Source organism: Phacochoerus africanus, chromosome 9 (genome assembly GCF_016906955.1).
Source record: "Phacochoerus africanus isolate WHEZ1 chromosome 9, ROS_Pafr_v1, whole genome shotgun sequence".
Lineage (NCBI taxonomy): Eukaryota > Metazoa > Chordata > Mammalia > Artiodactyla > Suidae > Phacochoerus > Phacochoerus africanus.
In genome coordinates this window covers 60756597-60827814 of record NC_062552.1, presented here as the reverse complement: position 1 = coordinate 60827814, position 71218 = coordinate 60756597, and the positions used below count along the sequence as shown (strand labels likewise).

Here is a 71218-nt window from a genome sequence, read left to right as displayed (position 1 = left end):
TGCCAGACATAGTACTCAGTCCTTTACAAAAAGAAATTCGTTTCATCCTCATAGCAACCCTATGAGGTAGGTATTATTAGCATCCCTATTTTGAGATTAAAAAATTGAGAGAAGTTGAGAGATTTGCCCAAGTCAGTGTAGGTATTAAGTTCAAAACAGGAACGTGAACTCAGTCAGTCTGGTTCCAGACTCTGTGCCCTTAACCATTATGTTGCCCAAGATGTAATCACTAACACCAGTGACAGGTTTCCAGGAGGATGAAGATAGACACCACCCCCCCAACAAATGTAGCTGTTCACCTTGGAGACCTGCTAGGGACACCCTCTGCCAGAATGTGGGCGCTCAAGTTGGGCAGCAAGAAACAATGGCCTGCGGAAAACAACTGTCTGCATAGATTAACTACCAACAAGGATTAACTGCCCTCTGTCATGGCACTCGACACCCTACCCCTGCTTGACCTTCTCCTCCTCCTTCTTCATTGTTCCTGCCACAAGTCCCTGCCATAAACTCCAGCTCCAGATTCCCACCACAGATCCTTTATAGGCCTAGCATCTCCTCACAGTCAGGGCTGGTGCCATCTTGAGCTCAGCCCATCCCCATCTGATGCCTTAATAAATCTCTCTTGCTTTACTAACTTGGCCTTGCATGTTCCTCTCTTTCCAAACCCAACACCCAGCAACTGCTCTCAAGGCATGGACGATGTAATTTAAGAGCCTGAACCTTCCGGAGGGATGAGGAGTAGCTTTCCCAAGGTCCTTTGTCAGGAGGATGGAGGAACAGGGAGATCTGAAACCCTGGAGGACTCGTCCCACGATGTCAGAGCTCTCTTTAAGGCAAATTTCCGTCCCCTCTTCAGGGATGGTGCTGGAGACTGACAACATGACTCAGTGGAGCAAGTGCTAGTGTGAACGTCAGACGATCCAGCTTCTAGTGCTAACTATGTCCCTGACTCCCTTCGTGACTTGGGGCTGGTAATTTTCCACACCAGATCTGCTTCTCATTTCTACTGTGTGAATGGGAATTGGTTACAAAGTCTTGAAGAGCCCCAGATCTAACTTTTTGGCTTGAAGAAGTGGATACATGGAGCACTCCCGGGGATCCTCCATCAGAGAGTGAGACCAGATGTTCACGGAAAGCAGAGAGGATACATGTTATGACTTGCAGGCATCCATGGCCCTGTCTCCAAGGGATTGAGGGGAGGAGCCCACAGGGTCAGAAAAGAACCCGGGTCACAGTGACCACGTGAGCCAATTTATGGAATATTCATTTGTCCACAAGCATTTGTCGGGTACAATTATACCAGGGACCTTGCACATGTAGTGCTTGTCTTCCCAGCCCAAGGGCACAATGGAGTCACCTTTATAGCAATTGCCCTCCTTGCTATCCAAGGGCCAACCCCATGTAGAGATCCCCTCAACACACACAGTGATATTTGGTGTCTCCATGGAGTATCTCCATCGTACTCAAGGATCAGTATTTTCTCCCACCAACTGGGGGTGTGCCATGCCCCTGCTCTCCTGCCAGAGACCCTCTTAGCAATGTCTCCTTCCTATGGAGCCACAGGAGGAGACCCCACTGCTGCCTTCATGGCCAACACATTTTATGAGAAAGCCTCACAGGCTGTGCTCTGCAAACTGCTTGTCCTCAAGAGACTATAAGGTATTATATTCTTTGATGCTCCTCAGAGGAAGAGGACAGACCGCTTCTGTGCCTTGAGGCAGAGCAGGGACAGGGTGAAGACAGTGAGAGAGGGGGAACAGGAGCAGGATAAATATTTGTTCTTTGCTTCTCCATCACCTCCAACCCCTATTCCCGCCCTGCTTCCTCCTTCTCCAGACATTAACAGAACCATATCCAAGGGCAGCCTCCTCCCTACTGGCTAGGGAGGAGCCAGGGTGAGATTCCATCTGCCATCATGCTCCCTATAAGTGCCTATTCCCATCCACCCCCTGCAAAACAACAACCCTCACAAATGTCCATGGCAATGGCTGCAGCTAGATCAAAGCCTTTGCCTGGAAGCTCAGGACCCAAAACCTGCCGGAGGGTGTTGGAGCTGTCATGGCTGTTCATGGCAGTCACTGTCACAGATCCCAATTCCCTAGCCAGGAAGAACTGCCAAGACCAACCAGCCAGGGCTGCTGTTTTATTTTTGTTAATGCTGTGAGTGAAAAATGACAGCTTTCTGGAGGACTTTCCTCTTGGAGTCAGGGCCACATGCAGCATGCTGTGCAACCTCTGGGCCCCACCTGGGTGACTGCAAGAGTCAGCCTTGATGGAAGCCTCCTGCTGTGCTCCCAGCTTCTTGGCTCACCCTTTCCATTCTGCACAGGCCCAGCGCTGCTGATGGCCCCTCTGCTCAAAACCCTTCAGAGGCCTTCAAAAACCAATGGAACAAAATCTGCATGGTCCTGTAGCATCCAAGGACCACCATGCTCTGCCTTTCTAGACCCTCTTTACATGTATCACAGATTCCAACAGCCTGGAAGCCCATTCTTTCCCAAACTTGCCCCTCGCTGCCAAGCCTCAGGGCCTTTGCACATGACACTTCCTCTGCTTAGAGTGCTCCACCCTCCCCAGTCCCAGGGGAAATTCGCTTTTACCTTGGGGAGCCTGTGAATAAAAGGAGAGCCCTGGCCATGGAGCCTGATACCAAGCCAGCCAATGTTATCCCCTCCCCTGGTGCCCATGCTCTCCTCTTCACCCCACTGGCCCCAGTCTTCCTAGATCCTGGTGAACACAGTAGAATTATAGTTGCAGGATTAGAAGGGATCTGAGAGCACCAAGTCCTCTTCCAACCACCTAGATCAGTGATTCTCACATTTAGGGTACATCAAATCCCCCAGAAGTCTGTTCACACACAGATTCCCGGACCCCACCCTCAGAGTTTTTGATTCATGAGGTCTGGAGTGCGGTCCAAGAGTTTGTGTTTCTACCAAGGTACCAGGTGTTGCCAATGCTGCTGGTCCAAGGACTGCACAGTGGGAACAGCTGACCTAGATTTGGACCCAGAAATGAACCTCATATCTCTGTTTCCCCTGAAGGATTCAAGGCCAGGACACTCTGGTTTCCAAAAGGGAGGCAGGGCTTCCAGGCCCCCAACATTCAGAGCCCTGGGGAAGGTCTCAGGTCTCATTATTACAATGAAGTCCACGACAGGAACATAACATTCTCTGTGGGGAAAGAAATCACTGTGATCCATAAAGTGGCACACTGTAACAATATCAATAGTGGCAATAATAAGAGTAATAACAGGATTATCATATACTGTCACCTGCCCTAATGTGCTAAATCCAGATTGATCTGAGCAATATAAAAGAATTACTGACATACACAAATGCTCACAAAGTCTAGTTTAGACATATTTGGGGCCATTTGGATGATGGCAATGATGATGACTGTGATAACAAGCCACATTTGTACACAGCTTTAGCGTTTCTACAGCACTTCCACGAGTTTTATTTTAGCGGTAACCCTGGGAAGTAGACTGGCAGGCGAGCTTCTCTGGTTTACAGTGAGGCTCTCATTTGCACGCCCTTTAAGCCTCCATTCGGCAAACGTGGGTTGAACACCTGTCTTGTGCAGGTCAAAGCACTGAGCAGGAGCTGGGGTGGGGTTGCAGATAAAAATACAGGACACCCAATGAAATGTGAATTTCAGTCAAACAACGCATCATTGGGTAGTGTAGCTATGCCCCCAGTATCATATGAGACGTATGTCTGCTAAAAAAAAAATATTCATCGTTCATCTGAAATTCAAATTTTACTGGGCATTCTGTATTTTTATTTGCTCAGCCTGGTAACCCTACTTACTGGGGAAGGAGGAGGGGATAAAAAGAACAAGAGAGATTTCTTGCCCTTAGAACAAGCTCACAGTCTGGTAGGAGATGAAAGACCCCAGACAGATGATCCCTAGCCATGTAATCAGTGGGGTGGGAGCGGTGCTTTCCCAGCTCGAATGTGCAGGAATCACCTGGGGATGTTGTCAAGCTGCCTGTTCTGACTCAGGAGGTCTGGGGTGGGGCCTGAGACCGCATTTCCAAAAAGTTCCCCGGGGTTGGGGCGGGGTTGTCGACCCACGGGTCCCTGGCCCAGAGGAGGTACCTTGTCCATCTTTGGGAGTCAGAGAAAAACTTCTTGGAGGAGGCAGTACCTGTAAGAGTCAGGGGAGAAAGCTGGAGAAGATGGAGATGAAGGAGCACTATTTTTTGGCCATGCCCGCAGCATGTGAAAATTCCCAGGCCAGGGATTGATTCCGAGCCACAGCAGTGACTAGAGCCGCTGCAGTGCCAACACGGGTCCTTAACCTACTGAGCCTCAAGGGAACTCCAGGAGCATCTTTTTTCTGCTCTTTTAAGGGACGCACCTGCAGCATATGGAAGTTCGCAAACCAGGGGTCACAATCGGAGCTGCACCTGCAGCCTACACCACAGCCGCAGCAACGCAGGATCCAAACTGCATCTGTGACCTACACCACAGCTCATGGCAATGCCGGATCCTTAACCCACTGAACGAGGCCAGGGATCGAACCTGCAACCCCATGGATACTAGTCGGGTTCATAACCTGCTGAGCCACAATGGGAACTTCCTAGGATTTCTGATCACATCATGGCAGCTACAAATCAGAGGTCAGGATGCCCCAGGACACCACTCCAATGACACAGCCACCTGCAGACACAAGGTGACCAGGCAGTGCCCTGAAGATGCAGCCACTGTGGCAACTCCCATGGGCCTAAGGAAAAATGGTCTCAGCCTTCTTTCAGCCTCCCAAATTGAATATGGGTGAAGATCATGGGCTGGAACTAGTCACAACCAGAATCCTGCTCTCAAAGGACTTGGGGAAATTGGGTAACGAAGCTTCTAGGCTCTGTGTTAAAGTGAAAACATAGTGGAGGTGGTGGGGGCAGTGCCGAATGCTGACAACACTCACTCTTACCTCCTGACAGCTGGGATAAGAAGAGGATGGTGAAGGCAACCTCCTAGGATGGCAGAGCATCACGACCGAGGTCACAGAAATGCCAGAGGAGCTGGGATCTTTGCATGGATGAGATGTAAACTTCTGTCTCCTTTAAGTCCCTGTTTCAGCAGCAGAGCCAACGTCCTGACACAGCACCATGAACTGTAAAATGAGGCCTCCGTGGCATCACCTCCAGGATGTGTGGTGTTGACATTCCTGGAGTATCAATTCCACCTGACCATTATGGGTGTGGCAATAAATATGCCACCGACAGACAAAGCAGGATTTAGGGCTGTGGGTGGCCAGTGTCACTGCGGCTCTGCAGAGAGAGGTTGTGGAGTGCTCAGGGGGGACAGGGTGTGGCCAGAGACGTCTCCGAGGAGGCCAGGCCGGAAATGGAGAGCCAGAGAAAGGCTTCCTGATGGAGGCCACTTTTTCTCCCTTTCCCAGAGCTGCACCCAAGTGGCCAGCTGCCCTGAGAGCTTGAGGGGCAGGAGGAGAGAGGCGTGGTGCCTATGGTTAACTGGGGGGTGGGGCTGGGGGGCTGACTTTCGATCTGCAGCAGGATAGAAAACAGGTGGTGGCCTAAGGGGCATGCAGGGCGAGGGGCTAGGCATCACTCCCCAGGGAGGAACCTGTGTCCCTGAGCCGTTAGCTTCGAGACTCTGAAGACAGGATGGGGATGGATGCACTCAAGCAACAGGCTCAAGGTCGGGAAGTGGTGGCTGCTTTCTGGCCTGCCTCCTCCCCTCCCTGTGGCTCCTCCACAGGAAGGCATCCAGCATTTTCCTTTCAAGAGGGGTGCCTCTAGTAGGCCTGTGGACCAGGGAATAAGGACAGTCCTGTGAATCCACGTACCAAGCCCTGGGGTTGCATCATGCCCAACCAGCCACTCTTTGTACCCAGACATTTTGGAAAGAGTATGTGTTTAGGACGTGGAGCTAGGCCCCAGATGGCCAGCACTGAGGCTCATTTAGGGGCCAGGCCAGGGCTGTCCATCCTAGAGGAATCATCTAGGGCCAAGATCAGAAATGACACTGGGATATGGACCAGTCGGTGACTAGGGCGGAGCTCACCCTGGAGCCAGGATCACAGCTTAGTCTGTGACAAGGACTATAGCTCAATCTAGGACCAGTGGCAGGGCTCAGTCTGGGACTGGACGCTGGACTCGGTTGTTGATGGGAAAAGAGTGTCGAACTCACCAACCCCTTGTGTATGAGCTCGATTTCATTAGTTTCCCTGGATAATAAACCATAATGAAGGGCTATCACAGTAGAAGTTTAATTTCCTCATTTGTATCCTGCTTAGCCTTCAAAGCCATTTTACTTCTGGGCCCTCTCCTCACTCTTTCCCCCCAAACTTGTTATTTCGGCCTCTGGTAGACAAGGGGGTGAAATGAGCTGGCTCACTTCTCACAACAAGTGCAGAAGGAGAAGGAGCCAGGCAAGAGGCCAGTTGAGCAGGTGCCCGGCCCAGGGCAGTCTGGTGCCCTCACAGCTTCCTGCAGCGCTTTGGAGACAAGCCCCAGGTCACCCTGAAACCCACGGGCAGGCGGCAGGCGGGCGGGCAGGCAGCTGGCTGGAGGAGTTGGCAGCAGGGACGTCCTGGATCAGAGCCTTGGGCCACAGCCAAGGCTGTTTAGTTGGGGTGGAGGGTGAGGGTGGCGATTTATTCATCCTGCTCTGCAGCGAGCTCCACAGGGCAGGTGCCAGCAATTTGCCAGTCCTGAGTGACAGAGCCGGGAACTGCCGAGTGGCTGGAAAGGGCAGGGACCTCCCCAGCCCGGGTCCTCGTGGCCACGCTCAGCCGCTGAAGGAAATAAGAAGTGACGGTAAGTGACAAAATCGAAAATGTAATTAAGACAGATGGAACTGACTGGCGGGGATGATAAAAGCCGCTCCCCAGGCTCTGAGATTTAAACTGAGGTCACAGGATGACCCCATCTTGGCCATACAGCCGGCAAAGAAGAGGCGAGGGAAAGAGCTTGAGGACAGAAGCCAAGCTTTGTGGAAGACAGGGAGCAAAATGGGCTTGGGCGGTGCTGTGAGAGACTTGGGTCGGATACAAGGATGAACTTCCCAGATATGAGTGTGGCTAAACATTGGCATAAGTGTGACATCATCTTTTTTCCCCAAGGGCACATACTTCCCTCCTGGACAGACTCAGGCACTGGGGCCTGGATGACCTGACCTCTCCGAGAGAAGTGGCTTTGTTGACAAAGGAGGAGTCTGCACAGATGGCCCTTGGTAAGAGGACAAAGGGAAGGGGGCTTGGTGTGTAGCGAGTCTCAGAGGCCAGAGGTGAGAGCATGAGCCAGCTAGGCCTCGTGGAGGTGGATGTCCCAATGCTTGGATGTAACATCTCCAAGTGACCCCTTTTCCTCTTTTGGTGCTGCCCCTTGGTGAGACCAGGAAAAGAGCAGGTGTGGATTCGACCCCCAGCCCCCAATGCAGAGGCAGCAGCAGGCCACCTGGCCCTGGACTTTCCAGAGGCTCTGATGGACAGAAGCCCCAGGCCCTTGGGGAGAGCCTGTTCAGGCCCTTGTGGAGGGCACAGTGTCGGGTCCATGGGGAGATTCACGCTAAGTCAAGGGCTCAGCACCAACATCTGGAGCAGACTTGCTTTGCCAACCACTGCTGAGAGAGCCAGCTTAGCCTTTGCTTTGTGGGACTGAACACAGCTTTATCGGCCCCCATTCTCTCTGCATCCTCTGCCAGTGAGCTGTGCCAGGCAATGGGCTGGTGGAGAAGGTGGCTTCTTTATGCTTGGTGACCTCCCAGCCTGGTGGGAGGGAAGAGACTTGTCCTCCAATTCAAGGAAGCCATTCAGTTCCCATTTATTAAGGATCTACCCTGTGTGAGGGCTGGGCAGGCAGGGGGCCCATGGCAGAGGTTGAGAGGTTTGTAGTTTTGCTAGGAATTCAAACTTATGAAGCAATCAGACCTAAGGGACTTAGGATTAACCCAAAGTGAGAGGTGGTTCACATGGTGAGCGCACAGGAGCTGGGCGAAGGAAGAACTCCCTCTGTGTAGGCCAGAGTCATCCATGCAGGCTTCTTAGATGAGGCCACATGTGAACCTGACCTTTGCAGGACAAGAAAGAATGACTTGAAAGGTTAGAGGCTGGGACTGCATCCTGGTGGGCTCATTGTACAGGTAAACGCATAGAGATGGGAAAGAATATTTAGGAAGATTTTTCTCAACTTTGGCACAGAGCTCAGATCTAGGTTGGGGAGTATGGAAATCCTGGCAGATTCCAGCAGGTCCAAAGCCACAGCAGGATCAAATGTTTTTCTGTGAAAAGAGCCTGTGCCCAGGAATCCAGTAATTTCTCCAAGGGGCTGGATCCATCTCCAAGTCAATTCCAGATCCAAATGGCCAAGGACTCAGGCCTCTTACTCTTGGGTCCATGGAACAGGTTCCCCAAGTCCTGACCGCCCCCCAACCCCCCGGCCCCACCACTGCAAGCCACAGAAAATGAAACCACAGAGATTGCATTAAATGACCCCTCTGCGCTGTGCCAATGGGGAGGGGCCGAAGTCACTCCACCCCCCCACCATGGTCACATAGGGATGAGGGGCCCATGGTGGGAGAGGGGGCCTCTGTGCCATGCACACTCCTCCCACAGAACCATGAGCTCCTCTGGCCCCAAGGCCAACCCAGCGGTCCTCCCTTGCCGAAGAAGACATAATGGAGACAGGTTGGTCCTGCCATACCCGAACCATCTTTCACTACAGGACATGGCCTTGTTATAGATACTGAGCTTAAAACAGGGCCAGCATCATCTGGGAGATTGGAGAGACGCAGGAGGAATGCTCCGTCATTTCAACCACACCATCCATCCATCCATCAGAGGCTCAGCATTTATGCCTGCAGCTAGAACACTGAGATATCAGATCAGGATTTATTGGGGGGTGTTAAGCCATAATTTATGCCACTCTCTCTCCCTTTTAGGGACAGTGTTCCTGAAACATCTCTGTCTCCCTGACTCGCCATCCTAATGACCCAAGATGTGTGTGTCTGCCTGCCTACAGCCCTTTGAGGGGGGTGTTTTCTCCGTGATCTCCCCCAACCCCATGGCACAGCCCCTCTCCTGGGGTCAGCCCCTGCCTCTGACCTGGGAGAACAGATTCCCCAGAGTATAAATGGTATGATGAAGAGGAGATAAGGCCCTTTTCCTGATTTGCCTGCTGGATCCCCCAGGGGTATGAGCATTTCAGGGGAGCCCCCCTCCCCTTCAGCCCTGATGGCTCCAGGGGGGACAAAGAAAACACTTGGTCTGAGCCACGTAGCCTTGGAAAGTCACTCTCCACACTCTCTCACCTTCTCTGTAAAATTAAGGGGCCTGACGGGATGACCTCTACTGCTGCTCCCCTCGGAAAACTGGGTAAGCAGGTGTCCTGGAGGCCTCAGCTCCCTGGAGGCAAAGCCTGGCAGCAGGTGGGCATTCCAGGGTTCTGGACAGAATCTGGAGCCAAGAACCAAGGCTGGGGTGGTGAAGGTGATGCTTAGTCACCTCCCATCTTGGGGGGATCCCAAAGCTATTCTTTTTAAGGAGGGCCATGCGGGGGTCTTCACAGCTGGTTTCTGTCCCTTTATTTTCCTCTGCTCTCTCTTTCTCTTTTTTTTCCTTGTAAGGCCGCACCTGCAGCATATGGAATTTCCTAGGCTAGGGGTCAAACAGGAGATGCAGCTGGGGCCTACACCACAGCCCCAGGAACACCGGCTTCTTACCTCACTGAGTGAGGCCAGGGATCAAACCTGCGTCCTCACAGAGACAGCATTGGGTCCTTAACCCGCTGAGCCACAAGAGGAAGTCCTCCTCTGCTCCCTCTGTCTTCATTCTCATCTGAATTATGCCTGCCTTGACCTTTGCCATCCTGGTTCCCACAAGTTACTCGATTCGAACGACCTTCTGCCAGACCACTAGTCCCAGTGCTGACCCAGACGCAAACCAGGTCAGGATCTGAAGACTCAGTCCTCAAATTCAGGCTGGTCTTACTGACAGGGCCTCAGAGAAGCCCGACTCGGCAAGAGGCCCCTTGGACAGGCAAAAATGATGGTGAAACATTCCTGAGCAAGGGCACTGAACATCAAATGTTCCTAGAAGCTGGGAACCATTTTCACTCTAATTTCTTCATTCTGCTTTGCACACTTCTGAGGACATAGCTGGTTCTGTCCAAAGCCATGGGCTCCAGGGCCCTTTCAGAGGAGGCTGACCTGGGATGGGGTTGTGTGAGGTAAGCATTCACACAGAGGAAACCAAACATATGTCTCAATAAAACAGGTGACATGGCTGTGACATGCCAGCATATTTTGCTCAGAGATAGATAGATAGATAGATACATAGATAGATACATAGATATGATTTTTTTGAATCTAAAATATCTTCACATAGTTTAGAAATGAAAAAAACATTAAAGGTATATAGCGAAAACTTTCCTTTCACTCCCAAGATCCCACCAGTCCCCCCCCCCCAAACTGCCATTCATTTCTTACAAAGTCTTTCAGAGTTTCTTTATACCTATTATAATAAGCAAAACCGAATATGTACTCTCATTTACTCCCTATTTTTCACAAAATAATAGTATCCTATAGTGCTCTTCTTCTCCTTTCTTTTCTCACCTAATGAATATCTTGATTCATTTATTTCTTAATAAGCCCCTTCATTCATTTTCACAGCTGCATAGCATTCCATGGCAGACTTTTTTATAATTCAAAACCCTCCTGCATCCAAACACATCCTGAAGTCATTTGAAGGAGAGCATACCTTCACCAGAGGATGCTTGAGATAAAAGAGCAATATGACTCAGAGTGGTGAGTCCAAGTCTCCAGTGTACATAAGAATTGATTTGGGATGCCTAGGAACACCCTGCCCCCAGGCCTCACCAGGATGCTGACCTAGTAGGTCTGAAGTAGGACCAGTCAGCTGCACTTTAGCCAGTTGATTCTCTTCCAGGCATCTCCAGCCCTCGCTTTGAGAAACTCTGGTGAATGGGAAAGGAAGCAAGAACTACATCCCATGCTGAAATATTGAGGTTGTTGCAATCAATCATTAAATTTAGTTCCAAGGTTCCTGGCAGCTCAGACCAAAGTGGAACCAAAAGGATATAGTGTTCTCCCTGCCAGAACAAAAGGCCAGCTTTTCAGGAGACACAAACCCATCCCTGTCACTAAATTCTAAGCAGAATTTATCACCAGAGCCATTGCTTAGGGTACATTGAGCTGCCCATGGGCAGCATCTTCCCCAACCCGCAGCAAGTACAGGCACGTTCTTCAGAGTTCCTCTGCACAAGCCATGGCCTGGCGCCAAGCTCAGGGCAGCTCGGCACAGGGCAGAGTTTCGGCAGGAAGCTCAGCCAACACTGGCCAGAGAGGTGCAAAAACACAGGCCATCTGCGAGTGAACGACCAGAACACCCGTGACTCGGTCAGAAAATCTGAATGGAGGAGCTCAATGTGACAGAGGAGAGAGAACCAGGAGGCACACTGAACCCAAGGGGAGGCAGGATGTCCGTCCCCTGTTCCTAGGCTATGAAGGAAGAGGCCTCTGGCCTTACCTTAAGCTCCTAGAACAATGTGGTAGGAGGGAGGGGTGGATGCACAGCTATTTCCTCGTTTTTCCCGCTTAAAGCTTTGAGCATCTTCTGAATCCTTAGCAACTGGTGTCACTTTCTCATTCATCATACAGCTCAGAGATAGGGACATGGCGAACACTCAGTAAATACTAGGGGGTGGGGAGGGGCAGTAACCAGAGTGTCCCCATCCTGCTGTCCTTAGGATATCTTGAAAACCTCCAGTGTTTTATGGATTCCAAGGGGGCAAATCAGAGTCAGTACATCCAATATCCTCAACATGGTCCCTCGATCCCAAATTTCATCTACTCAGACTGAATCGGGCCAAAATATTGTAAAGCCATTTCCTCCTCTCTCCTCTTCTCACTCTCATTCCAAATTGGACAATGACCTTGGCAATTGCCATTGGGATGGCCAGGCAATTGAGGCTATGGCTGAGTTGGAATAGATGAGGACACACCTCTGGGGTGTATTTAGCTTTTTAGATGAGGCCTGTGATCTGGACAGCTCTCATTGTTCCTATGAGATGGAGGAGAATTAAGGAATTATAGTGGAGGCTGCTAGTTATATACCCAAATTCATCCTCCTCTTTTTCCAAAATGATAGACTTGTAGTTAGCCATATGGCTGCTCAGCTAGAGACTACATTTCCCAAGCTTCTGTGTAACTAAGTGTAGTCACAGGACAAAATTCTCACCAATAGCAATACAGTCTATGCCATTTCCAAGCCTGGGCCATGAAGCCTTGGAGGTGTGGTCCATCACTGACCCTTCCAATGAGCCCAAATTCAGACGTGCCTGGGACGCAGCTGCAACCAAACAGCTAAGTACAGGGCCCTAGAGCAGCGGTCCTAGTGTTCCGAGTACATCAGCATTATCTAGAGGGATGGTTACATCATGGATAGCTGGGCCCTACCCTAAGAGGGTCTGATTCTATAACTTTTGGGGTAGAAACTAGGAATTTGCATTTCTAAAAAGCTCCAAGGTGACGCTGATGCTATTGGCCCAGGGACCAGACATTGAGTAGCAAAACCTCAAGCTATGACAGAGCAAGAACTTCAAACCATGAATGACCACACAGAGCAGAGACTGTACACCTGGGAAGTTCAACTTGGATTGCTTTAACAGGCTGGGTTTTTTTTTTTTTTTTTTAGCCATTGAATTATTGCTGGGTGTCTGTGTTTCAGAGCCCAACTACATCCTAATTAATACAGCCATTATCTATTTTACCCTTTTTGAATATAGAAGGAATGCTGAGGCCCAAGAGAAAAAGGACCCATCCAAGGCCACACCCCAGCTGGGGGCAAACCAAAATGAGAACCTGGGTCTCCAGCTCCCACTGGTAGATAGTGAGAGTACCACTGCCTCATTACCTGGTATGACAGGCAGATTAACCCCTCCCCCCGCCCCCCAAAGATATCCATGTCCTAATCCCTGGAACCTGTGAATGTGTTTCATTATATGTCAAAGGGAAATTAAAGTTGCACATGGAATTGAAGTGGTTAAACAGCTGACCTTAAAATGGGGAAATGACCCTGGATTATACAGGTTGGCCCAATGGCATCACAAGGTAGAAGGAGAAGCAGAAGGCAAATGAGCCAGTGTCTGAGTGCTATATTAGAAAGACATGCCTAGCATTTCTGCCTTTGAAGATGGAAGGAGAGGCCATGAGCCAAGGAATGCAGGCAGCCTCTAGAAGCTGGAAAAGGAGAGGTAACAGATTCTCCCCTAGAGCCTCCAGGAGGGAATACGGCCCTATCAACACATTTATTTTATTTTATTTTATTTTTATTATTTATTGCTTTTTAGTGCTGCACCCACAGCATATGAAAGTTCCCAGGCTAGGGATCAAATAAGAGCTACAGCTGCCAGTCTACACCACAGCCACAGCAACCCAGGATCCGAGCCGCATCTGCAACCTACACCACAGCTCACAGCAACGCCAGATCCTTAACCCACTGAGCAATGCCAGGGATCAAACCCGCATCCTCATGGATACTAGGCAGGCTCATGACTGCTGAGCCACAATGGGAACTCCCCCAACATGTTGACTTTAGCCAGTGAGACCTGTGCCAGACTTCCAACCTCCAGAACCATAAGAAAATTAACTTGTGTTAAGTCACCAAATGTGTGACGCTTTGTCATGGCAGCCATAGGAAACTAATGTGCTTGGAAACCGTTCCCTGTGTGAGGCTGATCCAGAGCCAGGAGCACCCTGAGGAGGGGCTTTGCCTCTGTCTCTCCCACAGCACTTGGCTTGCGGTGAGGTCCTGAGGGAAGAGAAAGACACACAGTAAAGCCATGTGAGCATGGCTCTATGTCCTTTCCTACTTTCAAAACCAAAGAGAAAGACCATGTTTGTGTCACCATTTGGGACGCCCTCTAGCCCCTAGCTCCTAAAACTAAGCCCTGACTGTCCAGAAATTGGACTGCATTTGAGACCCAGCCTGAGCCTTCTTCATTCCACTAAATATCTTAGGAAAAAATGTTCACCCTTAGAGGCAAGATTGAAGTGTGGCTGACACAGACTAGCCCTGCTCCCACTGGAAGAACTGGGGAGAAAGGCAGTTGTAGAAAAAGGTAAAACCACTGCAGTTGGGGTTTGCCGGCAGACTGGAAGCTGGTAGGGGCAGGAATCCCAAACAGAGCGCTGAAGCAGAACCTAGAACCCTGGGATTTAGATCCAGGCTTGCCAGGGTCTCCCTTACTATCGTTTGCACAAGCTTGGCTTCCTCATCTTTGAAATGGGACATGTTCCATAGATGTTCAATCCTGGGGGATGATTTGTGAGAAGGTCCTTAAAAGTGTCAGGAAATCTTTTCAGTTCTGAAATTAGGAAGAGGCAGAAGGAATGAAGCCTGCACAAGTGAACCAGAATGAGGGGAGCTATGTCAAAGCAGGGGTATATGGATTAAACCCAATAATCTTGCACCAAAGGAGACTCCTGGGGCCAAAAGGGAGGTGGGATGTTGGAGCCAAGGGGAGAGGGAGCATTAGGAATATGCTGGCTATCCATCTAGGCAAACAGCCCTGGAGGCAAAAAACTGCATGACATGGCCCTACAGATTTCTGGGTCTGGGGCCAGCAGGCCAGGCCTTGATCAGACAGGGAAGAACCTGGCCTGTCAATTGTTTGCACTTTAGTGTGAATTCTATAGCTGCGTCACCCCTCCCCAAGGGATTAACCTATCAGCTTGACACCCTCCAGGCAAGTGCAAGATTCTGGCCCAGGGATTGATGTGAAAATAATTAGCCATGGAGCCTTCTGCTATGCAGTCACTGCTCTCTCAGCTTGGCTCAAGCACCTCTGGATTTCAGAAATGTGGGGATGGCTCTTCTTGCCCTTCCCATCAGGGCAAGCAGTGAATGGCCACACCCAAGGGCTAGTAAGTCCAGCCCTTAGGGGTTTCGAGCCTTAGACCAGTTTCTTAGAGAGGAATCAACTCTCTTAAACTTATATTAATAATATGCAGGGTTTCTCACAAGCTTGGATTCCAAGATTCTGGGTGAGGGACGGGCACACAGATGCCCTAAGGCCCTATTGCCTTTTCCCTAAACGTGAGTGTCCCACAGACCTCCATGGACCCCCCGACCCCTCTGCATGGGGCTGCTTTGTGGGAAAACACTGGGGCTGCAGGCTTCACCCCTGGAGTTCACTCTCTAGGCACCCTGAGTAAGGCTCCTGAACAGCCGCCACCCTTGTTACATGTTACTGGGTTGCACAGCCTTCGCCTGTCCCATGACAATGAGCTCAAGGGCAGAGGAAGCATGGTCTAGACTTGCCTTCTTCCCATGTCCAGACTCCCCAGACTGCAAAGGGCACATTTTCCTTCCTTTGGAGCCAGAAGGGACTGACAGCTTCTCTACCATTCTGGCATTGTTTGGATGGGAACTCATGCCAGAAAGGGCTGGAGTGGAATGAAGAGGAACATAAGGAGGAACTAACATTTAGAGTTCCTGCCCTGTGCTCAACACTGAGAGAGCACTTTAAAAGCATTTGTTCATTCTTTCAATCATTAAGTCATTTGCTGGTAACTTCAACAACCCATAGTGAACTCTCACCACATCTCAGGCCTGGCCCTGACTTTGAGGAATCCACAGAATAACAAATGCTGTGAAGGTCATTTCATTACCTCTCACAAAATCCCTGGGATGAAGGTACCCTTCTCCCATTTTACAGATGAAGGAACTGAAGATCAGAGAGGTTAAGCAACGGACAGAAGTTTACATGACTTGCAGGTGGCAGAGCTGGGAAACAGAACTTGGTTTTCCATTTTGTCCCTTCCACCCCTCTCTATAGTGTGTCTGTCCCTCTTTGCAGGGTTGTTATGAAGCTTAGATTAGATACAATGCATGTTAAGCACTGTCGCGATGTGGATATTCGTAAGGGGTTCATGATCTAGTAGCTCTAGTGGCTCCAAGTTCAATGTTTGCTCACTTCTGTGTGTGTTTGTTGGAGAGAGGCTGCTGCAAAGCTGGACAGGAGCTGTGGAAGGAGGGAGGCAATGAAAGGCTTGGGAAAACCTGGGTCCCTTGGGAAGCAGCTATGTATCAGTCTGTCACCAAGTGATAATTTAGCACCAGTTGTGTATCCTCAGGATCTGAGAAGAAGATGAAAGACCCAGAAGATACAACACCAACCCCCACACTCAGGGAACTCTCAGTGCAGTTGAGGAGGTAAAACGGACACACAAAAGTAAGGAGGACAGAGGCCTGGCTATGAGTTCACAGCATAAGTGCTACAGAGACCTAGAAGGGGGCATGTGTAATCAAGAAGCTTCCTGGAGAAGAAAAGCCTTGAGAAGAGCTCTAAAGGATCTAGATGGCTGAACAAAAAGCAACAGATAGGAGGAACTTAAGAAGGCCTAGCCATTGGGCACATGTGGGGTTTTTTTTGGTTTTTATGTTTTTTTTTTTTTTTTTTAGTTTTTAAATTTGGAAATAACTGTAGACTTCAAGAAGTTGCAAAAATAGTATAAAAGGGTTCTAAGTATCTGTCACTCAGCCTCCCTGATGGTATGGGGGAAATGCAGGAACAATCATAGTGATTTCAAAACAAGGAAATTGACATTGGTACAATGTAATTAACCAGACTACAGATCTTACTCAGTTTTTACCCGTTTTTGCATGGACTTATTTTTTGTATGTGTATATGTATAGTTCTATAAGCTTATCACATGTATAAATCTATATTACCACCACTACATTCAAGATAAAAAATGGTTCCACTACCAAAAGGGAGCTCCCTCAACGGCAAGCCTTTAATTTCCCACATTATGCTCTGCTCATAGGCACAAAGGATGTGGCCTTGTGCTCTGTTCATGAGGCTGGACAGATATACTTCTCATGTCCTGCTCTGCCCAGTGAAGGAGAATCCAGAGGCAGGTCTCCTGGTATCAGCTGCAGCCCCCATACACAAACCTGCTGTGAATAGGCTCATCTTGCTACTTTCTTGTAAAAGGAAAAACTAAAACTTCAGCCTTGGTCCTCCCAAGGTGAGGCTTGGACAAGCTCCCTGAGATTCAGCACCGCGGACAGATCCAGGGTGCCTGGGAAGGCAAAGAGGGTTTAAAAAGATAAAAGAAAGGACTAGGTGGGATGCTGGGAATTTGGGGTTCATAGATGCAAACTATTGCCTTTGGAATGGATAAGCAATGGGATCCTGCTGTATAGCACTGGGAACTATGTCTGGTCACTTGTGATGGAGCATGGTAATGTGAGAAAAAAGAATGTATACATGTATGTGTGACTGGGTCACCTTGCTGTGCAGTAGAAAACTGACAGAACACTGTAAACCAGCTATAATGGAAAAAATAATAGAACTAGGTGCTTCTCTGGGTCACTTCTTAATCCAGAGATGGTCCAGCTCTGGGTGAGCACTGCCTCATTTCTCCAAGGTCACAGAGCAGACGAATGTGTGAGGACATTTCAGGAGTGTAGATCACTGCTTGCCTGACTCCTCTCGGTTATTCAAGGCTCATCCTAAGTCTCTTCCATTCTGAGACTCTCTCCTTGACTTTTCCACCTTGCTGGCTCCCTTCTCGGAATTCATTTACCCCAAGATCTGGCAGAACCACCCAAGACAGGCTGGGATCACACTGTGTACTGCTCTCTTCCTGCTCCCACAGATGAGGTTGCACCCTCAGCCTGCATGTGGATGCCTTGAGACAGAACCAACCTGTCCTTTACTTTCCTCTTCTGTTCTCTTCTCCTTATCCTCCTACTCATTGCAGCTCCACACAATGAGCTAGGCACTCAAGGTCCTTCTGGATGTGAGCCAGGGGAGGACTCTGTCCTCAGCTTTAATTTTCTCTCCAGAATCCAATCCTGGGCACCTTTTCTGTCTGGTATTGTTGGCACAGGGAGCAGAAGGGGAATATTCAAACTTCAAGTTGCCTTCCAGGATTTCTCAGCCCAGATTCCTTCTCTTTTTCCCATAAGCTGTAAGAACACCTGCCCCTAGGAAATCCTTAACCATGGTCTTTGACCATCTAATTATGCTTAGATGTCTTTCCCAGCCACCTTTCCCACTGTATCACTGAGAAACCTTGTCTTGGAGACTATGCTGCACCACCCAGATGGCCCTAATAGGATTTATTCTCACAGCTGATCTGAGGTGGTTGTTCAACAGCTCTCGTAATGTCCACTCTCAATGGAACGTCTTCAACTGAAGGACCTGTTCTTATCCAAGGTCACATCCCCTTATGAGGGCAGCCAATGCCCAATGACTGATGGGTCAATGACAGGGCATAAAATCCCATCTCCCTTAGCTCAACTCAAGATAACTCTAAAGGCTCATCCCAGCATCAGAGCTCCTGCAGAATCAACTGAGGCTTTCCTTGAGACTGCATTGCAGCCCAACCTCTCCCTCTGCCCAATCCTGCTCCCTTTCCTCCCCCAAAAGCACTGGCCCTGAGATGACACCCCCAACAAATGTTCTACATACAAATCACCCCATAGTCTGCTTCCAGGTGAACCCAACCTAAAGTCTTGGCCCCATGACACCCCTGCCCACCATCTGACTACTTGGATCCAGGCCCACTAAGGCAGAGTGGAGCTGCCTTGCCTATCAGCTTTTCCCCAGTCTCCTAAAGACTGATCACCCCAATTTCTATTGTGGTCCTCAGTCTTGCTTCTAGAAGCGGGCCTTCCCTGATGTTCTATGAGTCACCTGGCATAGTCAAATGCACTTTGAAGACAAGAAGATCCAAGTTTGGGTTCCAGCTCCTTCACTAACCAACTAGGTGAACTTGAGCAATTTACCTAATCTCTTCAAGCTATGATTCCTATATCTGAAACAGAAACGATAATAAAAACATCACAGGCCTGTTACAGGGGTTAAATGATGCAACACAGGGAAACCTGTTCACCTCAGTATCTGGCATGTAAATATGCGCTCAACAAATATGAATTCCCTTCCCCTCTTCTTTTGGGTTTCAGGCACCTTCCACGTAATTGCCAAGGAATGCTTTTAAATAAAGCCAGTACTGAGTATCACAAGCACAGATGGGGTATAAGTCTATAGGGAAAGTTTTAAATTTTCCATGTGATAGAGCAGGGAGGTGGGTGATGGTCAATCAACTCGCCTCTCCCTGTCTGTTAGTCTTGATTTTCATGCTGTTGGAAAATTCTTGGCATCCAACAAAAATTCTTCATGGCATGAAGAATAGCTGGCACTTGGATTTTACCCTGAGGAGAAATGGATCTTCTTTTATAGCGGCTGGAGCAAAGGCTCTGCTCCCTTCAGACACAAGAGCAGCCCCTCTTCCTAAGCAGTGGGGGGGAATGGGTTAGAGAGGGGGATGGTACCTGAAATTATGGCTGCTTGGGCCACACAACTGAGTGCTGGCTTTGGGAAGAGAGGACACGAGCAGACAAATCAGCCTGTTGAGATCGGTTTGCCAAAGTGTAACTTGTCCCTAAAATAACAGCACCAAGGATCCAACTTTCCAACCTCTGTTTCTTCCCCAAATGCAATGAGCATCCGCTCCCCTCCACCATCTCCCTGCTCCTTCGGCCCAATCCCTCTCGCCACAGCCAGGCCCAGGTGAGCAGGAAAAGCCCTGACCTCCCCAGAGCTGAGCCACCTTCTCAGAAAAGCATGCGGGAGTGAGCTGAGTGTGCATGGTGGGAGCTGGAGGAGGCGTGGGGAGCCGGGGGCAGGAAGCTACACACCCTGCACACATTCCAGCTCCAGCTGGGCCTTTTCTGTCAACCTCAGCCCAGCACATGCCGTCCTCAGTGACACTTGCGCTGGTCTCAGAGAATGCTGAATTCAGCCCCAATTAAGGGGCCATCTCAGGGCAGGCTGCCGGCACCAGCACTGCTATTTTGGGGCTTGGTGAAGACGCTATCTTCTCTCTCTCTCCTCTGTCTCTGCTGTTTTATTTCTCTTTCTCTCCTTTCTCCATTTTCCATTCTCCCTCTAGGTTTTTCTACCTGACTCTGCATGTCTTTTCATCTCTCCGTTTCTCCGTCTGTCTCCCCCGCTCTGTGACTGTATCTCACTCTGCATTTCCCTTATCAAACCAATTTGACAAACACTCCCCCTGCCACCACACCAGGCTCTGGCTGGGCTCTGGGGAAAAAGCAATATGCAGGCCCCTGCCCTGGAGGAGCCTTGGGTGCGTTCTGCCTCTCTCTGGTTCTCCCCACCCCTCTCTACATCTTGACCAGCCCTGCTCCTCTTGCCCAGGAACTCCAGGGCTTGCTTCTAAAGGCCAAGAAGAGGATTCACATTCTAATCACACCCTGGTCCACATGCAGTTTCTGTGCGCCAGGATTCTCCTTGGGCTTCCAGTTACAGCAGCAAAAGTGCTGGCATTTACCAGGGGCAGCAAATGCTCCCTGGTGCCCCAGAGCACCAAGGCCATGCTGCCCCACTGTCCCGAATCCAGGGAGACCTGGCCCAGAGCCTGCAGTGTAGGACTGTTTGGTCTCCCTGGGTCAGACCAGTAGGACATGTCCCTTGTCAATCAAGGGATCCAGCATTCACTGACTAAAGCCTCTTCCTTCCTGGGGACAGAGCCCCCCAGATGGTCCCTGGCCAACACCATGCTGGGTTTATGAGGGCATCTTATGTCTCCATACATCTTGACTTTCAAAATGCTCGACCCGGCTCACTTCCCTTCCTCCTGATCACCTGCCAACCCCACCATCTCCTGCCCCAGCTCCTGCAGCCCCAGATGCCTGACTTGTGTTGTTAACACCAAGCTCTCCCACCCTGGTACCTGCTGGCTGGGTTTATCATGACCCGTGTGCTCTGACACAGGCTGTGGGACAGAGATGCTCCACTGGACCCACCTGTATACTCTCCAAGGTTCCTCCCCTCAAGGACATTCCCTTCTGGGACTTCCTTCAGTACAAAGAGTAGCATGCACATGGAAACTTCTTATGCACATTACCGAATCAATAATTTTTTTAAAAAAATTAGTACCTACTATGTGCTAGGCCCTATTAGTCCTTTTCAGATGTATTAACTTTATTGTAGGCACAGACCAGCTTTCCAAGGCTTCTGAGACCCTTCTGAGCTGAAGGAACTGAAGACCAAAGAGGTTTCCCAAAATCAAATAAGAGGAACCCAGGTCTCTGGATTCAATAGCCAGGGCTTGTCCCAAAACCCAGTGGCTGCCCAAAAATCAAAAAGGAGAGACTCCTTCAGAGCGTGGTTCTCCCCCAGGGAATTCTTAATTTGAGATCCAGGGGCCTCACTGCCCTGAGTAGCTGACTGAGAGCTAGTCCCACTTCTTCAGGAAAGACAGGCTGAGTCCCTGCTCACTGAGGCAGCAGAGAAGCCCTTGCTCTAGGCCTGAGGGCATAGCTGTTTCTCAAAGGGACCCCCAGGGTCTGAGGATGATGTGGGAAAGGAGGGACAGCTCCCTGAGGCCCGAGGTCAGGGGAGAAGGCGCCAAAGGCCCCGAAGGGGCAGGTGGGGTAGGCCCTCCACTCCTGGTGGGAAACAGAGGGCTGGCAGGTCAGGGCTGTCTCTGAAACTCCAAAGGAAGGGACATATGATTTGGGGCCTCCCTGGTCACCAGTCAGTCCCCCTCAGGCCTGTGATGTAAGTTGGGTGCCTGAAGCAGGCTTTGGAGCTGGGGGGAGACAACAGGTCTGCGAAGGGGCTTTGATGCTTCCTTTCTTCGGTGGCTTTTTCAAGATCCCTCTGCTCTTTGTCAGCAGTGCTGTCATGTCAGGATGTGTAAGATGAAGAAGTGGGCGGGGGAGGACAGGCTGTGCCAAGCTGCTTCAGAGGGAGGCCAGGGCCCTCGGGCGGGTGCCGTGCAGATTCGGGGCCCTAAAGCCTGTCTTCAGCCCAGGCCCAGCCCAGAACCCTAACCTTTGGGGGACCCCGGCTCCTCCAGGGGACCCTAGCCTATGTCCCACGACATCTAACCAGCAGACAATCTCCCAGAGCCAGCCCTTCTAACACTTAGACTTCGGGGACCCCCACACCCTCAGCTCTAGCTCCTGAACACTGGGCCCTACCTTGGGGGCCATACCTTAAATGTCACCAAGTCCTACAGATTCTAAACCACTTCTCTAATCCACTCCCTCTTCTTTGGTTCTATTACCTCTGCCTGGGTCAGGCCTTTCTCCTCTTCCCCCAAGGACTGTTGTCACACATGCTCTGTCCCATCCAACCCAGAGCCAGCTTCCCAGCTCAGTTTCATTGCCTCCCTCATCCTGCAGCAACACCCAAGGTGCAGTGGCATGGCCTCTGTCAACCTCTCCAGGCTCGTCCCCACTCTCCCCAGCACACCCCCCTGGGTTCCGCTTCCCTCAGCCATGGCTACTCCTCAAACATGGCCATCTCTTCTCTCTGCCTGGCCCTTGCCCATGCTGTCCTCTCTGCAGACAACAGATTCTCCCAGCCCTGCCTAGAAGCACTGGTCCACTCCTTTTCCTCTCTTAAGCTTCTAGACTCCACTCGAGTTTTACATTCTTGAAGCTAATTATTAGAGACATGCAAATCCAAACTACAAAGAGGTACCACCTCCCACAGGTCAAAGTGGCCATCATTAAAAAGCCTACAAATAATAAATTCTGGAGAGGAAGTGGAGAAAAGGGAACCCTCCTACACTGGTGGTGGGAACATAAGTTGGTGCAATCACTGTGGAAAATAGTATGGCGGTTCCTCAGAAAACGAAAAACAGAATTATCATCTGATCCAGCAATCCCATTTCTGGGCACATATCCAAACAAAACTAGAATTCAAAAAGATACTTGCACTCATGTTCATAACAGCACTATTCACAATAGCCAAGATATGGAAACAGGCTACATGTCCATCAACAGGTGAATGGATTAGGAAGATGTGGTACATTTGTACAGTGGAATACTACTCAGCCCTAAAAAGAATGAAATAATGCCATTCACAGCAACAGGGATGCAACTACAGATTATCAAACTAAGTGAAGTAAGTCAGAAAGAGAAGAAAAATAGCATACAGTATCACTTATACATGGGATCTAAAATATGGCACAAGTAAACCCATCTATAACACATAAACAGACAGAGAGCACAGACTTGGGTTTGCCAAGGAGAGGAAGGGAGAAGGATGGACTGGGAATTTGGGGTTAGGAGATGAAAACAATTACTAGAACAGATAAGAAAGGATAAACAGCATGGTCCTACTGTATAACACAGGGAACTATAACCAATCTCCAGGGATAGAACATGATGCTGAGTTACTTTGCTGTACAGCAAAAATTGGCACAACATTGTAACTTAAGCTTCAGAAAGCTTTTCCTGGCTGTCAGGCTGGGCCCACTGTTGTCCCTCGTCTCTCTTTGTGCCCTGTGGTCTTCGTGTCCTGGTCCTTGTCATGCTGGGTTATCACTGCTTGCAGAAGTGTCTGCTTCAGAGAACTGGGCCTCCTGGAGGGCAGCGGATGTGTCTGGTTCACCTCTGTGCTCCACAGCCCAGCATTGTGGGATGACAAAGAAACAGGCAACTGTTCACTAGTTCCTGCCATCGGGTTGAGGTGATGACAACACACACACACACACACACACACACACACACATAGGAGCCCTCACAGGACCAAGAAGTTGAACTAAGTTGAGGGCTAAGCCATGGAGGAGGGCTTCCCTGATAAGGCAGGATTTGAACTAGGTCCTGGAGGCTTGCTCTGCCCTTACTCAGGGATGTGGGGTAGACATGCATGCCAAGCAAGGCTGGGTGGAAATGACTCTGGTGAATCACATTCATGGCCCAAAGCTTCACCCTGTCTGGGTCCATGATCTTTACTGCGTGATTCTGTATTGCTCTTCCTCACCCTATCCTGCCCCTCTACCCTGACGGAGCCCAGTCATGTGACTTGTCTTGGCCAATGAGATGCCAGCAGGCTTGAAAGGTTTTCACATCAAAGCCTGCCTACCTGTGCTCCACCAGCATCCTGAGAACATGCCCACGCCAGCCTGCTGGCGATGAGAGATATGTGGAGCAAAGCCAAGTCATAGTAGTTGCCCCAGCCAGGGCTAGCCTCAGGGAGCCAATAGCCAGCTGAGCTCCAGAGATGTGAGTGAGCCCAACTGAGACCTAAAGAATCACCCGGCAGAGCCCAGCCTAAATTGTGGACCCCCCAGAATAGTAAGTCAAATGTTCATTATTTCAAGCCACTGAATACGGGGAGTTTGTTACAGCACATTATTCAGACAATACAGTCAGTGACTAACGCTAAGGAGATCAGCCTCTGGAGAGGTGGGCTTATCCACAAGGGTGCCCACAGTGAGCTGGTAAATAGGGAGTCTGAATAGTGCACCTCTTTCCTTCAGCATCCCCCCACCCCATCTTTTCTAGCCACCCTGGGCCTCACGAGGCTTCACACATGTTCTGTATCGTTGCACCACTCATTCCCCTCCTGGAATGCCCGTCTCCACCTTGTGCTCCTTAAATCCTACTTATCCTTCAGGGTCAGGTCATACCCTAGAAACCTTTATGGACACACAGCCTCAAAGCCTCCCTAAACCTTTGGGAACGATGTAAGGTATAAGCAAGCAAAATTCCCTCCTTCTCTCTCCATCCTTTTCCATGTCCCATTGTGGTCTGCCTGTAACTTTATTGCAGCACATTCTCTTTCACAGTTCTTAACCCCTAGGGCTGTAAGAGCTCCTGAACAGTCAACTGGGTCCTGCCTGGCCACAGAGGGAGCAACCTCATGTACTCCCAGATCTCACAGAGCCTCGGGACAGGGCCTGGTACCCCAGAAGCATCTGGGAAGTGAGAAATGAATAGAGATAAATATACTTTCCAGCTATTGATTTTGGAACAATGTGACATGATAGATGTAAAAAAAAAAAAAATTGAAATCCAAAGACCTATTTTCAGTCCTTATCCACAACACTTGGCAGAGCCCTGTCCCCCTCTGAGCCTCAGCTTCCCCACATGATAAATGAGGGGTCGTGCTGACCCCTCTCCCTACTCCTGGCCAATGCTGAGCATCATGTGTCTAGTCCTCTGGCTGCCAGCTCTGGTCTGGTTCCTCCCGCCACCCCTCTGTGGCCCTGAATTCAGCATCAGGGGCTGCTGGCAGCCCGGGCCAAGCCTTTGGATGGTGGCTACTGTGGTGGCCTGGCTTCTTCTGACTGCCAGCATCTTCTACTCCCTGAACCTGCCAGGGAGATTGAGGAGGCCTTGATCTTTGGAGCCATCTTTTCTGCAAGCTCTGTTGGGCAAGGCAGGGTCCCTGCCTGTCTGATGGGGGAAGCCTGGCCCGTCTTTAGGAAATACACACACACACACACACACATATGAACTCCTCTGCTGGCGGCTTCTGCTGGGCCAGTGGGAAGGAATGCTGACTAGCTGTATTTTCCCTACTGGAGTCAGGTGCAGAATAAGGAAGAAAATGGGCCAGGGCAAAATTATGCAGAGAGGGGAAGACCTTCCCACTCCAGCTTTTACTGAAAACAGGATGAGAGATTCAGAGAGCAAAGCTTCCTGGGATATAGGACAGGAAGGGAGGCAGGGGCCTCTGAGCTGGATCTTAGCCTCTAGCCAATACCATCACTTTAGTCACCCTCACTTCCAGGCTCACTTTTGGAGCTAGAGAGGCTCCAGAGATGCTCAGATCACGTGTGCCGCTGGGGAAGCAGGAAGGAACATGGAACAGGAGTTCACAGGGTCTCCGTGGCCGGTGCTGGGGCAGCAGGTGGCCTACACTCACATCCACCCACCCCCAGGCTTTTCAGATAGCATCCATCCCAGGTGACACGGGCCAGACTGAGTCTCCAGCTTTGCTTCTCTGCTCTGCCTCCTTCCTTGTCTGCCCGTCTCTAGCAGAGAAGGCTTGAAGGAAGCAGGAAAGGCTGCAGCTCACTCACTGCTGTTCCCACATCACCTCCCACCTCATCGCCATGAAAGTCACAGACAGGAGTAAGAGGCTGGGAGTCAGCACCTGGGGTTCTAGCCAGGATCTCTGCCTTGGTACCTCTGTGCCCTTGGGAAGTCTAACACTTCTTTTGATACCTGGATGCCTGGATATCTCTTCTGCCGGTGAGGGGGTATCAAGCCCACACTGGCGAATGGCTGCAGGAATGAGACGTTCTGGATTCTTGAGACCCTCAACTCACAGGAGACGTTTTCATTATTGGGACCAGAGAGTGGTCCCCAAGGAGCTTTGGGCCTCATGGTAGGGGTTCATGTCCCTCTTGGCAGCCAAAACATTGGAGCAACACAGCCAAGACCTGGCCCCTGCCCCTTACCTGATGCCCCACATCACGTTCCCCAATGAGCCGGCAGCCTCAGAAGCCCTGTGGTTCCATCCCAGGGAGGTAGGGAAGGAGGTGTGCTGGGCCTTCCCCTCTGAAGCTCCCATCTATGGAGTTAATGAGGAGACAGAATTACCCAAAGAACAGTGAGAGCCCAGGGCAGGGCAGAGGGTGAGCAGGAGCTGAAGTATGCGGCTCAGACTCTGGGAAGGGAGAGGGCGGTGTGGGCTGGAGGAGCCAGGAGGGCTTCCTGGAGGAGGGAAGGGCTCGCGTTGATCTCAAAGTGCCTGGCTGCTGCTGCTGCAGGGAGCATGCGCATGGCTGATTGAGGAGCCAAGGCCCAAAGGTAGGTGAGCCAAATTGCAGGGGAAGCCGCCTGTGCCAGTGCTGAGGAGCAGACTCCCAAGCATCAAAGTGCAGCTACAGGGGAGCCCGAGCAGAGGAGGGATGGCACTGACGCCCAGGAGTCCCCTTCTCTTTTGCTCTGAAGGAGTGAGCACCGGGCTGATGGATGGATGACCCAGAATACAAATCTGCGAGAGGCTGCCTGCTTCTGCCTTCAGGCCCTCAGAAGCACAAGGTGCCCGGCTTCCTGTCAGGGTGAAAAGGGGCCAGAGATCCTGCTCTGTCCATCCATCTCCCAGGTCTGTCAGGGCAAACTGCCCCTCAAAACTAAGCCCTCCACACCCGCAGGCCATGGGCCATGGGGCCCAGTGGGGGCAGTATGGGGGTTGCCACACCCAATCTAGAAATGGGAAAACTGAGACCCAGGGAGGGGAAGGGGTTTGACCTAAGTGTCAAGGCCCAGGACTAGAACCCAGGTCTCCTGCTCCTCAGCTGAGTCAGTGTAGACAAGATAACCAGACACCCTGCGTCAGTGTAGACCACTAGATCACCAAGGGCAAAAGAATCCATTTTGGAATAAAACTTACACTGTGGAGAGGCAAGATAAGCCCTGCTTAAGTGCATAAGCCTGCCACATGCTTGATGCTGTACCAGACACAGCACGGAACCTCGTTTAAGACTCACAGCTACACACTGGGTTCATTATCCTCAGTTCCACACTATGGGTGGGTGGAGGAACAGAGGCATGGGCATCTTTTCCAAATCACCCAGGAGGAAAGGCAGAGCTGGGGTCTGAACACAAGTCTCTCGGCAAAGCTCTGGATCTTCCAGCCACCACCTGGCAACCCCAGGCAACTGTGCATGACAGAAGCTCTGGGCCAGAGAGGGAACAGCCATGCAGGCAGGGCAGCAGTGAGGGTCTTACTGCCAGCCCCTACTTCAGTTTGGTTTTCACATTGCCTCTCCCCGTGCCAGGGTCTGGCACCTCTGGGAATTGGTTCCCAGCATAACAACACCAGCTGTGGTTCAGTAACAGCAAGAGCTTTTACTATTACTTCCATCTGCTTCTACTCCAAGTGCTAGAGTTTCTGCACTAAGCACTTAACATACACACACACACACACACACACAGACACACACACACACACGTGCACTCTACCTATACTATCTGCTGACTCTTCAAAACAAACCTTTGAGGTATATTTGTTAAATTCCCATTTTGTAGATAAGAAAACTTAGTTTCCAAGGAGTAAAGTAACTTTCCAGTCCATCTGCGAAAGCTTGTATAGTCTATACCACCAAAGGGTTTCGGTAGAAAGAAAGACATCTTTCCAATAGTGGGAGCTGTCTGAGAGTGACGTGACTGGCTCTGGAGTGGGTGAGGCCCCATGAATTAAGCTTTTCTTGGTGTGTTGGGGGGGAGGTTGTGCACACAAAAAAATACTATTTGTAGTCACCTTTTCTTTTTTGGCTGCACCTGCAGCATATGGAAGTTCCCCAGGCCAGGAATCGAACCTGCGCCACAGCAGTGACCCAAGCCACAGCAGTGACAACGCCAGATTCTTAATCACTAGGCTACCAGGGAACTCCTACGGTTACCTTTTAAAAATTAATATTTAATTTACTAAGGACGCACACTTGAAAATACAGCTTTTCTTCAAGTTCCACTTACCGATCTGATTGTTCCATTTGTAAATGTAATAAAATAAGAACAAGACCTTCACTTTTTCTTCAATTAAAGTTCAATTAACTCAAGTTGAAACAACTAAACTTAAACAATCAGTGCCATTTACAAGTTAATTAAATTTGCTTAAACAATTTCAACTATACTTGAACATTTCATATATTTGATTTTCCGAAGTAACTTACAAGTCTAATTGAACAAGCAAAAGCTTTGCATTGGGTACTGGGAAAAACTGTGGTAAGTCTGAAAAAATAAATTTATAAGTACAATGACTTTCACATCCTCTTAAATATTGCAATACTATTTGCAAAATTAATCCAATTCTCCTATAACTTTCTACTTAAATGTACATGTCTACAGGCTTCTGGTTACAGCTAAGATTGAGTAAGCACAATTCCTCCTCCCCCTCCCCCCCCCCATTGATTGCAAATAAAAACCCAGGAAGAGGAAAATACAGCACCAAGGACTCTGAAAAATAAATAATTGTAGGGGGATTGGGGAAGGAAACAAATGCTCAAAGAATGACCAATATGAAAGTGAGTTTCCTAGATATTTTTTCCTCTACTATTTCCTAGCTTAAACTCAAGGCTGTGCAGTGGCCACAAATAGAAAGAATTCCAGAGAAACCCTCTCTTTCCTGCCAGAGGACTGCAGACAGAGACCCTGCAGGATAGAGAGTTGGGGGAGGAGCGAGGAGAATCTCAGTTCTTTCTCTTTTACTGTCCGGGGTGTGTCACAAAGGAAACCCCAGTCATGAAGCTATTCTCCTGCAGTGCTGGTGGTGCAGGACCTAAAACTCAGAGAAAGTCCTTCCGTATGGCCAGAGGAACTAAGAAAGGGGGCTCCTGTAGGGAGGGGTGGGGGGATTCTGTTAACTTTTTCTCTCTCTTTTATCTTGCTGCTTCACCATCAAGGTAAGCCCAATCGGGGGAAGTGGGCAACAGTATGGGGAGGCTGAGAGTTCCTGTTGTGGTTCAGTGGGTTACAAATCCAACTAGCATCCATGAAGATGTGGGTTCAATCCCTGGCCTCACACAGTGGGTTAAGGATCCAGCGTTACCATGAGCTGCAGTGTAGGTCACAGATGCAGCTTGGATCTGGCATTGCTGTGGCTGTGGTGCAGGCGGGCAGCTGCAGCTCTGATTCGACTCCTAGCCTGGTAACTTCCATATGCTGTAGGTACGACCCTAAAAAGCAAAACAAAAACAAACCCCAAGCCAAACAACAACAACAACAATAATATGGGGAGGTTAAAACCCCAGGTTTCTTGTCCAAGCATCAGGAAAAGGGCTTCTGGGAGCCAGAGACTGTACAGGCCATCATAAAGAGCTGTGTAAGGCCACCCCTTATACCTCGCTATAAAGTTCTGGACTCACCCTTGAGCTATGAATTCACAGAACAGACCTGACCCAAAGCAGAAGGCAAGTCAGGCCTTATACTCTGAAACAAATAGGACTGATTACATATTATTACACAATATTTAAAATGCCCCAAATTAGTCCACATACAAAGAAGCAGGAAAATCTCAATTGCTCTCAAAGGAAAAGACAATTAGCAGATGCTGGCCTCAAGATGATCCAGATGATGGAATTATCACATGAAGACTCTTATATCACATAACATATGTATCATACAAAGGAGCAGTTAAAAATATAGTCCTTGAGGTAAGGATGAATTATCTTGAAATGAATGGAAAGATAGTAGCTCTCATGAAAGAAATTGAAACTATAAAAAAGAACCAAATGGAAATTTTATAACTGAAAATTCAATAGCTGAAATGAAAAATTCACTCTGTGAGGAGTTCCCATCATGGCTCAGTGGTTAATGAATGCGACTAGCATCCATGAGGATACAGGTTCGATCTCTGACCTTGCTCAGTGAATTAGGGATCTGGCGTTGCCATGAGCTGTGGTGTAGGTCACAGACTTGGCTCAGATCCCACGTTTCTGTGGTTCTGGCATAGGCCGGAGGCAACAGTTCCAATTGGACCCCACGCCTGGGAACTCCATATGCCGCAGATGTGGCCCTAGAAAGAAAAAAAAAATTCACTCTATAAGCTGGATAGCAAAGTGGAGATAAAGAGGAAAGAGTCCATGAACTTGAAGAATTATCTAAATTGAAAAATAGAAAAAAATGGGAAAAAATGAATAGAGCTTTGGGGACTTATGGGAAAACATCAAAAGCTATAACATTCATGTCTTTGGAGTCCCAGACAGGGAGGAGAAAAGGCTTGGTGCAGAAAAAATATTGAAGAAAGCATGGCTGAAGTTTTTCCAGATTTGGTGAAAAGACATAACTTTATAGATTTAAACAGCTCCGTAAAGCCCCAAAGAAGGATAAATTCAAAGAAAATCTAATCCAAATATATCTTAATCAAACTGCTAAAAGACCAAGGATAAAGAAAATATTTTTGAAAACAGCCAGAGGAAAGCAATTTATTATATAAAGGGGAACAATAATTAAAATCACTACAGATTTCTTATTAGAATATATGAAGGCCAGAAGTCAGGGAACATCTCTAAAGTACTGAAAGAAAAGAACTGTCAACCCAGAATTCTATATCCAGTGAAAATATCTTTTAAAAGGCTAACTAAAGATAATTTTAGTTAAAGGAAAACCAAGAGAATTCATTGCCAGCATGTCAGCTCTAAAAGACATGTTAAAGGAAGTTTTTTAAGATAAAGATAGGATACCAGAAGGAAACCCAGAAGGTTAGGAATAAAAGAAAAGAAACAAAAACAAAAATAACTGGGTTAATATAATAGACTATTCCCCCCCTTAAGTCCTTTAATGTGTGCATGACTGTTAAACAAAAATCATAACAATAATGACGTTTTCAATGTACAATTATGCACTACTTATAACAACTGCAGCATAAAGGAGGAGGGGAAAAGGACCTATTGGCTGCATGGTTTATATATGTCACTTGAAGTGGTAAAGTATTAATTCTAAGTAGATCATGAAGAGTTAGGAATGCATGTTATAATCCCTAGAACAATCAATTTAAAAAACTATACAGAAAGCCATCAGATAAATAAAAATGGAATACTAAAACAATATGCAAATATCCAGGAGAAAGCAAAAATGGAAAAAAAAGAGGAATGAAAAACAGAGGAGACAAATCAAAACCAAACAGCAAAATGGTAGCCTTAAATCCAACCACATCAATAAATCTATTAAACATAAATGGTTTAAACATAAAATTAAAAGACAGAGATTATCAGGTTAGATTTAAAAAACCAAGACCCAACTATATATCATCTATAAGAAACTCACTTTAAATATTGATAGGTTAGGAATCCTCCTACACTGTTAATGGGAATGTAAATTGGTGCAACCACCATGATGGACAGTGTGGAGGTTCTTAAAAAAACTAAATACAGAACCACCATATGATCCAGCAATACCACTCCTGGGCATATATCCAGAGAAAGCCATAATTTGAAAAGATATGTGCACCCCAGTGTTCACTGCAGCACTATTTACAACAGCCAAGACATAGAAGCAACCTAAATGTCCATTGCAGAGGAATGGATAAAGAAGATGTGGTACATATTTACAATTGAATATTACTGAGCCATAAAAAAGAATGAAATAACGTAACTTGCAGGAACATGGATGGACCTAGAGATTACCATACTGAATGAAGTAAGTCAGACAGAGAATGACAAATATCACATGATGTCACTTATATGTGGAATCTAACAAAATGATACAAAAGAACTTATTTATAAAAAAGAAACAAACTCACAGATTTCAAAACCAATCTTATGGTTACCATCGTGGAGGAGTGGGGAGGGAGGAATTAGGAGAATGGGAATAATATATACACACTACTGTATACAATAATTAAAAAGAACCTACTATATAGTACAGGGAAATCTACTCAATAGTTTGTAATAACCTGTATGGGGAAAAAAGAATGGAGATGATCTGAAAAAATATTGATAGGTTAAAGGTAAAAGGATTAAAAATTATACCTTAAAGTATTATTTTTTAAAGGCTGGAAAGGCTATACAAATATCAGGGAATGTGGACTCCTAAATAAGTAAACTTACCAGGAATAAAGAGGAATAGTCTATAATGATAAAAAGATCAATTCACCTAGAATTTGTAACAATCCTAAATGTGTATGCATCAAACAATAGAATTTCAAAATACACAAAGCAAAAAATTGATAGAACTAAAAGGAGAAATAGACAAATCCAGTTATACTTGGGGACTTGAACACTCATTTTTTTTAGCAACTGAAAGAAAAGTAGAGAGAGTATCAGCAAGGACATAGAAAATTTGAACAACCCCATCAACCAATTCAATCTAGTGGACATTTGCTGAACAGGCCATCGCCAAAGGCAGAATGCATTCCCTTTTCAAGTTGCTCATCAATCATTTATTATGGGCCATATTCTGGGTCATAAAACAAATCTTAACAAATTTAAAAGAAATGAAATCATACATCATATATTCTCTGACCATGATGGAATCAATCTAGAAATAAATAACAAGGATATCTGGAAGATCCCCCAAATACTAGAAATTAAGTAACACATTTCTAAATAATCCATGGCTTAAAATCCAGGAGGCTAAGGACCTGGCAAACTAGCCCAGGAGGTTTGGTCCAGGAGCCGACACTCTTAACCACAGGGCACGAGCCCTCTCAAAGTTTTTCAAAACCTTGATTGCCAGACTAAGGGATTTGGAATTTATACTGTATTTAATGAATAAGCATTTAAGGATTTTCACACATGAGGCACATTTTTGCCGATAGATGGAGTTGGAGTATGGGTTGGGGCAGGAAATATCTGCTTTCTCTCCCACCAGAGAGAGAAAGAAAAAGGAAAGAATTTGGATTTTTCCAGATGTCTGAAATGAGACATTTTAGAAGTAGGACCCACCCTTCCTTTTTTGAAGAGGTTATTTTCACAGTCTTTCTGGGGTCTGCATGTGAACTGGCAGCTCCAGAGGCAGGAGCATGCCTCTGCCATCAGAGAGGGGACTTTGAGGACAAAGGCCATGTAACCCCATAAGGATGGGGGGTTTCCCAAGAGTTAACCACCTTGTGGCTCTGGACAAGGGTACTCATCCTTTCTGTGCCTCCATTTCTCATCTGTACAGTGAGGATAATATCAGTTCCCACAGATTGGGCCATGACCTTGGGCTGAACTGCCTGGAGAAAAGGCTGAATGTGGAATTTGGTCCTCTGGCTCCTGGTAGTTGCTGCAGGACCTTGGCTGGGAGGGGGTATCTCTAGCTTGCAGGGAGACTTGGGGGTATCTCAGCATGACAGGGAGTCGGACTCTTGCCTCCATGGGCCTGGAGTAGGGGAGGAGAGGGCACATAACATAGCCTCTGCCGAGACTTTGATCAATAGCCATGACAGGGAAGGCTTCTGTTTTCTTTGAAGCAGCAGAAGGATCAATCCTCCTTCTTATCTCGGCCTCACTGCGAATCAGTACCACGTGCTTCTGCAGCTGCTGCTGCTGCTCCCAGAGAAGACTAGAGCAGAAGGCAATGCGGACCCAGGCGTGCCACCTACCCTCAGCTCCCGATCCACCCCCAGGGTGAGAGGGATGAGCAGAACCTGGCACTTTCTGGCCTTTGCCTGGCCCTCCCTCAAAAGGAAGGAGAAGGAAAAAGAACGTCTACTCCAGAAAGTAAGAGCTTCCTCGACTCCTTCATTAAACTTTCACAAGGGTCCCTCCTCACCTGTGCATCCTCTTCTTTTCTTGAAAGCTAGACTTGAAAACATCACATTTTGCCGAGATCTAAACACACGAGGACAGGAAGCAGAAGGCTGAGTTCTACTTATGGGGGAGCCTTTGATTTGCTGTGTGACCTTGAGCAAGTTACTGCCCCACTCTGGAGCTTAATTTCTCTACCTATGAAGTAGAGTTCCTGTAAACGTTTTTTGGTACTCAGTTTAAAATCCTGTGGTTGAGCCCAGCTCGGCCCAGGTCAGGATGCGATACAGGTTCAGATTGCAGAGCTGTCTTTCTCAGATCCCGTCACAGAAGGATTGCCCCATAACCCTGAGGGCCTCCAGGTCCTCGGCCAAATGTGTTTCTGTGTAATCCCATCAGTGGAAAGAGCTGCTTTGCCAGCAAAGGAGCATCCTGAGTCTGTGGGCTCTGCCGGTAAGGGGCAGGAACAATTCCTGTGACAGCGAGGGCCCCAGCTGCTCAAGGACTACAGAAGGCAGAGAAACTTTAAGGCTCTGCCCCTGGAAGGCTGGGGGAAGAGGGGAGTGGGGCACGGGGCAGGGCAGGGGCAGGGGTAGGAGGGGGAACGTCCTGGGACCTTCTGCCTCCAGATGCTTATAATCACACCAGCTTGATGAGTTCAGTTTCGGGGCGGGAAGCCTCTTCTGCCCTCTTACCCCACGCAGGTGCAGCCCTTCTCTGCTGGGCTAGTGAAAGAGCTAAATTAATTAAGATTCTCTACTCATATTCTGCCCCCAGAGCAGGCCTCAAAGACAGAGAACAGAGGCTGCAGGAGTTCTGATCCTCCAACCAGGACCCATGAGCTGACGTTGGCTGTTTCAGGCATCAGCCAGCTGCCTCCTTTTGAGAATCTCAGTAATAAGCTTCCTGTATATGGTCTCCAGATCATGGGCTTACACGTCAGGTCAGAGCCAGCCATTTTAGAGTCGCCCAGGGTCTAGAGAATAGGATTGTTCCAGAAAAGAGAAAGAAGCGGGAATGAGGCGGGAAGGGGAAAATGACTGGCCTCCCTGCTTTGTGAGGGGCTGGTGTGGGTCGGGCCAGAGCGGAGACCTGCTCTCTGCCTCCAGGACTCGGGCCATCGCTGCTCACTGCGTCCCCTTCTGTCATTCTGGGTGCCTGGGCTCCTGCTCGGCCCTGTCCCCCATGAATTCTGCCCTCCAGGAAGTCTCCAGCGTCAGCTCTTTGCTCACGGCTGCCTCCATTGACCTCCTCAGCTTGGGCTCCCTCTGCTGCCAGGGCTGATGTGGCCCAGAGGTGCCACCCTGGCATCCTGCCCAGGTGTGTGCACCTGCGGGCATGGGTGTGTTTGTGTATGGGTGCGTGCACATACACACACACGTGTGCTTTGTAGTACACACGTGAGATGGCAATTCTGGCATGAAAGTGAGGTGGCCTGGATTGGCTCTGTGCTATGTTCAGGGAAGCCTGTGGCTGTGCATGTGTGGGGTATATGTCCTTAGTGTGGTTGTGGGCATGTTGATGGGGCTATTTGTGTTTCTGTGGGTCTGAATATGTGGGAGAGTGAACACTGAAGCCTGTGGCCCTGCATTATCGGGATGCTCGTATAGTCCCGAATCTGAGGAATGTTGTGCCTCGTTTTGGATTTCGTGTAGGAGAATGAGTGACAGGTGTGAACTCACGAGGAGTGAGTGTGCAGCTAAAAAGCACCAATGTAGGGATCTCTCTGCCCAAGGACAACACGGGCTGGGCATCCGTGGGCCTTTGAGCATCTTGGTCATTTCTCCTTTGGCTGGTGGAGACTCCTGCTGGCTCTGGACTTACTGCCTCCTCTGTCCAGAGGGCAAGCTGGAGCTTCTTTTTTTTTTTTCTTTAATACCCACACCCGCAGCACATGGAGGTTCCTGGGCCAGGGATTGAATCTGAGCCACAGCTTCGACCTATGCTGTACCCGCAGCAACACTGGATCCTTTAAGCCACTGTGCCAGGCCAGGGATTGAAACTGCATCTCCGCAGCAACCCGAGCTGCTGCAGTCAGGTTCTTAACCCACTGTGCCACAGTGGGAACTCCCAAGCTGGGCCTTTGACCAAACATCCCATCTGAGATCAAGGGTCAGCAGTGAACTCAGTGATCCCAGATGTCCCTATGGTCCTTGATGTCTGGCCCAGGTGGTCACACCAGGTGAGAGGGGCGGATTGAGGCTGCGGGGTCCTAGCAGAGAGTTTCTTGGGAGGTTCAAGATGAGCCTGGATGTGCTCTGGAGCAAATAACACCAGCACAGACAACTGCTCAACCTGTGCTGGACACGGTGCCAAGCACTTTAGAGACATACAACCTGACAGCAATACTCTGAAGTAAATATTGTTCCCCCATTTTACAGGTGAGGAGACTGAGCTTGGGAAATGGAATACTTGTTTTGGGTTACACAGCAAGTGGGTTTTAAGACTGGGATCTGAACCTAGGTCTGTTTGACTCTAAAACTCATGCTCCTGTCTCCCCATTCTTACCTATGAATTATCCTAGAAAGACGGGAAACGGGCCCTCACTTCTCCCCAAACTCACAGATAAGCCTTCGTTTCACAAAAGGAGCTTTATACAGTTGGATTTAAGATTCATGAGTCCTGATGGGGAGAATGGAAGGGGAGACTGGCAGAGGAAATAATGGGTCCTCACATAGAGAAGACCCTGGAGCTGTTGGAAAAAGAAACCCCTCTAAGCTTTGATGGGGTAACCGAGTTAGATTTATAGGCCTTGGTCCCCACTGCTGTTCCTGGAGGTCAGAGTGTATGAGGTTCCCACGGCTTGCTCATGTGGCATCTGTGGGAGGCCTGCTTTGCAGGCACCTTAGGGACCAGGATGCTGGGATGTGGAGCAGCTGGATACACACGGCTGCTCTTGCCTGCTCTGGGAGACGCTGCCCATTTCCTTCTTTCTTGGATTTGAGTTGCAGGGGAAAACTGCATTCTTTTTTCATTAAAAATTCATTTTGGAACACATAGCCTTCAGAGAGGTAATTAGCCACAGTATTTCTCTCCATTAGCGGTCCCTGGAGTTTGCTGGAATTCCTTGTCCTTTTTCCTCCCCATTTCACTCTTTCCATCCGCTTCATATGTGAGGTTCTAACACTTCCCCACTCTCTGCCCCAACCACCACCACGCACTCCATTTTTGGATTGAATAACTGTTTTAAAGTCTGGACAAGGAGTTCTCCCCACTGGGCTATGGGATCACAGTCCCCTGAGCCAGCAAGGGGTTCAAAGATGTTCACTTCTGCCAACAGGACAAGGGAGGCAGCTTGATGGGACACAGAGCTGGCCTGGCTGGTAGCAAATCAAGGTAGCCCTAGTAGGTTCCTGGCCCCCCACTTACTAGCTGGGTGCCAAGCAAGTAACTTCTGTTGCCCTCACAGGGTGGTCAAGGTTGCCCTGACATATATAAAGCACCTCCCCTGGGGTATACAGCCAGTGCCCTATAAAAGGCAGCTATGGTTGGGATGTCCAGGGACAAGAGGGGGCTTCTGGGGACAGAATGAGCAGTAGACAGGTCAGCATGAAAGATGCAGCCTAGTCTCACTGAGAATCAGTCATGTGCTCTGTGGTACCCCACGGCTGGGGGGCAGGAGTCAGAACCAGGATGAGGACCCCCTAAGAGGCAAGACCCCTTCAGAGCAGAAGGGAGCTCATGGAGGCTCAGCCATCCAGGGCTGAGTGCCTCTCTTTTGCTGACTGTGGCAGCTTCTACCCAAAGTTTCTCCTATGAGTTATTCCTGGTATGCATGACAGCTGGATTGAAGGTGACAGAGGTGTCATCTTCAACTGATGAGCGGGAGGTGTGGAGCAAGTGGGGGCTCCCCAAGATGACGGCAACAGCCCCAAAGGCACATAACCCCGTGGCGCTCCAATTAGCTCGAGGGACTTCAGGTGGCCGGGCTGGTTATTGCTCTGGGGGAATGGCAACACCACATGCTCAGAAGACAGCTGTCTCCACTCCCAGCCCCTCATCCCTCTGCTCCCCTCCTGTTAGTGACACATGACGTGCAGCTGTCTCCAGCACTGTCAGAAATACCCTGCTCCGTGGGGATGGGGGCAGAAATCCTGCTGTGGAAAATCTAAACTTATCCCAGTTCCCTAAAACGAGGGGCGAAGAGAAAAGATTGTGGCATTCTGCAGGGGAATCAAGTCAGAATGCATGTGATTATACCAAGAACTGGCATGCCCCAGACTAGACAGCCATGGGTAGGCGTCCTTTGGAGGAGGCTACCTGGTAACTCTTACAGGGATCTTGTGCAAACACATTTCACAGAGCTATGTCGTGTTGCCCTGACAGGAAGGGAACAGGAGTGAGCTTGGTTTCAGATGCTGGCCTCACCCTGCTTTCATAGTAACCATGATCCTCAGACTCCTGGAGAAAGGCAGAGAAACAGAAACTGTCTGGCTGGCAAGATCTTTGAACTTGTGCACTGATGTTCCTGCAAGCCTCGTGGAAGCCAGCGGCATCTTGACTCAAGTCTAGTTCACAGAGATTTTTACAGACGCCTCCTAGGTCTTGGTAATACGAATGGTGAGGCTGAGGTCCACAGCCCCTCCCGTGCCCTGGGCTTCCAGCCCCGGCCCAGCTCCTTACACTGGCTGCTTCACATACCCTCCCGTTCCAGGAAAGTCTTCTCAGCCTCCTGCCCCAGGACCTATGAGGATTCTGAAACTCAGAAAGAGTAAGAGATGCTGGCAAGCAAATGGCACCTGCTACCACCTCCAGGGAAGGAGTCCCCCTGCGTGGGGGAAAACAAATAGCACAGCAGTACCCGCCACCAGCACCTCAGAATGTCACTCCACGTTTGCAGGTGTCAGGGTCGCCCAGAAGGATGGGACTCATGCAGGCCCTGGAGGGAACAGCGCTTTACCCACACCCAGAAGAGTCAGAGCAGGGATCAGCTTCAGTTAAAGGTATTGTTCCCCCAGGGCCACAAAGACCACACACACATACACACACACACCCCTGCTGCCGCTGGGAAGAGACAGGTTGTTGGCCAGGTGCCAGAAGACATGCACACTCAAGCAGAACAAAGGAGCATACACCAAATCTGGAACTGGGAAAGACACCCCCTACAGGGCGATAAATCCAGAGCAGACTGCAAGGGCTCCCTACCTTGTGCCAAGGAAGGGTTCCAGGCCCAAGGCCCACTTTTACGTGGCCAAGCAGGGGTGGGAAAACAATGCATGAGCCAGTCTATCCCAACAGGTGGGACCAAGTTCACACAGTGGGTGGGTGGCAGGATCGAGATTTGAACCTGGGTGTTTCTGGCATCAAAGCCCATGAGCTTCTCATGGCATGAACACTGTGTGTCCAAGATGAGAGTGCACCCCCCGGGCATCTCCACCTCTCACCATGTCCACATGGAAGACTGAGGTTCCCCCGCCTACTCCTGTTTGAAAAACTCGGGGAAACTGTACTACTAATTGCAAATAAATATGCAGTGAGGAGAGGGCACAGATCAATAGGCTCCAGTGGGGAGGGCGTCTAACTAAGAGACCCCACAGCGACTCCCACTTCCATGTCTGCCCTCTCACCTTCCCACTGAGGGTCACTGGTCAGCCAGAGTCCTCAGGGGAAAGATGGGCTGCAGGTTGTGCTCCCTCCTAGGATTTTTTTTTTTTTTCCCATTTCTGGCCACCCCATGGCATATGGAGCTCCCAAGCCAGGGATCAGATCCAAGCCGCAGTCACCACCTAAGCTGCAGCTGCAGCAACGCCAGATCTTTAACCCACTGTGCCAGGCCGGGGACTGAACCTGCATCCATCCCAGTGCTCCCAAGCTGCTGTGCCCCAGTGGGAGGTCCTCCCTCGGAATTCTTTAATGCAAATTATTTTTTTTCACATAAATGTTTTTATGCTCATTTTAATTTTATTAAGTTTTACATTTTATTTTATTTTTTCATCTTTTGTCTTTTTAGGGCCTCATCCATGGCATATGGATGTTCCCAGGCTAGAGGTCAAATTGGAGCTGTAACCGCAGGCCTACACCACAGCTCACAGCAACGCCACATCCTTAATCCACTGAGCAAGGCCAGGGATCGAACCCACAACTTCATGGCTACTAGTTGGGTTTGTTAACCACTGAGCTACGACAGGAACTCCAAGTTTTACATTTTATATTACAGATGGAGATCTGAGACACAGAAAGATTAGGAAAATTTCCCAAAGTCATGAAGGTATTACTTAAAGCAAGGAAGTCAAGATTTCACAATCTACTTAGTATTCCTTCACTGTAGGTATGTATATGTATATACATATGTATGTATAAATTATATATGTATAATACATATACATTTTAAAGTATATATGCATATACATTTCAAATATATATAAACTATAATTCAATAAAACTTTAAAAAAAATCAAACCATAATGGGAAAGAATATGAAAAAAGAATATACAGGTATACTGAGTCACTTTGCTGTACAGCAGAAATGAACACAACACTGTAAATATACTGTACTTCAATAAAAGTAAAAAATATTTGAGTATGATTATATTATTCAGAATTATATTGTAGTGTGCTTAATTTTAACACATAATAAAGATATTTCCACATCAGCACATTGCGTTTTATCTTATTTATAGAAATATTTTAATGCAAATGCTAAATCTCTCCAACCTTTGCCCACACTCTCATACCACGAAGAATATTTAAAAACCTGGGTTTTTGTGCCCTGAAGAATCCCTATGTACAGAAATTTAAAGCATAAAATTCGGCCTCAATCAGGGAGGGGGGAAATGCATAAAAGAAAAGAAACACAGGGAGATCTAAAGAACTGGGGCAATTATGCAAATAAATGGACATGGTAAGGACCATTTGGCCCTGGAGAAAATGAGATTGACAAATGCAAATCCCTTGTAAGGATCAGAAAAAAGGAGGAAAGGGGATCAAAAATCCTTCTTGCTTCAGTGCAGGGTCCGGTAATTCTGTCTGAATATTAAGCCTCCATGTGGTTGCTGTGAGGCTTTTGTAATATGACCAAACTTTATTGGCTAATTGGGGGAAGGGTTATTATCTGCAATTTGCAGACAGAGAGTCAGAGGTGAGAGGAAGTTCAGTAGATGATCTATGCACAATGTGTTCATTTTAGAAGCCAGCACGCAGATTTTCCAACTCCCTGGCTGATCCTCAGCTTCTCAGGGCAAAATTACAGTTACTTCTCAGTCGTTGTCATCATTAATGTAGAGGAACCAAGGCATAAATAATACTAAATGCCTCCCACTCGGGACATTTGCTTTGGAAGACTCAGAACGTAGGCATCCAGAGTTCCCTTTGTGGCACATCAAAAAAGAATCTGACTAGTATCCATGAGGATGAGGGTTTGATCACTGGCCTCGCTCAGTGGAACAGGGATCCTGCATTGCCATGAGCTGTGGTATAGGTCACAGTTGTGGCTCGGATCCCACGTTGCTGTGGCTGTAGCTCCAATTTGACCCCTAGCCTGGGAGTTTCTATATGCCACCAGTGCAGCCCTAAAAAAAGAAGAGGGTAGGCTAGGCATCCTGCCGTTGGAGGCTGCTTCATCCTTTTTCTACATCTTTCCTACTCAAAGCTGCTCCTCCTCCTGCTCCATGAAGACCTAGGGGCAAGAGATCCAGGGGAAGAGGCCATCGTGCTTTCCTAGGTTGGGATGGAATAGTGGAGGGAGGCAGAGAAGAAAGTGTTTTGATTTAAAAGGCCGCCTGCAGGGCCGCAAGCTAGCAGAACAGTAACAGTAAATGAGACAGTGAATTGTGTCCACTGAAGACTTCCATATGGATGCTGATTCATTATGTTAATAAGGATGGGCAAGCCAGAGGTTGACTGTATTCTGATTTCATGGCTGGGGGATCCATGGTTCAGAAGGGGGGAACATCCAAATTTGAGGTCAGAGTCCAAATTCCAGCTCCCAGCTCCTGCTTTCAATTTGGTTGGTCTAATTACTCTCTTCTAATGACTAAGGATGCTATGGAACCAGATGGCTTTAATGGCTGGGACCCGAGTAGAAATGCAAGTGATGCTTAAGGTGGAGAACTGGTGATGCTGGAGCCAAGAGGAGCCAGCTCCTCAGATTCATTCACAGGTACTGAGCCCTTACCAAGTGCCAGGAGGCAGGCTGGCACTGGGAGGGGAAAGCAGAAAACAATCAGACACTGGCCCCACCTTAAAGGAACTCAGTGTAGGAGGGGAGATGAGGCCTGTATAGAAACCTTGGTAATATATACAGAGAGGAAAGTAAGATGGGGTCTAAGAGAGCTTCATTTACTCTTCTCTTCAACTAAATTATTCATTCAGTCACTCGGGTACAGTCTTCAGTGCTTTGGATATAAAGACAAGGGAAACTGATCTGTATCCCTGGAAACTACCATCCTAATACCTAACCTGAGTCACCCGGGGAGTTTTTCAAAATATAATTCCCCAGTCCACAGCCCAGACATTCTGAACCTGAGTCGGCAAGTGGCACCCAAGAAATCTAAGTCTCCTATTCTAGGTTTTCTCCAGGTTCAGATAGGACAACAAGTAAAGGGAGCTCAGAGGAAGGAGAGCCAGAAGTAAGGAGAAAGACTTCAAGGCCCACCTCTCCCAGGAAGCCTTCCCTGACCAGCTCAGCATGCTGGTCTGCATGTCCTCTGACCCTAACCCCCACTGCACATCCTCTGTGATTTTTCTGGGAAACAGGGAGGGTTAGTCCCCTTGGTTCTTGGGTGGGTCTTTCCTCTAAAGCTGAGTGCTCCTAGGTTCCAAGGTCATTGTGACGAGGATTCCAGGGGCTTTGTGACACGCGCTGGCTGGCTCTGTTCAAGTATGGGAGGTCAGAAGAGGCCCAGTTCCTCCTGGAAATGAAACTTATCCCCCAAAAGGAAGACTGCCTTCCCCTGCTTCATTAAAGCATCATTTAGAGCTTCAAGTGAGATCTGGTCAGAGGTTGCTTTGAAGAAGGCCAGCAGGGGCCATGACCACCCTCTCTCCCGAAAACAGCCTTTCTGCCAGGCAGTCGGCCTCCTTCATCCTGGTGGGTTCTTCATCGGCTCTGAGTCCCTCACTCCCTAACCTCTGGTTTGCATTAGGGCCATTTTCCCCTGTCTAGGGAGGACTAGAACCCTGACTGGCCTAGAAGGTGGAGAGTGTAGGCGAAACCTTGGTCTCACCATCATTTCAGACAAGACTCAGAAATACAGGTCCCTTTTTGGCCTTCTCTCTAAGCCAGTGTTACCTTTTGCCTATATGTGACATTCTAACTTTAATGAGTTCTGGGTTTGCAAGTTCAATCTTAAAAAAGATGCTGATATACTTTCCTTGGTGCTTTTGCCAACAATTTTGGTATGCTGCCACCAGGTGGCAGTAGTGCTTTTGTTAGTAGGGGGCTCCTGACCACTTCATAAGATGCACTGTTCATTTGAATTCAGCCTCTGTCATAAAATTTTCCACACAGTGTATTTTTCAAAATCATAGGAATTAATTATAATGGCATTAACCAATCTCAAGACTCATTAATCATAGTGATTTAAAGAGTGATACATAAAAAAGCAGAAATTCAAAACCAGCACCTCTCCCCCTGAGTTTTAAATGTTATTGCTTTATTGCAGATTATTAGCAGGCCTTGATTTGAATTTCCTTCATATCTCTCTTCATTTCTCTGAACTTAGGGAATGATAATAATAAAATAAACTGTCATATAGCATTTATTATGTACAATGATTGTTCTAAGTGCTTTATTTATAGCTGCTTCGTCTCATCATAATTCTAGGAGGTGGATAAAGCTATTATCTGCACTTTATAAATGAGAAGATTGAGGCACAGGGACTAAGCAACTTGCCCTCAGTCCCACAGCTAGTAAATGGCAGAGCTGGTATTTAAACCCAGGATTTAGGAGTCCATCTCCTAAAGCAGCGAGTCTCCAGGTGTGATGCTGGAATCCGCAGCATCAGCATCAAATGGGCACTTGAAAGAAATGCAGATTCTTGAGCCCAGATCTTCTGAACCAGAAATTCTGGGATGGGGCCCAGCCCTCTGTGGTTTAACAAGCCCTCAAGGAGATCCTGATGTGCAGTTAACTTCGTTTTTCCATTTTCCCTTTTTTTTTTTTTTTTTTTTTGGTCTTTTGTCTTTTTAGGGCTGCACCCGTGGCATATGGAGGTTCCTAGGGTAGGGGTCCAATCGGAGCTACAGCTGCCGACCTACACCACAGCCACAGCAACGGTTTTTCCCATTTTTTTTTGTCTTTTTGTCTTTTTTGTTGTTGTAATTGTTGTTGTTGCTATTTCTTGGGCTGCTCCCGCGGCATATGGAGGTTCCCAGGCTAGGGGTTGAATCGGAGCTATAGCCACGGGTCTACGCCACAGCCACAGCAACGCGGGATCCGAGCCGCGTCTGCAACCTACACCGCAGCTCACGGCAACGCCGGATCGTTAACCCACTGAGCAAGGGCAGGGACCGAACCCGCAACCTCATGGTTCCTAGTCGGATTCGTTAACCACTGCGCCACGACAGGAACTCCCGGTTTTTCCATTTTTTTAAAGCTTAATTGAATGCAGCTAACTTTGAAAACCCCTGTTTTAAGCCATTTAAAAAAATGACTATGCTATCCTGATGACACACCTCCACATCTGGATTGATAACAATCCTCCAGATAACTTTCAAATGGCACACATCCCCCCCAACACCCAGCTTTCTACTCAATATGCCTGCCCTCCTTGAGCCATCCTTCTCCCCTTGGTGAGAGTCACTGACATGGTGACTGCTACAAGTGTGTCTTGTCCTTCAGGTGACCTGAGGCTTTACTGGGGGCTCTGTGGCCATGAGTATTCAGAGCAAATAGCACCAAAAACCCTCACAGAAAGTTTTCCTTATCCTCCAGTGGCTTTTCTCCTTTACTAAAAATACTGGAGAAAATCCTGAACCCAGTGATGCAGAGGGGGAAGGAGGGGGGAGTTATCTCCCTGCAGCCAAGGCCTCTAGCAGCAGGAGCTGTTAGAGAGGCTAAGCCATTTAGGGCTTCCACTTCTGACCCCCTTCTCCAGGGACCTGTGCATGGCAGGCTTTCCCCAGGTTTGCTGGTGGGGCTTTAACCTGCTTAGACACTCCAAAAAGGCGGGGCGGGGGGGGGGGGGCGCAGAGATTTCTATACTTGCTCTCCCCCAGGGGACTAGGAAAGGAGCTACTACAATCTGAGGTACCCAGAACCTCATGGACCACCAGGGTCTCCTGGACGACCAGATCATTGTGCCCAGACTGTGGGCAGGGTGATCACAGGTTTGTGGGATATAGGAGGATGAAGATGGATTTGAGTGGCCATTGAGTTGACAATCTCTATTACTTTGAAGGACCCCAGATGCAGATCCTATGGTTTCTGGCCAAGATAGGTGGTGTGGCTATACTGGTGAAGAGACAGAGGGGTCTTCCTGTGGAAATCCACCTCCTCCCCAACTGCCTTTTGCAGGTGGTCAGGCCTTTTGTGCTTGTCCTCGGCTTGCTAGTAAATGTCTTAGATGTTCCGGTGGCTGGTCTGGAGTTTGCTTAGATGTGGGGAGATACAGGGACGTGGTGGGGCGTAGACAAGACGCATTTGCTGGAAGAAGCCAGTGGCTTTTTATAAGCAACCTCAGCCATGGCAAAGCAGGCAGATGGCCAATTGTTGCAGGTAGAGGTTTAGTGATGCAAATTCTCCCAGCACTAGGCAGCCTGCAGATGCCAGCCTTCTTTTGCTGTTTCTAATTATCTCTGCCTTATTGTGTCTATGCTATACCTTTTATTATGCTGTTCTGTGCATATTACTTTGAGTACTTTGCCACTTTTCATTGTGTTTGACCCTTTTCACACTTCTTTGTTCATTTATTTTGTAAATCTTTCTATGGCATTCAATGTTTACACCTTTTTTTTTTTTTTGTCTTTTTAGGGGCAGCACCAGCTGCATATGGAGGTTCCCAGGCTAGGGATCGAATAGGAGCTGTAGCCACTGGCCTACCTCACAGCCACAGCAACAGAGGATCCAAGCCACCATCTATAAACTGCACCATAGCTCACAGTAACGCCCAATCCTTAACCCACTGATGGAGGCCAAGGATTGAACCTGTGTCCTCAGGGTTACTAGTCAGATTCATTTCTGCTGAGCCACGATGGGAACTCCCTAAGGTATACCTTTTGTTAACAGCTTGGGTAGGGTGTTTATTTTTCATTCCAGCTGAAAATCTTTGCCTTTTCCACTCCCCAGCGGCATGGCCTTGGGGATAAGCACCATGACTCTCGCACCAAAAAGCTCTGGGTTCATATTTCAGCTCTGATATTTACTGTGTGACTGCAGATATACTAATTAACCCTCTAGGGCTCAGGTTCCCTAATATTTAAAAGGATGTAACAACCCCCCTACCTTCTCAATAGTTGTGAAGATGAAACAGTTGGTAAATGTAAAGTGCTTAGAATATCATCAGTACTTTTTAAGTGTTTACAGCTAGTAAGGGAATTTAATGCATTTATTTCCATAATTTCTCTGTGTTTCTGTCGGTTTTGTGCATTTATTGATTCCTTGTTGTTTCCTGTATTGTTTTTATTTTTTAAGTGAATTAGAAGGAAAATGTACTATTCCTATAATTTCTAATTTTAAAAGTCAAAAATAAAACAATCTCTTCTGACACTGTCTTTCAATCTAATAAAAAATTGAATTTGCAGTTAAAAATCTTGCCACAAAGAACACTCCAGGCCTACATGGCTTCACTGATGAGTTATACCAAATGCTGAAGAAAGAAATAATACTAATTTTATACAAAATATTTTTAAAAACTGAAAAGCAGGGATATATCCCTACTTATTCTATGAAGCCAACATTACCCTGATGCCAAAATCAAAGACATTATTAAAAAAAAAAAGAAAATTACACATTAATATCTCTCATGAACATTGATGCAAAAATCCTAAATAAAATTGTAGCAGGAATTCTCTGGTTGTTTAATGGTTAGGAGTTGATGATTTCACAGCTCCAGCCTGGGTTCAATTCCTGGGTTGGGCACTGAGATTCCACATCAAGCCACTGCACGCTGTGGCCAAAACAAAAAACAAAAAACAAAACAACAATTTTGTAGCAAATAATACACAATGATGTATAAAAAAGATAATATATCACCAGAGGGGTTTATCCAAGAAATGATTTAACACTCAGAATAATTCAATATCATTTACCATATTAGCAAACTAAAAAAAAAAAAAAAAAAAGCCGTATGAGCCTCTCAATTGATGCAAAACATCCATTCCTGATTAAAAACCCTCAGCAAACTGGGAGAATCGAAGGGAACTTCCTCAACCTGATAAAGGGCATCTACAAAAAAGCCTACGGTTGAGATCATACCAAATCATGAAAGTCCGAACGCTTTTCCTGTAAGATTAGGAACAAAGCAAAGATGTCTGTTCTCCCTACTTTTATTTGACATTGCCCTTGAAGTTCTAGCCAGGGCAGAAAACATGAAAAAGAAATAAAAGGCATCCAGTCTGGAAAGGAAGAAGTGAAACTGCCTTTATTCACAGATAATAGGATCATCTATGTCAGGATGGGCAAACGTTTTCTGTAAAGGTCAAGATAGTAAGTACTTTAGTCTTTGTGTGCTGTGTATCTCTGCTGCACTTGACTCTAGCATTATAGTGGGAAAGCAGCCACAGACAACAGTTGAGTGAATGGGCATGGCTGTGTGCCAGTTAAACTTTTTTTTTTTTGTCTTTTTGCCTTTTCTAGGGCCTCTCCTGCGGCATACGGAGGTTCCCAGGCTAGGGGTCTAATTGGAGCTGCAGCCACCGGCCTACGCCAGAGCCACAGCAACGAGGGATGTGAGCTGTCTCTGCGACCTACACCACAGCTCATGGCAACGCCGGATCCTTAACCCACTGAGCAAGGCCAGGGATCAAACCCAAAACCTCATGGTTCCTAGTTGGATTCGTTAACCACTGAGGCACCACGGGAACTCCAAACTTTATTTTTAAAAAAAGGTTGGAGGCTGGATTTGGCCCATGGGGTGTAGTTTGCCCATCACTGGCCTATATAACAAATCCTATGGATCCACCAGAAAAGCTGCTAGGACTAATAAGTGAGGGTATCAAGGCTGTAGGATACAAAATCAATACATAAAAATCCACTGTATCTGCATAAACAAGCAATGAACAGTTGGAAGTTGAAAATAACACCCTTTACAATAGCATCCTGAAAAAATGAAATATTTAGCAATAAATCTGACAAAAACATATGAATAACCGACACATCCCAAACCACAAAAAATAATGCTGAGAGAAACTAAAGACGACCTAAACAAATGGAGAAACAGACTGTGTTCACAGGTCAGAAGACTCATTAGTATTATTAGTTCTCCCCAAATTGGATCTGTAGGGTCACTGCGAGCCCCACCAAAATCACAGCTGTCTTTACGCAGACATCGACAACAGACTCAAACTCACAAGGAAATGCATTCCTGAAGTTCATGCATTTTCTTTTATAATTAAGCCCAGCTCTGCCGATTCCCTTCTCCTTCCTTCTGAGTGTTGCAGTCTCTGACAGGGACAGGTCGGGAGAACAGAACGATGGCTGTCAGGGGGCAGGAGCCTGGCTCAGGTCAGCTCAGGGGACAGTGTCTGGGCAGTGAGTGGGGTATGACATCAGGGCGGACCCTGCTTGCCAAGGTTAGGCCAATGCTAAGATTTTTTTGTACCTTCTTGGGTTCATATGTCCTATTTTGGTTCAGAAGATGGAGCACATATGAGTCACTAAAGTGTACTGTTCAATCCATCCCTATCGAACATGGAGGTGGTGGAAATTACCTCCAATTTGGGTCTGTGGGCTCTCCTTTTCCATTTCCAGAGCTGTTACATTTCTAACCCCTTTCTACACACAAGGCCAGTGGACCAGCATTAGCAATCCTCAGGGAGCTTGTTAGAAATGTGTCGTCTTGGGCCCCACCCCAGACCTTCTGAGTTAGAATCTGCATTTTAAGAAGAACCTCAGGTGACTTGTATGCAAACTTAGATTTGAGTCACACATGCACATATTCAAGTATATATCACAGGTAAGTTGGTAGGATATATATCGGACTTGTCTAGTCACCTGCCAAGCTCTGGCCATCAGCACACTTTCCTGTCTGCAGTGTGACAGTCCAAGATATTCTCTCCAACACAAGATTCCTCTAGGAATCTTCTCCTGTTCCACAGGAACTCAATTCCTAGTTAATCTTTTATGACCCTTTTAAACTACCTTGCATGCAAATGTTCATTCACCCTTCCCAACACACACACACACACACACACACACACACACACACACCCCTACCCCTTGTGTAGACTGGAAACCAGTCCTTATGATGCACTGTTTCACTCTTCTAGGAAAGGTTAAACGGAGCTCATGAATGTGTTTAATTAGTGCTTATTTTATGTTTTTCCATTAACAAAGTGGTACATATAAGGATGGAAAAGTTTGAAAATACAAGGAAAAGGGAAAAAAAACCACTTATAATCCTATGACTCAAAGACAATCACTGTTTTTTGGGGGGTTGAGAGGTTAGCCTTTTTTCTAACAGGATTTTATAGTGGTTAATTCACTATAAAAGTACCTAAGAGTATATAAGGAGCAGTTTTTACAATATGTAACAGATGCATATGGAGAATGGTACATAGAATAGATATTGAATACACAATTTTGTTTTTTGCTTTCTTCAGCTACCATTTGTATTTGCCCAGATTATTATTCATTCCTTGTAAGCATCAATTTAAATGGCTCATGATATCCCATTGAGCATATAAACCAGAGTTTACTTAACTATTCCCTTATTGCACAACATTTAGCGCAGGCTTGCATTTTTCATTTTGGTAAATACTGTGCAATGAAAATTATTGTGCATACAGCATTTTTCTATATATCTTCAGTAGTTTCCTCAGGATAAATTTCAGAAGTGAAGCAGAGGCTGTGAACTTTGATTCACAGTGCAAAATCCAGGATCTATCGTTTTAAAATCACACTTAAAGAAAAGCCAAAGATTCCTAACAGAGGGCTGATGGGGTGTCCTTGCCAGGTGAAGAGAAAACCACCCATTGACAAGACAGAATGGGATGGCTTCTTTGACGAGAATGGTCACTTGGCCAAGTCACGAGACTTCATTTGCGTTAATATCCTGGAAAGGGTACGATCCTGAACTACCCTTGGGCTCCCCCTGGAACTGGGGTGGCATGGTGGGCGAGGGGACGAGCATGGCACTGGGAGGGACCCTTTTGGCAGGCATCCAGCTAGCCCATGACTTCTCACCTTCACCCCTTCCCAGGGTCTGCACCCCTTCGTGAGGACGGAAGCCTGGAAGTTCCTCACAGGCTACTACTCGTGGCAGAGTTCCCAGGATGAGCGGCTCACAGTGGACAGCACGAGGAGGTAAAAAGTGCCGGATCCTGTGGGGGGTCGGGGTGGGGGCAGGTGGCAATACAGGTGGGAGTGGGTGCCCACCCCAGCCTGGTAGGTTCAGGCTGCTTCCTTCAGATGGACTTCTCTTTCTGAGAGACAACCCCACCACAATGCTCAGGGTCCACACATAGGGGTATGGGCACCTTCCCCTGCCCCACTTTGGATGCAGCACCCCACATGGACTTGATCCCAGCACCTCCTTGCACTGCCCCCCAGCCCAGCCCTACGCTGTGCAGTCTGCTTGAAGTGGAGCAGATTCCCACACGGGGCCAGCAGAGAATAAGCCAGGCAGCAGGGAATCCAGGGCCCACCTGGGTAATCCCGAATGAGCTCCTCTCAAGATCCTTAATCACATCTTCAAAGACCCTTTTCCTAAATAAGGTCACATTCACAGGTTCCAGGGGTTAGGACGTGGATACATCTTTTGGGAGGTCACCATGCAGCCCATGATACCACCTAACCTCATTCTAATGATGGACACATCCAGCCCCTCCAATTCTGAGGCACAGGTGCTAGTGTTGGCTCCATTCTACAGATGAGGAAACAGAGGCGTAGAGGTAGAAAGTGATATCCCCAAGTCTTGACCCCAGGGGCAGATACCCAGGTCTTAAGCTGTGGATGCAGGATTCAGGAGCAGCGGTCAGACTGCAGAGCCGTGAGGTTAAACCTGTCTCCCTGCACACTAGAGGGTGGCTGGGGCTGGCGCAACAGAGCTGAGGGGAGACAGCGGGCACCATCTAGGTGGGGGCACTGCTCAGAGGCCCTCGACTCACCTGGAGGGGAAGGCTGCCTCGTCCAGCCCCAGTTCTGTCTCACAGGAAGAACTACGAGGCCTTATGCCAGATGTACGAGAAGATTCAGCCCCTTCTGGAAAACCTGCACCGGAACTTCACAGAGACCCGGAACAATATCAGTGAGCGGAGCGGCATGGGCCGGGCTGGGCAGCAGGGAGGGCTGGATGTCATTCCTGCCCCTTCTCAGTCACATCCGTGGGGTGGTGCCCATGTTCCTGGGAGCTTCCTTGACATGTGCCAGGAATTTTGCCGGCTCAACCTTGGTCAGTCCATCCGCCCATCCCTACTGGGTGCCCCTGGATGCCCAGCACCATAGGTCCCTTGGTATATGCTGTTCCTGCTGGTCTGTCCACACCTCCTCCCCCTTGGCCATGAACTGAGATTTGAAATGGATGGGGATGGGCCATCCCTGGCAAAGGATAAAGCCTGGTCAAAGATCTGGATGTGGGAAAAAACCCAGGCAGTCAGGTCGTAAGTGAGCGGTGGCGCCTAGTGGGCTGATGTACCTTTTTTACAGCCCCCTTCCCGGGACGTCCTGGGTCCTACCCTCTGGGGTTGGGGGAAAATAAACGCACCCATGGACCTTCTGCTGGAGGTGATCTGGTGCTACCCCCCCATCCCTTGCCCTCCACCTAGCATATGACATCCAGAAACTCTATGACAAAGACCCCCTGGGCAATGTCCTTATCGATAAGAAGAGGCTGGAGAAGATCCTACTCCTGAGTTATGTCTGCAACACCGAAGCAGGTGTGTCACAGGGCTGGGCCTCCCTTCAGCCCCATCATTTCAACTCCTTCCTGGGACCTGACCCCGCCCAAGCCCAGGCTCCGCCCCTCCGTGCCCACCCCCCCCCCCCTCACTGGCCCCCTCCATTCCAGAGTACCAGCAGGGCTTCCATGATATGGTGATGCTCTTCCACCTGATGGTAGAACATGACCATGAGACCTTCTGGCTTTTCCAGTTCTTTCTGCAGAAAACGGTGAGAGCTGGGCCTGGCTTGGGATCCCCATTCCTCAAATGACTCCTTAAGGTTAAGCAAGTATTGGCAGCCCAGCCATTCCCTCCAGCCTGGAAATAGCCCTCTGAGTCCCAGAGGAGCTTCTCCCAGACAAAGGCAATGCCAGCCTCAGTGGGGTGCATTCTGGATGGGACATGGCAGGCACTGGGATTGAGAAGGGGGATAACGATGCTCTGGGTCCAGCTCTCGTCACACCTTGAAAGGTTTGGCAAGGCCCACCGAGGGCACCCTTCTCCTGGCATTCCACTCCCAAAACATAGCTCTGCTCCTACAAATCCTCCAAGGCTCCCCACAGGCCCCAAATAAAATCCAACCTCAGCCAGACATTCAAGGCCTCTGTCATCAGTCTGATCTCTCACTGCTACTCTCTCATGGCCTGCATCCAGACCCACTAGGGCCTTAGTATGCCCACACTGAGGGTGAGGGCTTTGGAAGGTGCTGCTCCCTGTTACTGTCTTCCTGGAAAGCCTTTCCTCATGATCTGTGAGAGGCTGCCCCAAACCCACCCCCATCCCTGCAACCGTGTGTACACTGCTCTTGCCTGGTCCTGATAAGTTCAGACCCACGGTATGTGTCTGGAGGAATAACTGGACTCACTGCATTGTGAGCCACACCTGAGACATCTCTGCATCCCCACCACACACAAACACACACACACACACACACACACACACACACACACGAGATATAGACATGATATATGCATGTTTGCAAACACACATACACTGACACCCAGACGCATACAGAGACATGGGCTCGGCCTGGAGCCAGACACACACAGAGCCTCCAGAGCTGGGATTTGATGAAGCAAGGATGACTCTTTCAGTGCTTTCAAGGGGTTCCCCCGCCCCCCATCTCTCCCAGGAGCACAGCTGTGTCATCAACATCGGGGTGGGCAAGAACCTCGACATGCTCAACATCCTGATCAACTTCCTGGACCCTGTGTTCTCTGATCACTTAAGTGAGTGCCCCCCTCTGCCACCGGACACCTCTCCCAACCAGGGCATGTGTGGGAGAGGGCCTGGGACCCAGTCGGGGTCATTTGGTCTTTTCGTTAGGCCTCAGGAGGAGGGTTCCTCTGGATGGGGTTGGAGTCTGGAACGTGGAAAATCCACCTCAAACCGTCTCCAAGGGCAGATGGGAAAGGGAAAGCCCAGGTTTCCACATTTCCTGAGTCTGTGTGCTCTGTTGTTTGGCCTCATTCTGTGGGTTTTTGCTTTATCTGCTGTTGCCCTGACCCCCGCCCCCAGCTGGCGCCCTGCTTCTCTCCCCACAGAAGGCAAGGGTGCCGGGGCCGTGCAGTCCCTCTTTCCCTGGTTCTGCCTCTGCTTTCAACACGCCTTCAAGTCCTTCGACGACGTCTGGAGGCTCTGGGAGGTGACGGGCTCCTTGGGGGCAAAGCACAAGGCCTGGAACCCCAGAGGTTGAATGAATGAATGGCTGGATGAATGAGCACAGCAGCAGCAAGGCCCAGGCATGGCTGACAGGGGCATGTGGTTGGTGGGTACCATACCATCCTAAGGGCATCTGCAGTCTCAGGCCCTACCCCAGGGAAGCCCTTCTCCTTGTCTCCCCTTATTGCCGGCTTTAGATGGAGTTCAGTAGGATGTATTAGGCCAGTGACTCTGCTTCTACCCTGCTGGAAGACACTGGAGCATAAGTTGGTCCATCTGTTCATCTAAAGCCACCACTGCACCTTCTCGGGGCAGTGCAGGGAGGAGGGGCCTGTGCAGTGGAAGCCATGCCCAAATCTGCTTCCCTGCCACCCCACCTACATGAGCGGCCCCGCTCTGCTCTCTTTCCCAGCTGCTGCTTCCTTGACCTTCCCTTCTACCTGAGGGCCCACTCCTTCCGAGCCCTCACCCTGGAGAAGGAGGGTCTCCCAAGGACAGGCTGAGCTTGCAGTTCTTTGACCCAAGTCCCCAGGGCATCAGCAGATGAACCTCCCAGGAACACGCCCACCGCCCATCATTGCCCTGCCCACTGGCCGCCACTGCCTGCAGGAGCCAGCCAACTGCGCTGCCAGGCATTCGGCACCCCACAATCCAACACCCCCCGCCTCAACCCTCCCTCCTGGCCTGCTGGTTTTCATGCTCAAGTCCATGACCACCCCCAGGCCTTTGGCGACACCCCTGGGCTGCTGACTTTCCAACAACGGTTGCTTTGCCAAAGCTCCACTCAAATCCTACAGAGTTACTCAGTCATTCTTTTCATTCTCTCTCCCTCTCCTCTTGCTTCCTCGCTTCCTCCTTCCCTTCTTCCCTCTCTAATTACGCTCTCCCTCCTCCCTCCCTCTATGTAAGGAATTCCCTGAAGCCTTTTTCTCTGAGTTCCCCAACAGTAAGCACAATGCCTGGAACCCCAGAGGTTGGATGAATGAGCACAGCAGCAGCAAGGCCCAGGCGTGGCCGACAGGGGCATGTGGTTGGTGGGTACCGTACCATCCTAAGGGCATCTGCAGTCTCAGGCCACCGGCCAGGCTAAGGCTCACCTGCCACCTGCAGGTACTGCTGACAGGGAAGCCCTGCAGGAACTCCCAGGTGCTGGTGGCCTACAGCATGCTGCAGATGGTGCGTGAGCAGGTGCTGCAGGAAAGCATGACGGGCGATGACATCCTCCTGGTGAGAACACCCTTGGGTCGGGCCCCGCCCCACCAGCTCGTGGAGGCGCCCACCATCCACACCATCCCTGGCGAAGTCCCTGGGCTCCAGTGCCCCTTTTGCCCTTGGGCAGGAGTAGCGATGAGGGCTGACATACTCCCAACACTGTGCTGAGTGCTTTTACAGACCAGCTCACTTAAGCCTGATGCAGAGGGCTAATAACATCATCACAGTCACCCCTACTTAGCATATGGAGAAAGTGAGGCCTTAAACGGTTCTTAACCTTTAGCTTGACTGACATCTAACCCTTTGTCCCTCCTGTGACAAAAGACCTAGAATTTTCCAATGATTCTAAAAAGCAGCTGAAATCTTTACTCCAAAAAAATCTTAGGAGTTCCCATCATGGCGCAGCAGAAACAAATCCAACTAGGAACCATGAGGTTGTGGGTTCAGTCCCTGGCCTCGCTCAGTGGGTTAAGGATCTGGCCTTGCCATGAGCTGTGGTGTAGGTCACAGATGCGGCTTGGATCCTGCGTTGCTATGGCTGTGGTGTAGGCTGGCCGCTGTAGCTCGGTTGGATCCCTAGCCTGGGAACCTCCATATGCCTCAGGTACAGGCCTAAAAAGCAAACAAACAAATAATCTTAGATGGCACCCCAATCATAAAACGAGTCCTCCTAGGAGCCCCTGAAACATTCGGCAGAACCCCGGGACTTGCTAGAGCCCAGTAGGAAACCTGCATTTGCCATCTTTCCAATATATAAAATTCCAAGGGTAAAATTGCAGGCACTGTGCCAAGCTGGTTGGAGAGAGATCAGGTGGCCCCAGTGACTACCATAAGCAGCAGCCTTGTCCTCTTGAAGTGGCAGGTCACCACCTGTGCCAGCCTGTGCCCAGGAGCCCCACCTTCTCTCGGCACAGGCCTGCAACAACCTTATCGACCTCGATGCTGATGAGCTGATCTCCGCTGCCTGCATAGTTTATGCTGAGCTCATCCAAAAGGATGTAAGTTACCCTGATTATTTGTCCTCCTTCACTTCTTCCTCCAAGAAGCCTTCCCTGATCTCCCAAGCCCGGCCCATGGCAGGTGTATTTGACTTCAGAGACACAGCTTGAGCTACATTCTCTGTCACTAGCCCACGGGGGCTGCTCTGCATGGTCTCCTCTCCATGTGCAGGTGCAACTCCTGCCTCCCCAGGGAAGGTGGTGCTTTCTGAGAATACAGCCCTTATTCCTCGTTCCCTGCATCCATCCCAGCAGATCTGGGCACATGGGCTGGGCCCTCATGGGCTCAGGAGAAGGTCACTGGCTGAATGAACTGAAGCATGAGAATGACAGACCAATGTCTATCCATCTCTACCAGCCAGAATTCTCCTCTTCCCCAGGTCCCTCAGCCATTAAAGGATTTCCTTCTCTGAGGACACTCACAATGGATAGACGCCCTCAATGGACAGGACCAGACGAGGTCCTGATGAGGTCAGGATCAGGTCCAATGGGGCGTTCGGGTGAGTGCATAGGTAATACAGCTGCAAGGAAACCGCCTTCTGGAGTCACAGTTTGTGGTGAGCAGTGTGTCTCCTGGGGGGTGGGGGGTGGGGCGTGTAAGGGCAGAGACAGGATTGTTTAACGAGAAGAGAGAATGCGAGGGCTAGAGAGCGGGCATATCCTGGGAAGAGATTGTTCTGGTCAGCAACTCCTTGGTGGCTGAGGATTTTCCAAGGCGGCAGTGCTTTTGCACCGGAAAGCAAAGGGTTAAGGGGGAATCAACTTTTGGAGGCAGCGGCTCTAATAGGCTTGCTCACTCCCTGGGGCTCGGTCCTGGGAGGAAGGCCTGACCCCAGGGCTCCCCCTCCATTGCTCCCCTTACTCCCAACACATCAGTCACTCATGAAGATGTTTTTCCTGGGCTTCCCATCAGTCTGTGGGAGGAATAGACGCCGGCTGGCAAGTGACTCCCCTCGTGGTTTCAAAGCCCCCTCGCAAGTGCACCTTCATGCTCAGCCTGGAAGGCCAGCTCAAACTAAACTCGATTTTTCAGCCTTAATTTCTCCCTGGAGCAGAGGCTCCTGCTGCCCGTTGTCCCCAGACTGCGCCCCAGCCCCGAGCCTCCACCCCCAGCCTGCCCATGCCCTAAGGGGCACCCTGGGGACGGACATGAGTTGGCAGAGAGGCAGGGATGGCCAAGTGCCCCCATAGCTGCTTGGCAAGTGTGTACAGCTGCATGTGTGTGCATGCACTTGCGCACACCTGTGTACACACACAAACACCTACAGGCCCCTGCCCAGTAGCTACTCTTTTGCAGAGAGGGCTGATGAATGGGCAGGAGGGATCTGCCGGTTTTACTGTGGCCCCTTACCCTTGAGGGTGAAGCACAACCATCCTTCTCACTCTCCTTCTGCTCACACCCTGTCACTCTCGGTGACCATCACTGAAAGGCACCATGTCCCCAATTAGTGTCTGGTTTCCCTCCCTCGGGTGACAATCTCCCATCTGTGGCTGGCTCTGAGTCTCTTGGCTGCTCTGCCTCTGCTGCACGGGGTTATTCTGAAGAGTGAGGCCCTGGTCCCCCCACCAGGGTCTTCTCTGCATGGTGAAAGAGGGAGCATTTGCTGGGCAGGAAGGCACATGCGTAAATTCACATACTGTGCTCCTCCTCGGGCTTCTGTTCCCAGGACAGTTTATTTTAATAAGGGTTTCTGCATGGAATACAATTTTCTAAGAACAAAACTATGTTTCTACTTTGCCAAAGGACTAGAGTTAAAGACATCTGGATGAGCTAACTGTGACCTTGGGAAGAGAAGAGTCCATCGAAACACTGACTGTGCATTTCCTAATGCTTCTTTTGTCCTGGCGGAGTTGGTTGGCTTATGATTTTTGGTTGGGTCAGAGACCCAATGCCAACCATCTATTCCAAAACTAAAAAAACCCAAGCACTCTCCTTCTAGGTTAACGGTGTTCAAACTTGATTTTAAAACCAACAGAGCCCTATTGTTACAAAATCTACACCAGGAGCCCAGAGGTTGAAGTCTGGGTGGGAAGCCCAGAGCCCCTGTCTCTGTGACACCCCCTCTCCGACCCCTCCTTGAAGGTCATCATTTCCTCCAAAGAATCTCTGGCCTACTGGGAGCATGTTTGAAAAGCTCTGTTTCTCTTAAAGATGAACTGGATTAAGTCTTGACACGGAATTGATTCCGGTTCAGATAAACTGCAGGTAACATAGGGATGGAAATGAAGATGGTAGAAGAGTTAAACATCTCTCTGTTCATCGGCTGTACTCCTGCCTGGTGGACTGCAGATTAGAATCTTCCCACCACACCGCTGGGCGGGCTTCTCCTCTCGTAGTTTATCACCCAGGGTAATTTTTCTCCAGTAAGGTCCCGTCTAGAGCGAGAACTAGGGGAAGCATTCAAAGTCTAGAGATTATGTTCCCTCCGTGTAAAGAGTGTGCTGGTCTAAATAACGTCATTCCACAGACAATGACTGAGTCCTCACTGTGAGCTGCCCAGTGTCCAGGCACTGAGAATCCCACAATGGGGAAAAGAGGGACGCAATCCCTGTTTCCATGGCACGTGTGGTTGAGTGAGAACCTGGTAATCGCCTTAAAGAATACGTATAATTGCAAATCCCTTTTGAGCTCTGAAGGAAAGGAACGCAGTTCTAGGAGAGAAGACAGCAATTAGTGGTGGTGGTGGTGGTGGCGGTGCCAGTGACAAGGGTGGTGATTCAAGGACGATGGTCATGATGATAATAATGGGTGGGAGGAGTTGTGATGTTGGTACCAATGGTGAATCATAACTGTGGGAGTGGTGTCAGTGAGGCCAATGGTAGGAACATCAAGGAGGGTGGTGGCAGTTATGCTGATGTCAGCAACGGTGTTGTGTTGGTAGCAGAGGTGGCCAAGACAGTCTTGGTGATGACAATGGGGATGTTGGTGATAATACTGGTTGCTAGTGATGTTGTGGTGTCAGTGGTGTGGCAGGGGTGGTGATAGAGGTGTGAGGTCATTGATGGTGGCGAAGGTGGTGGTAGTGGTGATGTCAGTGGTGGTGCTCCTGGCAGAGGCGTGAGTTCGATTCCGGCAGTGGTGGAGAAGATGTCATTGGGGCCAATGGTCGTGCTGACTTGTGTTCTGGCCACAACACTGTCTACAATGGCCATCTTTCTCTCTCTCACTCTCTTTTTTTGTTTTTTGTTTTTTAGGGCCACATCCATGGCATATGGAAATTCCCAGGCTAAGGGTTAGATTGGAGTTGCAGCTGCTGGCCTACACCATAGCCATAGCATCTTGGGATCAGAGCCCTGTCTTCGACCTACACCATAGCTCATGGCAATGCCAGATCCTTAACCCACTGAGCAGGGCCAGGGATTGAGCCCGCATCCTCATGGATTCTAGTCAGATCGTTAACCACTGAGCCACAGAGGGAATTCCTACAATGGCCATCTCTGATTTGATATTGATGATGGTGTTGGTGGTGATGGCAATCATGATGGAGATGAAATCAAGGATAAATTCATTCTGGAAAGACACACTTCCAATGAGCAAGACCTAAATTATTTTTAAATGAGTCATGGTGGTCATGCATATGGAGATAAAGTAAATGGAAGCATCTAGGCCAAAACTTGGTCCTGAGCCTGATGTGAAATCTTGGATTGGCTATATCCATTCCATGACCTCATCCCACTTCTCCTCCTTCCACTCTTGTTCGAAACCTCCTCCCTGAAAGTCCTTCATTTCTCCTTCTCTGGCCACCTTGAATGACCCCAAACCCACTCCTTGTTCCTGAAACCAGGAAAATGGCTCTCTATCCACCTACGGTCCCACAGAGGTGGCATGGATAAAGACCCAAGTTCTCTGGGACCCAGATTCTGTGCTTCTAGCTCAGAGAGGGAGCAAGGAAATGGGCTATGCACCCGCCCTCCAGCTGGCCAGCAGGTACCAGTCCTGGGCTGAAGCCCCAGACCTTTGTCCAGTGAGGAAGAAGGGTTCTTCCTCCTGCAGGGGGAAGGACACAGCTGGTGGGACACAGTGGGAGGAGCCTCCACTGCCCAGGGCCCACCCCCACCGAAGTAATCAGACTTGAGGTCAGAGCACTGGCCTCTCAAGGGGACAAGGGAAGAAGAAAGAGGGTGACAAGGAAGTAAAGGAAGAAAAACAAAGAGAGATACTAGAAAAAATGGGGAGGTAGTGAAATAGGAGGCTATGTGAGGTTTCTTTCTCAACGAAAGGCCATCTCAGCAAGCATCAGTAGAGCCATCAGTGTTGGCTGAACATGGCAAAGTGACAAACAGTACTTGCGCACTGATCCTCTAGGCTGATATTTCTCATGGATGTGTTTCCCAGGCCCCATCCCCAGCACGCGTGCACACACACACACACACACACACACACAAACACTGCAGCCTCAGGGTATTCCTGTTGGTTTTTGTTGTTCAAACCTGATTGAGATGGCACTATGCTGGAAATGTCTTTTTTGTCTGCCTTTCAGAAAAAGGATGTTCAGGTCCATTTGGACCAAACGAACTATCTCTTCCCTTCCTGCCCTTGCCACCTGCCCCTCCGTGTGCATGCGTATATACATGTCAATCTGACCAAGTTCTGCCAGTTCTACCACAGCATAGACCAGCTGCTCAGTTCTGTCACTCCTGCAGGGGGAATGTGGCTTGACTGTGTCCTCTGACTCTTGTCCTCTGGTGGTCTCAGGCCAGGGGCTATAAGCCCAGAGCTCATCAGTGCTGGGGCCTGAGCTGCCCCCTTCGGGCCGTGGGCCGTCACCAGTAGTCAGGAGGGGCTGTGCCAGCTCTGCTGCTCCTGCTACTGCCACCGCCGACCCAATAAGAAGCACTTGCTGAGCAATTACTGTGTCCCAAGACCTGTTCTAAGCACGCCATAGGCTTCCTCTCCCATCAACCTCAAGTTAAAGAGATAGACACCATCATTGCCCACTTTTACTAGTAAGGAAGCTGAGGTCCGGGGCTACCCAGCCAGCGAGGGCAAGGTCAGAATGCGAACACTGACCGTGGGCACCAAGCCCCCACTGTTAACACCACAGTATTGTTCCTGGGCCAGCTCCCCATGTTCACCTCTCCGTCTGCCCACAGCCTTACCCAGGGTCTGCTGTCTCCCCCAAGGCACACACCCGAGTCTTCCATCCAGACCTCTGCAGGGCAGACCCCATGTCACAGGCCACCCCGCCCCTGGCAAACTGAGGACCCACCCATGGGTAGGCCGAGATGCTCCAGGGCTGGATCCTGAGGGAGGGCATGCAGTGGCTCTCCTACTTCCCCTGTGCTGCCCTGTGCACCACATGCTTGTTAGGATCCGTAAGTTTGGGGAAGGCCAAATTACAGCCATGTGTACTGCTGCTTGTTCTGCAAAAAAACGTTCAGGCTGCTCTGGACATTGCTTTTCCAGGACGGGGGCTGGGCTGGGGCTCTGGGGTTACAAGGAAATCAGCAGAGCCAAGAGGAGCTACCGTGGCTCTGCTGGGCATGGAAGCCGAGGCAGCAAAGCCAGGGAGGCTGGAATGAGCCAGATACGTGAGTCTGGGAGAATATGGGTGGAGGAGAACTGCACAGGAGCAGCCCCCCTCCCCATCCTGGCCCCTGCAGACCCCTCTCTGGACCAGCCCCAGACACAGAGGTGACATTGGGCAAGACCAAAGCAGAGACAGGAATTTCCAGGCAGTGCCAAATACTCTCCTGCCCTGTGAGCCATTGGCCACATGGCCAGGGGGATGGGGGTGGGGGAGCAGGGAATAGATTTATTTCTGAGGTCTACAGCCAGAGCACTAGCATCCAAATTGTCCTGTAAGACCCCGGGGCTAGGTGAGCCCCCAGTGAGGAGAAGTTTAACAGCAACTGGAAATGAGAGAGGTGGGTCATGGGAGACCGCAGGAGGCGGGGGCAAGGTGGGAGGGTAGAGCTACAAGCAGCAGCTTTTAATCTTGGCTGCACATTAAAGTCGCCAGGGAGCTTTTAATAATAACCTGTGCCCAGGGCCCAATGATGAAATCAGAATCCCTGGGGGTGGGGCCAGGACGCTGGTATTTTTAAAAAGCTCCGTAAGCGATTCTAGCGTGTAGTCAGGAGAACTGCTAGGCTCAGAGCAGGCATTAGATGGGGTGGGCTTAGTGGGTTTTTTGTTTGTTTGTTTGTTTGTTTTGTCTTTTTAGGGCCACACCCACAGCATATGGAAGTTCCCAGGCTAAGGGTTGAATCAGAGCTGCAGCTGCCAGCCTATGCCACAGCCACACCAATGCCAGATCCTTTAACCCACTGAGTGAGGCCAGGGATCAAGCCTGAATCTTCATGGATACAGTCAGATTCTTAACTCACTGAGCAACAACGGGAACTCCTGGAGTGGAGCCTAGGATAGGAGTGGCTGTGCAGGGCACTATCCTGAACTGATGTTGAGAACCAGAGTTTGTCTCTGCAGCCAGCACCCCCTCCCCCCAGCACTGGTTCCACCCTGGACCTCCTAAAGTCCCACTGCCCTCTCCTTCCTGGCTCTTAACTGTACCTCCCACCTCCCTGCCTCACAGCCCCTCAGCAGAGAGACTCTAGAATTGGGCATTCCAAGTTCTTTTCTGAACCAGCACGTAAAAGAATCTCTCTAGGGAATTAATAAGTGCCCAAGTCTCAAAGGCCTGACCCTCACCTGCAGTGATATGCAAATGGCACCTAAATATCCACACGGTGAGGGTGCTCAGAAGCGGGGAGCAAATGAAATGCAAATGTATGCAGTCATTATGCAAATACGGGCAGCCCCAGATTAACGGCCTCGTCCAGACAGCAGCTGTCTCTTCAGGTACTGGCTGGGCTGGCAGGGAGGGCCAGGTCTCCTGTCAGAAGCGTCCTGAGGAAGGGGCAAGAGGAGGGATGGTTATGCATCCTCGCCAGCTGCTGGTCTTCTCTGAGAGGTCTGGGAGTGGGTGTCCATCCAGCAGGAGAACGTTCTCCTCTAACGGGGCTCCTTACGCACGTCCCTGGTTCAATGCCAGACTCTGAGCTCTGGGGGGAGAGGTGGTGGTGACAGGGATGCTGGAGGTGATGGGAGAGATGAGAGTGGAAGTGATAGGGCTGGAAATAGCTGAGAAGATGACAGAGGAGGAAGGGAGGGTGAAGTTCCTGCTCACAAGGGTGGTGACAGAGGGGTCCTGGAGGGGATGGTGGCCATGGTGCCAGTGACAGCAAATATGACGGAGGTTACGGTAGTGGCAGCAGCGGTGATGATCATGGCAGAATAGGACAGGATGCTCTGGATGAAATGGAGATGACAGAGGTAATGCTGACGATGGTCGTGGCAGAAAGGATGGCAACAGGAGGCGAGGGTGGAGGAAGTCACGGGGTGGGGGAGGTAATGATAGCGATACTGCTGACAGAAACAAGAGCAACGGTGATGGTGGCGATAGTGAAGGTGATGGTGGAAATGCCATTAACGGAGGCAGCGGGAGGGGGCGGGTGTGGTGAAGGTCACTGTCGTGACCTATATGCGATGAGGGTGATGAAGAAGTGAAGAGAAGTGACAGATGAGGGGGAGTTGGGGAAGATGGGTCCGCAAAACGCTTCGGCTCAGTAGGGGAGAATATTAGAGAACCTGTCAGAACAAGACAGGAGGGAGGAGGGAAAGAATGTGAAGAAGAGACACAAGGTCTGCAGAGATGGGGAGACAGGGCCGAGGCCCACCCCCCACCCCCCAGCCACAGACCAGAGAAGGCTCAGAGACAACGCCTGACTCTTCTCTCCTGGGCAAAGTCTCAGCTACAAACACCTGCCGGACCTCCGTTTCTCCCTCTGCGAAATGGGAAGAAGAGTGAAAAGCAAGTGAATGAGTGGGTTTGCTCTCGTCTTTCACCGCGACCCTGCGGCTGAGCACAGAGGCAGGTCCAGTGCATGGAACTGTCTTATTGAGGGCTGGGGAAGGAGGCGGGGGCGGGGGGGGGGGGGCTGGACACAGGACACAGCACATGTTGCTGGGGCTTCAGGAGAACTCGGAAATGGCCTGCTGTGGCTCCTACCCCAGGGCCCAAGTCCTCCCCACTTCTCCATGACCTCATTTTGGTCACTACAATGATGGTCACCAGAGCTGCCCACCCTGTTTCCTTCCTGAGAGGCCCTACCCTAAGCAGGCTGCAGAGTGAGCTGGTTTAGTCCAGGGGCTCTGGAGTCAGACTCCAGGTAACAGTTGTGTGGCCCTGGACAATACGCATCACCTCTCAGAGCCTGTGTTTTCTCACCTCTAAATTAGGAATAAAAAGACCTACCTTACAGATTGTGACGTGAATGACTACACGTGTGTGGCCCAGCAAATGCAGAGAACTGGGAACGGTTGGGCAGACACTGCCAGGAGTCAGGTGCACCATTATCATTTATTTTTAACCACACTTTTTCATGCATTCTTTAAACACAGGAGAGAGGTCCTCTTCAGGACCTATGGCTTCCCACAGCCCCAAGGTACAGCCTCTGGAATAAGCCACCTCCTCCTCCCTGTGGAGCCTGCAACTGCATATTAATCCTGCAGAGGGCGCACCTCCTCCACGAGCCAAAATTCCACTGGGAGGCGAGGCTGCCCCAGGGAGGAAGCACCCTGCCCACCCATAGAGCCACTCTGTCAATCCCTGTGCTCTGGCTGGGGTGGAGGAGCTGCAGGGGAGGAAGCCTAACCCCCTGGGCCAGAGCTGCTTTGGTGGGGCTGGAAGAGGGGCAGGGGTCTTTGTGCTGCTCATGACTCTCAGAGGTCCTAAGCCTTCCACTCTGGCTGCAGATTGGCTGGGAACTGGCAATTGGCTTGGGATGCAGGAGCCATTGGGGTCCCCCTGAAAGCTTGTCTTGACAGCTCCAGAGCCCTGGGGTGGAGGGGGTGCAGTGAGCTCCTTGTCCTCCTCCACACCCACTTTCTTAGCTGGGCATCCCCTCCTCCCTACTGCACCCCCCTTGCCCCCCACTGCAGTCCAACATGATTTGCTATGAGTGACAGTAGCCACCCTAATGGCTCAGATGATGGCCCGTGTTTACCCAGGGTGGCCTGAGGAGAGCAGGATCCAGATGAGTCACCTCTCAGAATGGTAATGAGAGCTGCCTGGAGAATCTGTCAGCCTCCTTCCCAGGCCCACGGCCCCTCATCTGCACACACCAGACGCTCAGACTCTGGTCTGAGCAGAGGCTCTGTTCTGAGATGCACCCAGCACGGGGAGCAGCTGCACCAGCCATGCCCTTGGGCCACAGGGCAGCATCGGGGCCAGTGCCCCACACCTGTCGCAGCCAGTGCTCCATGTCGGAGGCCACCTCTGCTTTCTCTAGGCCATCTCTAAGCACTGCCTGCCTCACAGTGGGAAGGACCATCCAAGGACATTGCCCATGTTTTCAACATGCAAGACCAGCGGCATCCAACAGAAATATAAGGGTACCCACAAATGTATTTGTAATATTTTCATAGCCACATTAAAAAGGTAAAAAGACAATTGAAACGATTTTTCCCACCCAATAGAACCATAATATCATCATGTATTATTATTGTACACTTTCAACCCTTCCTAATTGAACGGTCCACAATGCAAGTGCTCAGCAGCCACACGTGGCTGTGAGTGGTTCCTGTGTGGGGCAGTGTGTATTAGCCACACGTGTCACCTTCCAGTGCTCAGTCTCAGTTCGTGTGTGTTGACTGTCTGGGTTCCAGGCTGGTGGTCTCCTGGGGATCCAGCAGCAGCAGGTGGCTGAGGGGCCCCAGGAACTGCAGTTCCTCTACCTTTGATCCTCCCATCTAGGGGGGCCATGGGAGCCTCTGGGGGACCTGGAACCTACTCACAGCTAGATGGGGCCCCCAAGTTCTGCCTGGGGAGCTCCCATAGCACAGGAGGATGCTGTCTGATGCAGGCTCCACAGAGCACCCACTTCTCAGGGTATCTGAGGCACCAAGCTGAACCCCCAGAGCTGCTTCCTGGCCCATAGCCCTGCCTAAGGCCAGATGGCCTTCTGACCTGCGTGAGCAGGGGATTTTGTGCAGCTCATTGGGAAAGTTACTATTTAGAGAGTGAGGGGAGAGGGTGAGGATAGTGATCCGAGAGGCAGAGATCTGAAAGTGGAATCTAAGGACAGGAGGTGACAGAAAGCCAAAAGGAAATTAGGGAAGAGTAAGGAGATTCTTGGCCCTGGAGGGGTGTGTGTGTACGTGTGCGTGTGCGTGTGTGTGTGTGTGTGTGTGTGTGTGTGTATGTGTGATGTGCACTGAATGGCATCCTGGATGAGGCAGAACCATAAGAAGTTTCTGAGCCAAAGAAGGGATGCAGTAAGGTCTGAGTTTGAGGCACATTAGTCTGGAGCCCATATGGGAAAGACTGGAAAGGGAGAGACGAATAATAACCCCTCTGCGGGGAGAGGGCTTCAAGGTGGGCAATGCAGGAGACCCTGGGCTCCCTCTGCCTGTCTCTGGGAGGCTGGGCAGCTCCCACACAGGGATCCCAGGGGCTTCTAGAACTGCCACTGGGAGTTGGGTGGGGTTTGCTTCTCCTTCTCTTCTCTACTCTGGATTCCAGGGTCTGAGGGCTGAGCTGAAAGCCCTGGGCTCCTGCTAGGCCAACACACTGAGAACCTATGTGTAGCTTTCGTAAGAATTTTAAAAGGCTTTTCCCTCTGGGCAGATGCAGCCCCTTGACAGATGGTGCCTTTGTGCCAACCAAGAGGTGCCTGGTGTGGGCTGGATTTCAACCCCCCACCTCCTCCGTGGCCACCCCCCCACCACCACATGACTACTCATAGCGGTCCTGCCTAATTTGCATGATTAAGAAAAAACACAAAGGTGACGAGTCAAAGATGAGACCTGTCCCCTGCTGCTCCCTCCTTCTCTTCTAGATCAGGAGCCCAGCACTACCAGGGGACTGGATGAAGGGGGAGCGTGGGTGGGGGGGGGCAAGCCTGCAGGGCTCAGGGACTCAGAGCAACAGGGTCATAGGCCCAGGCACAAAACATCATGTGTCCTTGGAAGCCAAGTAAAAACAAAACCCTAGGAGGGAGGCACAACAAAGCCTAAAATTCACTTTTGAAAGAACTGGGGCCAAAAGAGGTTAAGTGACCTGCTCGAGATGACACAGCTAATAATGGTGGGTGGTGAGAAGCAAAGTCACAGGACAGTGAAGGCACCAGGCAGACCTAGGGAGCGTCCTGGCCCTGACTTTGGGCATTCACTTTACCCTTCTGAGCATCAGTTTGTTCTTCCATAAAATGGGGATAATAGCTAATGCTCCTCCTAAGATGAAAGTCAGCAGCACGTGCAAAGCATTTAGTAACCATCTAGACTTGATAGACCAAAACCCCCACTTCTTGCTCAGGGAAAGCTGAGGACACACCATGGATCTTGGCAGCAGATGAGGACGTCCAGGATGTTAGAAAGCTGTCCAAGTGCCAAGCCTATGGACCTAGGGGAGAAGGCACAGAGAAGCGTGCCCGCCTCAGGGGCAGGAACCCTGCAGGACCCAGTGAGCGTGGCCGCTGAGGGCCCACATTCCCTCCCCATGAGCTGCTCTCTATCCAAGGCCACATCTCCTGCCCAGGGCAGCCCCATCCAAGAACTGTAGGCTCACGGCAGGCTCTCTTGCCTCCTCTGGGGCCACCCTGCAGGGCCACGTGGAATCCTCTGTGACTCCATAGCCATCGGCTGCCTGGTCCATCCACCTCTGCTTCCTTCACTCCCTACAAGTGAGGGGCACTCCCCACCTAAATTCCTACCTGCAAATCTTTGTCACTAAGTCTGCTTCCCAGGTGTATTTGTTTCCTTTGGCTGCTACAAAAAAAAAAAAAAATCACCACAAACTCGGTGGCTTAAAACAACACCCACTTGTACTCTTATAGCTCCGGAGGCTGGAAGTCCAAAATCAGTCTCATGGGGCTAAAGGCCAAGTGTCAGCAGGTCTGGTCCTTCCTTGGCTGGTCGCCCCCTTCTCACATCACTCCAACCTTGGCTTCCATTTCCATGTTCCCTACTTCCTCCCTTAATCTTTGTCCCACCCTCTCATGACGACCCTTGGGATTACTTATGGGGCCCACTTAGAAAATGCAGGCTAATCTCTCCAGCTCAAGAGCCCCAACCTTCAGCACATCCACAAAGTCCTGATTGCCATGTAAGGTAACCTTCGCAGGGTCCAGGCACTAGGAAGTGGATATCTTTGCAGAGGAGGCTGCTATTCAACCAACCCCCAAGGAACTAACCTGAGAAAGCAGCCTTCTTCCCTTGAGCTGGAGGCCCAGTGGGACCCTCCTCATCTCCTTCCAGGCATCCTTTGTGACACCCCCCAAATGGGCAGTCTGACCCATCAAAGGATGGGGGTAGGGGTGTGGCTCTGAAAGGACAGCTTCTGGAGGCCGTGGATCCCTAATCCTCAGGGCGAGTGACATCCAGTTACCAGGAAGGCAGAAGCAGGCTCTAGGAAATCTTCAAGGGCCAGGAATGCCTGCTGCCTTTTTTCTCTACCTCCGAATAGCCCACATCTTTCAGGCTTCGCTGCCCCTGCCCAGGCGGAATAGCTGCCTCCTCTCTCACTCCACCGTGCTCCCCGATGCCTCCGCAGATGCCTGCATCTGTCGCTGCACAGCTGAAACCCCCTAGACTATGCGGACAGATCTTTCTCCTTTTCTCACCCCCTTGATGCCTAAGATGGGGTCTGCTTCCAATCCATCAAATAAATGCTTGCAGAACTGGTCATGCTGAGCCAATCCATGACATCCAAGGAGAAATATGGAAGCGTGAGGTGTTAGCTAGGGCACAGGCTGTTTGGTTTGAGTCTGCGCAAGCCAGGGGGTGGGGGAGTGGGGGGTGCAGGAAGTGGGCTCTGGGGAGGCCCCTCCCACACTTCCATCAGCCCAGGTCTGGCAGCGGGTGGAGCAGATGCTGCTGTTCCTGCAGGGCCATTTTCTTGCTCTCCTGGGCTCTGAGCAACTCCCGAGTCTGCACGAGGCTCACCCTTTCCCTACCCCCAGGGGCCCTGCAACCGTTCCCACACTGTCCGTCCTTTTCTGAGTAGTTTATATTCTCTGTATGGTCTCTCACTCTCCCCCTAAGTCTAAGTCTCATCCTCTGGCATTGGCACCTTTCTCTCACTGAACCTACCCTCCCCAGAGTCACCCACACCCCTGGGGCTGACCAGAGCAAAGGCAGCACTCAAAAGATGCTGACCCTGTGCATCTCTCTGCTGCTTCCTGGGACCCATGCCCTGGGCAGCTTGGTCTCTCTTCATAAGGGCATCTACCGACCCTGGACTGAATTTGGCCCGCACATACGGGGTCAGACTGGAATGCCAGGGGCATTGCCACCCCAGGAGCAACCCTCCACCAACGAGGGAGGAGCTGTGTGGATAACTAGCCCCACTTCCCACCCCGGAGTGGACAGTCTGCAGTGCGTTCCACATGTCAGAAGGGCCCCACTGGGCCTGGGCCCTGACTGCCCACAGCAGTAGCCACTCATGAATACACTTTCTCCACTCTTCTCCATTCTGGCTACTTCCCTGCTCCCTCACCTGCTCCCTGGAATCACCTGGCAAATCAATGACTTCACCCAAATCCTTGTCAAAAGGCCTGTTTTCCAGGAAACCAAACTAAGGCAAGAGCTCATGTTACTCTCCTCACTGCCAACCAGAAAAGAACAGGCTCCTACACGCTGTCTGCAAGGCCCTCCGGACCCCCAGCTGTGTCTGCCTCTTCTGCACCACCTCCCACCCTCTCCAGCCTCCAACTTCATATGCTGGGAACAGAGAAATGCTCGTGGGCACCAGCAGCACCAACATTCCTCCCCTACACACACACACACACACACACACACACACACACTCTCTGCCTCGTGCTCAACCCAGGCACTTCATCTAGGAGGTCAATCCTCTGGCTCCTTCCTAAGGTGAGCATACTGTGAAGCCAGCTTCAAGGAAGAGGTAGCCAGAATAGAATGGGGTGCTGGCTCAGAGCGAGGCCCAACAGGCCTGGGGAGTCCCTGCCCTGTGGATGCTGCAGTGGGTTGCTCTGTGGTCAGTCCTGTTAGCAGCCCTGCAAGCCTCGCAGGCAGGAAGGAATCCTCTTCCACCTGATGCCTGGTGGTGCGCTGAACTCAGCTTGCACTGGCTCAAAAGAACCAAACTTATGCCTCTCTTCCCAATTCTGCATTCCTTGACACAGCCTTGATAGCTTGGAATCAGCCATGGTGAGAATATTTACACCATGGAAATTGGAAGTGCTACAAAGCAAGGATTTCGTTTTCTTCAAAGAGCCACACTGCCGTTGCCCCATCCCCGCCTCCACCCCCTGTGGCTCCCAGCTGTAATGAAATCCTGAGTGGGTCTGTGGGTTCCTAGCACAGGTTCTGGCTCTGATCTTCCACCCAAGAAGCAGCCCAGGGTCAGCTAGGGGGAAGGAAGTCAACTGGGTAGCCTGGTGCCAAGATGGATGCAGACAGGAGCCAGACCCACATGCAGCTGGGAAACCAGAGCAGGGAGGACCTGGGCCTGGAGGGCAAGACCAGGGCTGTGTGTGTGTGTGTGTGTGTGTGTGTGTGAGAGAGAGAGAGAGAGAGAGTGAGAGAGAGAGAGAGAGAGAGATTCCAAGAGAAACAGAGGGGCAGCAGGAAGAGACAATGAGGGAAGGAAGAGGAAGATAGAAAAACTTGGAGAGAAAGCAAACACAGACAAAAGTACAAAAAGCAGATGAAGGAAAAAAGTGTGACAAGGCCAATGGAGTAAGGGGCAAAACCAGAGAGGAAAGCAGCCCGAAATGGAGCGAGCTGGGGCAGAAACTGAAAGATCCAGTGACAGAGGTGACAGGGAGTGTGAAGAGCAAAGACAGCAGTGGGAGAGGGCCTAGGAGAGCGAGCAGGCCCAGGCTGCTGGTGCCCAGGGGCAGCCTGCTAGAATGGCTGGGAGAACCAGGCCCTGAGCCCCCAGCCCAGCCCAGCCCTCGTGAATACCCCCTCAGGTGTCAATCAACGACAGGATTCAAAGATGCAAACATTTGATTGCTTCTTCAATTTAGGCTCTAAATCCCTCCATAACTCAATAACATATTACCCAATTACTCACAGGATGAGCGATTTTTAAATTAGGTAAAAAATATTTAGGCAATTAAATTGCTAAGTGATTTGATTGTTTCTGAAAGAAACTCCCTCATAAATGCACCCTTGAGTTTTTTATTCTCCCTTGTTACATCGGCCTGAGGAAGGGATGCACAGGTTGAGGGGTGTGCCTGGTGGCTCTGCCCGGCTGAAGCCCACACATCCTTGGGGTTAGGGTCCCTGGATTTCTGCCCTTGCACTTGCCCAGTGGTGTGCCAAAGTCAGCTGGTGCTGGCTTGAGAAAACAGCTATGCACATCTCCTCCAGATGCTGCACTCTGAGCATCATGTTGAGAGCCAGAAATTGGTCATGGGGGGAGCATTTATACCGTGGAATTGGCAAGTGCTACA

At 49.8% G+C, this 71218-nt stretch overlaps 1 protein-coding gene across 3 annotated transcripts; it reads left to right on the top strand.

The window, feature by feature from the left end:
• The first annotated feature begins 42785 nt into the window (after positions 1-42785).
• Positions 42786-56316, top strand: TBC1D21 (TBC1 domain family member 21). Of its 3 annotated transcripts, XM_047796302.1 has the most exons (11): positions 42845-42972; positions 49997-50104; positions 50243-50346; positions 51195-51289; positions 51807-51917; positions 52049-52149; positions 53053-53149; positions 53465-53565; positions 54693-54809; positions 55709-55792; positions 56173-56205. In XM_047796302.1, exons 1-11 carry the CDS (start codon positions 42913-42915, stop codon positions 56203-56205), a joined length of 1011 nt encoding a protein of 336 aa, XP_047652258.1. In that variant the 5' UTR covers positions 42845-42912. The 3 variants fall into 3 exon arrangements, with proteins under 3 accessions (XP_047652260.1, XP_047652258.1, XP_047652259.1); XM_047796304.1 differs by lacking the exon at positions 51807-51917 and having other exon boundaries at positions 42786-42972; positions 56173-56316; XM_047796303.1 differs by lacking the exon at positions 49997-50104 and having other exon boundaries at positions 42913-42972.
• Positions 56317-71218: the final 14902 nt, after the last annotated feature.

Bases quoted from the DNA above. Each gene is read 5' to 3' on its own strand.
- TBC1D21 (XM_047796302.1), top strand. From the start codon at position 42,913: ATGACCACCCTCTCTCCCGAAAACAGCCTTTCTGCCAGGCAGTCGGCC. The intron at 51,290-51,806 runs GTGAGCGGAGCG...CCCTCCACCTAG, and splicing joins AGAGACCCGGAACAATATCA to CATATGACATCCAGAAACTC. The intron at 53,566-54,692 runs GTGACGGGCTCC...TGCCACCTGCAG, and splicing joins ACGTCTGGAGGCTCTGGGAG to GTACTGCTGACAGGGAAGCC.